The sequence below is a fragment of the Leptopilina boulardi genome, unplaced genomic scaffold (assembly GCF_019393585.1).
Source record: "Leptopilina boulardi isolate dan_hultmark-lab unplaced genomic scaffold, ZJU_Lbou_2.1 LbouV2_162, whole genome shotgun sequence".
Taxonomy (NCBI): domain Eukaryota; kingdom Metazoa; phylum Arthropoda; class Insecta; order Hymenoptera; family Figitidae; genus Leptopilina; species Leptopilina boulardi.
In genome coordinates this window covers 966916-1039004 of record NW_026137710.1, presented here as the reverse complement: position 1 = coordinate 1039004, position 72089 = coordinate 966916, and the positions used below count along the sequence as shown (strand labels likewise).

At 30.5% G+C, this 72089-nt stretch overlaps 5 protein-coding genes across 5 annotated transcripts in view; 3 read left to right on the top strand and 2 right to left on the bottom strand.

Annotated features, from left to right (window-relative positions):
* The window catches only part of LOC127276965 (uncharacterized), a 15346-nt gene extending 3180 nt beyond the window's left edge, over positions 1–12166 (top strand). Inside the window, exons 5-6 of the mRNA XM_051297724.1 lie at positions 1846–2046; positions 12140–12166. Of these exons, the coding sequence (XP_051153681.1) occupies positions 1846–2046; positions 12140–12166 (228 nt within the window). The remainder of the gene's footprint in view (positions 1–1845; positions 2047–12139) is intronic.
* A 12662-nt stretch (positions 12167–24828) lies between these two features.
* LOC127276990 (uncharacterized) lies at positions 24829–26837 on the top strand. Its single transcript, XM_051297766.1, has 3 exons — positions 24829–25207; positions 25299–25399; positions 25588–26837. Exons 1-3 carry the CDS (start codon positions 24937–24939, stop codon positions 26782–26784), a joined length of 1569 nt encoding a protein of 522 aa, XP_051153723.1. The 5' UTR covers positions 24829–24936; the 3' UTR covers positions 26785–26837.
* Positions 26838–27125: 288 nt separating this feature from the next.
* Positions 27126–28965, bottom strand: LOC127276989 (uncharacterized). Its single transcript, XM_051297765.1, has 3 exons — positions 28491–28965; positions 28199–28417; positions 27126–28087 (listed from the first exon to the last, which is right to left on the bottom strand). Exons 1-3 carry the CDS (start codon positions 28817–28819, stop codon positions 27232–27234), a joined length of 1404 nt encoding a protein of 467 aa, XP_051153722.1. The 5' UTR covers positions 28820–28965; the 3' UTR covers positions 27126–27231.
* A 5833-nt stretch (positions 28966–34798) lies between these two features.
* Positions 34799–38626, top strand: LOC127276964 (uncharacterized). The gene has a single exon (XM_051297723.1). It carries the CDS (start codon positions 34799–34801, stop codon positions 38624–38626), a length of 3828 nt encoding a protein of 1275 aa, XP_051153680.1.
* Positions 38627–58253: 19627 nt separating this feature from the next.
* On the bottom strand, positions 58254–69942 carry LOC127276963 (mRNA export factor GLE1-like). The gene is made up of 4 exons (XM_051297722.1): positions 69820–69942; positions 66677–67285; positions 65924–65967; positions 58254–58500 (listed from the first exon to the last, which is right to left on the bottom strand). Exons 1-4 carry the CDS (start codon positions 69940–69942, stop codon positions 58254–58256), a joined length of 1023 nt encoding a protein of 340 aa, XP_051153679.1.
* Between the last annotated feature and the right edge of the window lie 2147 nt (positions 69943–72089).

Below are 72089 nucleotides of genomic sequence, written 5' to 3'. Positions count from 1 at the left end.
TGACAAAAAAAAGTTCATAGAAATGTTTCTGTGAAACATTCTTATTACAAAATTTAAAAAAATTGATTTAATTTCTAATAATTAATGTTAATAATACTAAAATATTCATTAACTAATAAAATTTATTAAAAACAAAAAACATCGACTTTTTCGACTTTTGTTGTAATAGAAATCGACTCAAAAGACTTCATTTTCTTTCTAAAGTCGATCCGAGGCTCGAAGTAGGTAAATTAGACATTTTTTTATCGGAAAAATAATTTAAAAATAATTTTAAAAAATAAAAAGCGTTTATTTATGAAATGTATGCAATTCAAATTTTTTGTTAGATATTGAAAATGACATTTTAAAAATTATTATTATATTGGGAAAATTTCTCTTTTAAATTTCAGTTTTCTCTATAAATTTATCATCTTTTTGAATTTGAATTTCTCAAATCAAAATAAATGTCTCAAAAGTTTCGCCGGTAGTGTAAGTTAAAACGACTTTAAAGCATTTTGATTAAGAAAAATATACATTTAGATTTTGCCCTATTTTTCTCCTTTTACAAACAAAATTTCCCCTATTCCCCTTTGTTTAGCTTATGCTGTGAAGCATGTACTCTCTAAATTTGAAAAATTAAAATTTTACTTATTCAGGTTTAGAGAATTTAATTAAAGCATTAATATGTATTTTAAAATTTGAGTAAATTGATTTTTCGGTAAATTGAAAAGTAAATCAATCAAAATTTAGATAACTTTACATGTACATCAATATGGGTGATTCTCCGCATAGCGCACGTTTTGATCATAGAAATTATTTTTAAAAATAATTATTAATATCATATAAGTCAATATATATTCTTCAAGTTGAAGGGTCTAAAATGAAGAATCCATGGTGGGCCGAACAAAATGTTGATAATTTTTTTTTCGTTTGAATAACACAGACAATTTAATAGAAAAAGCCATACAATGATGCTGAGACCATACCATGACGCACTAGAAAAACTGATTTTTTAAAAAATTTTTTAACGATTTTCATTCTGTTTCATATTTACGTCATGTATTTTCACTAAACTGATACTACTATACTTTAATTGCTGTCAAATTTTAATAATTATTAATTTTATTGCTAAATATAGTTATGATGACCATACCATGACGATTCTGTGATTCCCTAGGTACATTTGATGCTTTTGATGTGTGAAAAACAAAAAAATTAATTCTGAAAGCAGTTTCTTTTGTAGCAATTAACTTAAGAGAGCTAATTGTTGCTTTTAACTAATGTTTAGTGAAGTTTCGACTTGATTTTTATGTAAAAATAAATTTTATAAAATGACCATACCATGACACGAAAACGAGGAACAAGAATTAACACAAAAAAAATAAAATAAATTTTTTTTCACAAATGCTGTTTTTCACAATTCTACTAACATAAACAACACGAAACCATCAATAGTTTTTATATTGATTACTATATTTTACTAAAAATAACATTTTTTTAAGAAAAATGTTATGCTGTTGGGGGCAGGCCATAAGATGACGTTTTGGCACCTTAAAACAGCTTTTAAAGTTAAATTAAAAATTTTTTAATAAAAACGACAATGGGCCTTTGTTTGTAAACATGGGAATTAGTTTTTCCCGTTGGATTCATTGCAATATGTGCAATTGATTTTTTAAAAAACACGAGGAACATTAAGTTGTGTGCTACGCGGAGAATCACCTACTACTATCTGATTTCCTGCCATAAAATTTTTTTCACACTTTACTTGACTTGTGGATACCCAGATTTTTTATAAATAGTAGAATTTCTTTTCACAAATTTACTTATTATTGAATGGTTAGAATAAATCAAAAAATTTATTTTTAGGCAGAGGAATTAATGCCGAATAGTAATGTTTATATAGAAAAATCATCGTTTAGAGATATAAAAAAGAAGGCGACATCTCAAACGTCACTTGCACGATTCCTTATGTGTTCCATTTTTACCCAGAAAGCACTACAGGAACACAAATTACCGGGAATAAACCCCAAGGAAGATGAGAAAGGAATTTGTCTCCCACTTTCAGTTGTAAACACCATATTATGTGAGATATTTTAAAAAGTGAATATATATTAACGTCTTAATTAGAGTTGTACAAAAAGCACGAAATTTCGGGGCGGGTCAGAATAACATTTTTTGAGCCAGGCAGTACTCCAGCTTTTTTGATATATATCATGCACCCATTCACATTTGGGTAATCGAAAACATTCGGGAACCAAAAATTTTCAGAAGCTCAAACTATTCGGGTACTCGAACGCATTACGGTACCAGATAATTGATTGTAAAAAGTACCTGAAAGATTTCGTGCTTTTACAGAAGTCTGATCCATGCGAAATCATTTGGAAATAATCTTTTTTTGAAAAGGTGTAAAATAATTTGTGAGATCCCATTATTTTCACCTACAAAATATAGTATTATGAAAATCATCATTGATCATTTTAATCCCCCCAGAGCACCGAAACTTTCCTAAAAATTTATTAAAGATTTACTTGCAATATTGGGAATATTTAATTGCAATGTTTATTAAAAGTTGTGTAATGGTTTAAATATCTCACTCGAATAAATGTTTAGCACGAAAATTTCCTGAACATTTAAATGAAATCTTCGCCTAATTATAATTAGGCGAAAATTTTCAGGAAATGTTCAGGAAAGTTTCACACTAAACATTTATTTAATCGGGACATTTAAATCTTTACACAATTTTCACTAAACATTGTAATTAAATATTCCGAATATTGCAAGTAGATCTTTAATAAATTTTTAGGAAAGTTTCGGTGTTGTGGGGGTCCTTTAAGGTCACATTTGGGTTGTAGCCACTCAGCCATAAACTTGAATTAGTAATTTATGTTTTTTTAGTTGTAAAATTCATAAATTTTTTCGATACCACAGATTTAATATTTCAGTTTATGAACAACCGCTTTCTGTAAACCTAAACATTTTCAAATACAGCTATTTAAAAATTACCATGGTTGGCAACCACACAGTGTGACAATAAAGGGTAATACACTTTTTAAACACTTAAAATAAAAATATTTTTTTTGTTTTAGTGTATGCTTCTGAGAAGGCGAAAAGTAGACATTGGACAGTTTTCGATAACCGCACAGTGAGAGAAAGTCTTCGTTCTAAACTTAAAGAACTAAAGAAAAAGGGTTCAAAAAAAAAATCTCTCTCGGCTTAAAAGTTGCAATTTAATTTAAATATAATTTAATTTTTTTAATTGTTGTTGAAAAGTTTAAAGTTACAATAAAATAAACTAAATTCTTTTATCACCTTATCATGTATTTAAATTATTTTAATTCTATAAGATTTTATTTTATACCTATATTTTCATAAACTTTCATTATTAGTGATATATATTATTATTGAACATTTTAATTACTATAATTAAGTTACGTAATCACAAAAAAATTATTTAAAAAATTGTCATTAATTAAAAATAATAAAGAAGATTAAAAATCTTAAGGTATATTATGAAGACTTACTTTTTTATAGTAAGACTTCATATAGACATAGTGGGCAAAAAACTATGTTCGTACCAAAAAAAATTCTTAAAACGTTTTCAGAATGTTTCATGTCCGCTAAACAAGGATCTAGAACATTTTAAGAACATGGATGTTCATATAATGTTCTAGAACATTATTTGGCGGACATGAAACGTTCTGAAATCGATTGTTCTGAAGAAGTTGTCCAATTGACTCCTAGTCATCATGATATACGTTGGAGTCATCCTGGAGTATCGATTGTTTGATTACAGCTAAAATTCTCTGGAAAAGTTGTCCAATTGACTCCTAGTCATCATGATCTACGTTAGAGTCATCCTGGAGTATTGATTATTTGATTACAGCTAAAATTCCCTGGAGAAGTTGTCCAATTGACTCTTAGTCATCATGATGTACGTTGGAGTTGTCATGGAAACTCAATTATTTGGTTGAAACGAAAATTCCCTGAAGAAGTTGTCCAATTGACTCTTAGTCATCATGATGTACGTTGGAGTTGTCATGGAAACTCGATTATTTGGTTGAAACGAAAATTCCTTGAAGAAGTTGTCCAATTGACTCCTAGTCATCATGATGTACGTTGGAGTCATCCTGGAGTATCGATTGTTTGATTACATCTAAAATTCCCTGGAGAAGTTGTCCAATTGACTCTTAGTCATCATGATGTACGTTGGAGTCATCCTGGAGTATCGATTGTTTGATAACAGCTAAAATTCCCTGGAGAAGTTGTCCAATTGACTCCTAGTCATCATGATGTACGTTGGAGTTGTCATGGAAACTCGATTATTTGGTTGAAACGAAAATTCCCTGAAGAAGTTGTCCAATTGACTCTTAGTCATCATGATGTACGCTGGAGTCATCCTGGAGTATCGATTGTTTGATTACAGCTAAAATTCCCTGGAGAAGTTGTCCAATTGACTCCTAGTCATCATGATGTACGTTGGAGTCATCCTGGAGTATTGATTATTTGATTACAGCTAAAATTCTCTGGAAAAGTTGTTCAATTGACTCCTAGTCATCATGATCTACGTTAGAGTCATCCTGGAGTATTGATTATTTGATTACAGCTAAAATTTCCTGGATAAGTTGTCCAATTGACTCCTAGTCATCATGATGTACGTTGGAGTCATCCTGGAGTATCGATTATTTGATTACAGCTAAAATTCCCTGGAGAAGTTGTCCAATTGACTCCTAGTCATCATGATGTACGTTGGAGTTGTCATGGAAACTCGATTATTTGGTTGAAACGAAAATTCCCTGAAGAAGTTGTCCAATTGACTCTTAGTCATCATGATGTACGCTGGAGTCATCCTGGAGTATCGATTGTTTGATTACAGCTAAAATTCCCTGGAGAAGTTGTCCAATTGACTCCTAGTCATCATGATGTACGTTGGAGTCATCCTGGAGTATTGATTATTTGATTACAGCTAAAATTCTCTGGAAAAGTTGTTCAATTGACTCCTAGTCATCATGATCTACGTTAGAGTCATCCTGGAGTATTGATTATTTGATTACAGCTAAAATTTCCTGGATAAGTTGTCCAATTGACTCCTAGTCATCATGATGTACGTTGGAGTCATCCTGGAGTATCGATTATTTGATTACAGCTAAAATTCCCTGGAGAAGTTGTCCAATTGACTCCTAGTCATCATGATGTACGTTGGAGTTGTCATGGAAACTCGATTATTTGGTTGAAACGAAAATTCCCTGAAGAAGTTGTCCAACTGACTCCTAGTCATCATGATCTACGTTAGAGTCATCCTGGAGTATTGATTATTTGATTACAGCTAAAATTCCCTGGAGAAGTTGTCCAATTGACTCCTAGTCATCATGATGTACGTTGGAGTTGTCATGGAAACTCGATTATTTGGTTGAAACGAAAATTCCCTGAAGAAGTTGTCCAACTGACTCCTAGTCATCATGATCTACGTTAGAGTCATCCTGGAGTATTGATTATTTGATTACAGCTAAAATTCCCTGGAGAAGTTGTCCAATTGACTCCTAGTCATCATGATGTACGTTGGAGTTGTCATGGAAACTCGATTATTTGGTTGAAACGAAAATTCCCTGAAGAAGTTGTCCAACTGACTCCTAGTCATCATGATCTACGTTAGAGTCATCCTGGAGTATTGATTATTTGATTACAGCTAAAATTCCCTGGAGAAGTTGTCCAATTGACTCCTAGTCATCATGATGTACGTTGGAGTCATCCTGGAGTATTGATTATTAGATTACAGCTAAAATTTTCTGGAGAAGTTGTCCAATTGACTCCTAGTCATCATGATGTACGTTGGAGTTGTCATGGAAACTCGATTATTTGGTTGAAACGAAAATTCCCTGAAGAAGTTGTCCAACTGACTCCTAGTCATCATGATCTACGTTAGAGTCATCCTGGAGTATTGATTATTTGATTACAGCTAAAATTTCCTGGATATGTTGTCCAATTGACTCCTAGTCATCATGATGTACGTTAGAGTCATCCTGGAGTATCGATTGTTTGATTACAGCTAAAATTCCCTGGAGAAGTTTTCCAATTGACTCCTAGTCATCATGATGTACGTTGGAGTCATCCTGGAGTATCGATTGTTTGATAACAGCTAAAATTCCCTGGAGTAGTTGTTCAATTGACTCCTAGTCATCATGATGAATGTTGGAGTCATTCTGGAGTATTGATTGTTTGAGTACAGCTAAAATTCCCTGATGAAGTTGTCCAATTGACTCCTGGATATCTGGATGTACGTTGGAGTCATCCCGGAGTATCAATTATTTGATTGAAACGAAAATTCCATGAATTCTGGGAAAATACCAAAAATTTTCCGGGAATGTTCTCAGAATGTTCTGGGAACTATTCTCAGAGTCACTCTGCAAAAATTCCGGGAACCTTTTCACGTGGGTATTGTGGAGTATAGATTAAAATAATTGATTTTGGTACTCCAAAGTAAATTTTTAACCTCCTCATTTTTTTGTTATATCTTTTTAGGAAATGATTTAAAAAAAGGCCAAATATCAAGTTTTGAGCTCTAACCTATTGTTTTCAAGGGACAATAAAGAATTTTGGATATACTTCCGAAGTAGGGGTACCTCCGATTTTAATAAAACTTGGTATACTAACGTATTTTGATGCGCTGATTACAAAAATGATAGTGAAAATTGGCGCAAATTTGATTATCATGCACTCAAAAAAATAAGTAGTAGATTTGACTACTTTTCAACTACCCTGTATAGTACAATAGGTCCTCAACTCAATTTTAAAAGTTGTATTAACTACTAAAAAGTAGTTAAAATAACTAAGAATGTAGTTAATATAATAAGATTTTGTAGTTAGTTTTAAATTCTAACTACATTTTTAAGTTAATTGTACTACTAATTTTTAACTACTTAAGAAATAGTGAAATTAACTACACAAACATTGTTAAACTAACTAAGAAAGTAATTTTTTTTAACTTCTTTTCACTTAACTACCCAAAGGTAGTTGAAGATTTCGGATAAATATTTTTCAGTGTGGTAAAAACCATAAAAAACACCATAAAATCATGATTTTTTGCGATTATCTCATAAAAATAAAAAAATTTCGAATAAAGTTTTGGACAAAAGTTGTAGATCTCCAAAAAAACACACATTTTATGTTTTATGCATGTTTTACCAAAAGCCATTATTTTTTGAAAAAAATGGTCCCAAAATAATTTGCGGAAATTGTGGGGTGGAGTCTACAGCAGCGGTAAACGCAAAATACTAAACACGGTCTTCGGCCGCGTAAAGTACTGCTCGCTTTTCTTTTTAAAAAAACCTTGGCGAGAGGGGGTGGATATGGCCGAAAGTATTTTGCGGAATTCGTTGGATCCTGAGTGATGGTGAATCTGAATATTATTAAACTATAAGTGTTTTGCAACATTTTTTAACGTTATTTAATGCTAAAAATATATATTTACAATGTATTAATCAGAATATTAATATTGAAAAATATTCAAATTTTTTTTAAATCAGATTTTTCAAAATTTATAACTAACAAAAGTAGTAAAAATGACGACTTAAATAGTTAAATTACCAATTGTACAAGCAGAAAGTAGTCTTGGAGTAGTTTGCAGACTGTCGTAGCGAGCGTGCGTGGTTAGTCGGCTAAGGTATCGGATTGCGAGCGTTAGGGTAGAGGGTTCAATTCCCGTCGGTTAGAAATTTTCTCTGTTAGGTACATAATCGTTAGAGCATAAAATAAGCGTCAGTATAGGAGAGGAGATGAAAAAGTTAATTCTACTGATAATAAACAATTATAAATAAAAAATAATTTTATTATTCTATTTTTAGTAGTAAAATCTACTACTTAAAGTAGTAGTTTTTATTGCAAAGAATTTTTTAATTCTATGACATAAATGTTTTTAAAGCCTCTTGAACCACTTTAATTAGTAAAAGCTACTACTGAAAGTAGTAGTTATAATTGCAAAAGATTTATTAATTCTACAAAAAAATGTTCTTACAGCCTATTGAACCACTTTCAGTAGTACAGTTTACTACTTAACCTTCGCCGGACTGGATACTTTTTATATACACGGTTGACAAGATCCCACCCAGGGTGGGCCAAATGTTTTCTTCTTTGTATATTGCAATAAAAACTTAGAATCATTCAGTTTATTTCCAAAATTGTTATATGTTACCAAATAATATATTTTATTAATGTTTTGTTGATTTTTTATTTGTTTAAACAATTTATTATTAATAATTCATAACTTTTTCAAATATACATACGACAGTAGAAGAATTTTATAAATTTGTTACCTTTTCTTCGTAGTTATTAATTCAAAGGTTATAAATAAAATAAAATATATAATTCAATTTGCAACAACTATTATTATAAATTGTTTAAACAAATAATTGTTGCTATTTATTAACATTCTTCATAATATTCCTAGAAAATTGCAATTTTTTTCTAATTTTGCAACTTAACAAGCACAACATAATAACACTGTTACGAACGAGAAAATTAATTTATTAATTTTTATAATTTTGAACAATTATTTAAAATTTTCTATTCGCCGGAGGAACCAAGTTGCCATTAAAAAGTCAAAATGAACATTCAACTTAATAATGTTTATTTTTAATGTGGGTTCGATTAATTATATCGCCGATAGAAGACGAAACTGCCAATTTAATCTTTAGATCGTAAATAATGTTTCTTAGCTTTGAGATGAAAATCCACACTATTTTTGACAGCACAAATAAAAAGGTCTATTTGATTGAATAGAACAATTGGAATTTTAGTTTACAAAAATTTATTAAAAATCAAAGTAAAAATTGCAAAAATTACACATTATATGCTTTCTTTTGTAAAGAATAATGTTTTTGGAACGATACAGTTTTTTTATTACTTACGGCTAGATTTCTCTTACACACTACCGTCGAGAGAGCTTGTTGAGAAGGGAGAATTCTCGCGATCTCGTCACACAATCAACGGGCAAAACGAAAGAAAGGTGTTATGCGTATTTCCGCGTCTCGAAACGCGGTACCGGTACCCTATCAGACACAAGCGGCGCAGGTACAATCCGTACGGACTGGCCGGTTTTAAGAACAAAAAATTATTTAATAAATTATAAATAATTTATCAAATAATTTCTCACTGTACTGATCAACCGATTGGGACTCAGCCGGTTCAAGGTTCGATTTAATTTTACGTCCGCCCAAAGAAAATAGAATTTAAATTGGAGCCAGCTCGCAGACGGGCTTTATTCTTAAAATTAAAAATTGGCTCAACGAAAATCTATCGTGATTCAGCAATTTTAATTTTAGAAATTTAAGCACTGCTGTTAATTTACCTGGCTCAACGAAAATCTATCGTGATTCAGCAGGTATATTATTGAGCTTTCTCCACAGTTTAAACTCTAAGTTCACTTTTTAAAGAAATAATGCAAAAATCAGTAACACGTACTAAGTGATTGACTGAAGACGAATAGGCAATGAGGCCCTATGAGCTTCTGCTTATAAAGAGCATCGCGAGATGCACTTAGTGGGATTAGTGAATCAGGGGTAGAAGGATTCTGGGGGTTTCAGGGGTATCGATAAGAAAACTTAGATCATCGTCCATCGATATTCTCAGAACCCATGATTCTTGTTATTCTTTTCTCTGTTGACACTATTGGAACTGCACATCTCCATATGTGTAAGTGTATATGTGTGTTTTTAATAAAGTATAACTCGCAACCTTTGTTGAATTCCAGAGCGGTCATAGTTCTGCACAGATTATCGTTTTCATATTAAAAATGAAACTATTTTCCTTTTTATATATGCATATACATTTTACGCATACACACGTACATTTACCTTAGTACACATATATGCACGACATACATGTCTCAAAAATTTTCTTCTCTTTTTTTTTATATGCATTTTGTTTTTTTTTACAAAATTGACCCTCTTAAAATAAAATCTTAATTGTTGCGAGTTTATATGTGTTTGGAAAATGTGACATGTTCCAATTTAAGCTATCAACAATTATTGTATCTTTATTTCCTTTTTTTTAATTTGAAGGTATTATAAGGAAAAGAATAGGGGAAGGAAGGCAGTGTTTGCATCGCGCGATACTCCTCAAGCGCCTCACACATATGCGTTACGCAGGCTATGGGGAGTCCGTGTCTGTGTGTACCGCATCCACGCTGCGAGACTCATTGCACCTGAACGCGTGAGAAAGAGAGAGAAAGATAGATAGAATTGACATATGCGATTCTTCTCCCTTCTTATAAAATAATACATTTTCGTAAATATAATAATTGCAATATAATAATCACATTATTGTTGGTTACTATAATATGCGTAGAAATGTGCAACCAAACAATGTATACACATATACATATATGCATATCACTTTGGCATACTATGAACACACGTACACACGATAAAAATAATGCACACGCATACGTGCATATACAATGCATATTCTTTGAAATAATATTTGATAATGATGATTCTAATAAGTAGAAAAATAGTATTGGTAATATATCCAATTGTTTATAATAATAATTATGATTAATTATTAATATTAATTTTAGTAAATGTAATTAACAATGATAATAATACGATTTATCATTATTAATAAAAAAAATCATGAATTAACAATAATTTGCATATTGTTAATTAATTAATTACTGCAAATTATTAATAAAAATGAGTAAAGTATAATTGTTTTATTTATAATAATATTTTAGTATCTTTATATAAGGTAAGTACACTATATTATACTTTTCATGCATATATTTATAATATTCAAGCTTGAATATTGGTATTAGATAATTAATATAGTTTATAATATAGCATAATATAATATAGTATAAATCATAATATAGAATAATATAACATAAGATAGAATAAAATAATATATTATAATATAACAGTTTAACAAAGTTATATTATAATATCATAGTCATAGATACATTTTTAGAAGCAACGAGAATATAAGACTGTGTGTGTGGAGTATCACTCAACGCGCGCGATTATCGGGGATTCAAATTACATGCCTATATACATTGTGGCATCGACTTGGAGATTTTATTCTTAAATAATTTTCAATTATTCTTGAAAATTATTTATTATCATTTTATTTATCTTTTATTTATAATTTCGTTACGATAGTTCGTAACAAACACAAAGATTTTATATGAATTTACTATTTAACCAATTGTTTAAACAAATAATTGTTGCTATTTATTAACTTTCTTTATAATGTTCCAAGAAAGTTGCAATTTTTTTCTAATTTTGCAACTTAACAAGCTCAACATAATAAACATGAAGATTTTATATGAATTTAGTATTCAAACGATTGTTTAAACAATTTATTGTTGTTATTTATTAACTTTCTTGTAGTGTACCTAGAAATATGCAGTTTTTTCCTAATTTTGCAATTTATCAAACCGAATATAATATAGCCAGACAGATTTGACATAAATTTACTAATTTAACAATTGTTTAAACAATTGTTGAATTTACAATTTTACATCAAATCTATCTTTTATTATATTCGGCTTGATGAGTTGCAAAATTAGAAAAAAACGGCAACTTTCCAGGTGCTGTACAAAAAAAGTTAGTAAATAACAACAATAAATTGTTTAAACAATTGTTGAATTAATAATTTTACGTCAAATCTATCTTTTATTATATTCGGCTTGATAAATTGCAAAATTAGAAAAAAAACTGCATCTTTCTAGGTGCAGAACAAAGAAAGTTAATAAATAATAACAATAAATTGTTTAAACAAATGAAAAATGCAATATAATATTTTTTATATCTATTATTTGACATCATAAAACACTCACAGTGAAAAGTCTGCATGATTTCAAGTCTTTTTGTAAAATAGAATTAAAAAAATATCTGAATTATCCCGGTTATCTCCGTACATACATTGATAAAAGTTATAAATAATCAAGAAGAAATTTTTTTTAAAAATTTGTTTTTACATTTTTTGAAAGTTCTTAAGATTTTGTTCAGTGACTTAAAATCGCGATTCAATTAAGGCAAAACTTTAGAAGATATGGCAATTTCAATTTGTCTGGCCCACCCTGGGTGGGCATCTTGTCAAGCGAAGGTTAAAGTAGTAGTTTAAATTGCAAAAGATTTATTAATTCTACAAAAAAATGTTCTTACAGCCTATTGAATACACAGAAAAAGCTTAGTCTCATTTTTGTTACATCTCAAAATGAGCCAGTGCTAAACGACATAGACAGTGGCGCCACCAACCTGGCTCATATTTAAATGAGTAGCGCACGCTACTCATTTTGAGACTAGGTTTGAGCCCTATTGAAAATTTGTACAAAGTTTCCCATGTGTAATCCTTTAAAACGAATCTACAAGGAATCCTCATAAGATCCTTTATAACATCTTACGTGGGATGCATTTAAGGAAGCTTCCAGAAAACATACGACATTACTGTACGAATCTACTTTAGGCAATGTTACAGGAAACTATGTTATAGGATCCTACAAAGGAAGTCACAATAAATGAAAATTTAAAAAAATTTGATTATTTATTTATTCTTGTTTTGTTGTCTTCCTTGTTCTCCGACTTCTAGTATTTTGGAGAAATATTTAAAAATAAATTTAGAGGGACTGGGGATTGAACCCGGTTCGACCCGCGCTAGCTAAAGACCCTATACACTAACTTAACCACTGACACACTAATTTAACCCCTTCCCAGTCCAGTTAAAAATCGCTGGTGGGCCTAAAACGGTCCGAAAAAAAGTTTCCAAAAAAATATGACTTCATCATATTTAAGGTTTTTGTGGTCGCTGAATTCGAATTTGAGGTCAGTTTTTCAAAATTCAAAATGGCGGATCCAATATGGCGGACAAAATTTTAAACAATCAATCCAATTTGCCTGAAATTTGTTACTCGGGGGTTTTCGGGGTCGCTAAATTCAAATTTGAGGTCAGTTTTTCAAAATTCAAAATGGCGGATTCAATATGGCGGACAAATTTTTAAAAAATTGATCCGGTTTGCCTGAAATTTGTTACTTGGGGGTTTTTGAGGTCGCTGAATTCGAATTTGAGGTCGTTTTTTTTAAATTCAAAATGGCGGATTAAATTTGGTGACCAAATATGTTAAATAATGTAAAAAGTAATGTGTTTCGGCCGAAAATCGTTACTTGGGGGTTTTTGGGGTCGCTGATTTCGAAAATTCCAAAAATCTCTAAAAAACGATTTTCGGTGTAAACACATCAATTTTTAAATTGTCTGCCATATTTGTCCGCCATATTGGATCCGCCATTTTGAATTTCAAAAAACCGACCTCAAATTCGAATTCAGCGATCCCAAAAACCCCCGAGTAACAAATTTCAGGCGAATCAAATTAAATTTAGTATTATTTTTTTGCGGTGGCCATATATGGCCACTTGCACAAAGGTGGCACGACTTTTTCTGGCCACATATGGGCCCTGGACTGTCAAGGGGTTAAAAGTATCAAATTGATACCAAAACTATAAAATTGATATAAGAATTTCGATCAATTTGATATATTCAGTATGAGTTTCCCACATAGCACAGTATTTTGCTGTAAGGCTGTGGTAAGGGTTAATGGTATGGCTTGTAAGGTTATGCGATAGAGCTGTGGTAGACTTAAGGTGAACTCACAATTTCCGCTCAGATGGTGGGGTTACCAGTAAAGGTTGAGGTAAGCTTACAAGTAAAGGTTGATGTAAGCTTACAAGTAAAGGTTGAGGTAAGCTTACATGTAAAGGTTGTGGTAAGGTTACATGAAAAGGTTGAGGTAAGGTTACATGTAAAGGTTGAGGTAAGCTTATGAGTAAAGGCTGTGGTAAGGTTATTATTAAGTTGTAAGGTTGAGGTAAGGTTGTGATAAGCTTACAAGGTAAGGCAAGTTATATTCAAATAATAATATTAATAATAAATAAATATTCAAGAAAAAAATTTTTTTTGCCTTATTCTATTTTGGGAACATATCATTTCGCAGAAAGTTTTGAAAACAAATTTGGGAGGAGTAGGATTCGAACCCGGGACCGACGTATATATCTAACAACCTAACCAACTGAGCTAAACGGGAACTGACAATGTGAATATTAATCTTGCTTTTAAGGAGTTGATTATCTTCTTGGTTCCACTTTAAAAGCAAGATTACTTTTCTCATTGTCAGTTACCCGTTTAGCTCAGTTGGTTAGGTTGTTAGATATATACGTCGGTCCCGGGTTCGAATCCTACTCCTCCCAAATTTGTTTTCAAAACTTTCTGCAAAATGATAGGTTCCCAAAATAGAATAAGGCAAAAAAAATTTTTATTGAATATTTATTTATTATTATTATTATTATTTGAATATAACTTGCCTTACCTTGTAAGCTTACCACAACCTTACCTCAACCTTACAACTTAATAATAACCTGACCACAGCCTTTACTCATAAGCTTACCTCAACTTTTACATGTAACCTTACCACAACCTTTACATGTAAGCTTACCTCAACCTTTAAATGCCCAGTTGAAAATTCCGACTTCGTTTACGACGTCGTATTCTAAGTAGTTTGCGACGTAGTAAACGACGTAGTAAACGACGTAGAAAACGACGTAGAAAACGACATAGTAAACGACGTCGTAAATGAAAGCGGAATTTGGGATAGCAAACTACGTCGTTTACTACGTCGTTTACGATGTCGTTTACTACGTCGTTTACGATGTTGCAAAAATTATTTTAATATTATTTATTTAGTAATTTAGTAAGTCCAATATCCAATATTAAAAATTTTAATAATAATTTTAAAAAAAATTTATTTTTATTATTTTTTAATAGTTATTATTATTATTTTTTAATAGTTATTATTATTATTTTATTTTTAATATTTAAATTAAAATAAAAAAATGGTCATCAAAATATTAGTGAAACCATTTCTTCCAAAAAAGAATTTGTCTCAAATCCAATAAAGGAGAGACATCGGGCAGAAAAAAATTTCGACAAAAAAAAATTTTCGATCACTGCTTATATACCAATCTAATGGCACCTCAACTGCGAGAAACAGTTATGATGTTCGCCCTCCCTGTGGCGTTGAGCGAACTTAAGTCCAGAGCTGAGCCATCAGCGCAGCGCGGAAACATTTGAAAAATTTGATTTTATTAGATATTTTATTTTATTTTAAATATGACAAATAATTAACTTAATAAGTAATTAATGTCATAAATAATTATTAATAACATAATGTCATACTTAATAATTCGTTAATTAATTATTTTTAACGAAAATTTGACAAAAAAAAAATTTGTTGGCCAAAAAAAATATTACCATTAAAAAATAATTTTTTTGTTAAATTTTCGTAGTAAAAAAAATTTTTTTAAGACAATTATTTATGACCTAAAAAAATATCACGATGAGAATATAATTAACAAAAAAAATTACTCGTAGCACAGAAAAAATTTCACCATGAGAAAATAATTTTTTTAAAATTTTATTTGTAAAAAATTCATTGGTAGCTCAAAAAAAAATATCACGATGCGAAAATAATTTTTTGTCAAATTTTCTCTGTAAATAAATTAATTAACTAAATAACGTACCGTAAAACGGGGTTATTTCGCTCATTGCGGGTAAATTCGCTCACCCACTTTTATGCTTTATTTCAGCTTTAAAATAAAGTTTAATACCTTTATTAGCAGGTAAAAATGTTAAATTTGTTAATAGAAATACTAAATTTTAGTTTTTAATCAAATTTAAAGCAAAAAAATAGGTGAGCGACTTTACCCGCACTGAGCGAAATAACCCTGTTTTACGGTAATTATTAGTTACTTAATTTTTTACTACGAAAATGTAACAAAAAAATATTTGTAGCACAAAAATAATATCAAGATGAGAATTTTAATTATTTTTAAATTTTCTCTTTAAAAAAAATATTTTGTGGCCTAAAAAAATTATCACGATAAGAAAATAACTTTTTTGTCAAATTTTCTCTCCAAAACAATTAATTCACTAAATACCGTAATAAATCGTTGTTTTTTTTACTACGAAAATTTACCAAAAATTTATTCGTAGCACAAAAGAATATCACAATGATAAAATAATAATTTTTTTTCAAATTTTCTTTGAAAAAAAAAATTCGTGTTTTTAAAAAAAATCACGATGAAAAATAATTTTGTTGTAAAAATTTCTCTGTAAAAAAATTTAACAAAAAAATTATACGTAGCACAAAAAAATATTACGATGAGAAATTTACTTATTTTTAAATTTTCTCAGTAAAAAAATTATTTGTGGCCCAAATAAAATATCACGATGAGAAAATAATTTTTTTTGTCAAAATTTATCTGTAAAAAAATTAATTAAATAATTATATAATAATAAAATGCTTGGTCTGTCCTTCTGTCCTAACTTGAAGTTGGCCTTTTCTGATTTCACGTGTTTTTTTGAATAGTAATCTTATGACGTGTCAAATTTTGACAATTCTTTTTCTCATTTTTGCCGAAGTTGTATAATTGTGTTTCCAAATTTCTTTAAAATAAAATAATAGAATAAGTTTCTTTAAAATTCCAAATTCGAAAATTCAATTCACGAAGCTGAAGTACACAACGTTTACCAACGAAATTTTTTTTAAAGTTGTATATTAATTCAAAAATTGTATATTGATTCAAAAATTGTATACAAATACAAAAAATTTATGATGAGAAAAAAGATGCGCCAGGAAATTTCGTACAAGATAGTAATTTGAAAAAAATTTATTTTTAAGGTACCAGGGGCCAACGATTACCTATTAAATATTAATTATAAAAACACAGGCCTCGAATCAACTTAAAGGCACAAAACAGTCGTTTAAGTCGATTTATATTCCAAAAAAAAAGTGGATTTGTTTTTCATTTTAACAAAAATGTTTTACAGATTTTTAAATAAAATTTTTTTTTTAATAATAATCCTTTTCGAAGGGTTAAAGTTGAAATTTTTAGAATTAATTTTTCAAAAGATATTGCTAATTTTCAAACAATTATTAAATTTTACAGAACTAAAAATAATTTATCAAACAATTTTTGGAAAACATTTTTTAAATTTAATTGAATTTTTAAAGATTTAAAATTGAGATTTTTGAAATTAATTGAAACTTTAAGTGTTTTATAATTAAAATTTTAGATAATTTTACTAAAAATTTATTAGAAAATGCGGACAAAATACCTACAATAATTTGAAAATCATTTTTAATTGAAAAATGGTTTCAGATAGTTGAAATTTCTAAGAATATTATTAAAATAGTTAAAACTAATTGAATTTCCTTAGAGTTATAATTGAAATTATTAAATTTCAAAAAACAAAATTTTCGATGGAAAATTTTAGAAATAATTAAATTTTAGATGCTTTTAAATTCAAGTTATTGAAAATTCAATTAATTTTGAATTCAAATTTTTGAGAATAATGAAATTTTATTTGATTTTAAATTTGGAAAATAATTGAATTTCAGTTCATTTTGAATTGAAAATTTTGGGAAATAATTGAATTTTAATTGAAATTTTGGATAATAATTTTATTTAAGTTCATTTTTGATTGAAAATTTGGATAATTAATTTTGAATAGAAATTTTAGAAAATAATTGAATTTTATTTCATTTTAAATAGAAAACTTGGTAAATAATTAAATTTTAAATTGAAAATTTTGGATAATTATTGGTTTTGTAATTGCTTTTGAATTAAAATTTCAGGTAATAATTGAATTTTAGTTTATTTTGAATTGAAATTTTTAAAAAATAATTCAATTTTATTGTGATATTTTTTTTGTTAATTATAAACAATTGTTAAATTTCATAAAAATTTTAATTGAAAAATAATTTTGATACACTGAAAAAAAAAATTTATTTGATTCAAATACCGGTGTATTTGGTTATTATTAAAAAAATATTTAATTGAATCAAATATTTCTTATTTGAATCAAATATTTCAGTATTTAAAGCAAATACCATTTATTTGATTCAAATAAGAAATATTTGATTCAATTAAATATTTATTTGATAATAACCAAATACACCGGTATTTGAATCAAATAAATTTTTTTTTTCAGTGTATCAAAATTATTTTTCAATTAAAATTTTTATGAAATTTAACAATTGTTTATAATTAACAAAAAAAAATATCATAATAAAATTGAATTATTTTTTAAAAATTTCAATTCAAAATAAACTAAAATTCAATTATTACCCGAAATTTTAATTCAAAATCAATTACAAAACCAATAATTATCCAAAAATTTCAATTTAAAATTTAATTGTTTACCAAGTTTTCTATTTAAAATGAAATAAAATTCAATTATTTTCTAAAATTTCTATTCAAAATTAATTATCCAAATTTTCAATTCAAAATGAACTGAAATTCAATTATTTTCCAAATTTAAAATCAAATAAAATTTCATTATTCTCAAAAATTTGAATTCAAAATTAATTGAATTTTTAATAATTTGAATTTAAAAGCATCTAAAATTTAATTATTTCTAAAATTTTCCATCGAAAATTTTGTTTTTTGAAATTTAATAATTTCAATTATAACTCTAAGGAAATTCAATTAGTTTTAACTATTTTAATAATATTCTTTGAAATTTCAACTATCTGAAACCATTTTTCAATTAAAAATGATTTTCAAATTATTGTATTTTGTCCGCATTTTCTAATACACTACCGTCCGAAATTGTGCGAACTCTGCTTTTTCAACAACTATAAAACTGTTAAAATCTTCAAAAATATTAAAACTAAAATTTTTTTCTCTTTATTTTATTAAAGTTAATAAAATTGTGAAAGAAATGACACCTTGACAAAGAGAATATGTTAATTTTTCAATTAGATATCTAAGAAAAACCCAATTTTCAATGTTTTTACTATTTTTTTTATTTCTCTGGCAAAAATTAATATTTTTAAACGTTCTTAGGCTCATTGAAATCGTATTTTGTTATGCAATTCAAATTATATAAAACAATTCATGTACACATTCTCCCCTAGCGTATGCAAACCGTGAAAGTTGGCTCATAAAATGTCAAAAAATTTAAATTTAATTCTACAATAAAATATAATGTTTAAAAATCAAGTAAATATATCATTCTAAACTTCTCTGATTTATGTAAGTAAATTTAAGATTTATACATTTTACTGATCATTTTTTGTCATATAAATATTAATCACAATTTTTTGACATTTTATGAGCCAACTTTCACGGTTTGCATACGCTAGGGGAGAATGTGTACATGAATTGTTTTATATAATTTGAATTGCATAACAAAATACGATTTCAATGAGCCTAAGAACGTTTAAAAATATTAATTTTTGCCAGAGAAATAAAACAAATAGTAAAAACATTGAAAATTGGGTTTTTCTTAGATATCTAATTGAAAAATTAACATATTCTCTTTGTCAAGGTGTCATTTCTTTCAGAATTTTATTAACTTTAATAAAATAAAGAGAAAAAAATTTTAGTTTTAATATTTTTGAAGATTTGAACAGTTTTATAGTTGTTGAAAAAGCAGAGTTCGCACAATTTCGGACGGTAGTGTAAATTTTTAGTGAAATCATCTAAAATTTTAATTACAAATCATTTTTGATTGAAAAATGGTTTCAGATTTATTTATTTATTTACATTTTTTTCAAATGTAAAAAAAATGTCGCATTTTATTAAAATAAGTCGATAAAAGTCGTATTTTTGAAAAAAGTCGGAAAATGTCGTATAATCCGAGGCCTGTAAACATATAATTTTTTTTACAGATAAATTTTGACAAAAAAAATTATTTTCTCATCGTGATATTTTATTTGGGCCACAAATAATTTTTTTACTGAGAAAATTTAAAAATAAGTAAATTTCTCATCGTAATATTTTTTTGTGCTACGTATAATTTTTTTGTTAAATTTTTTTACAGAGAAATTTTTACAACAAAATTATTTTTCATCGTGATTTTTTTTAAAAACACGAATTTTTTTTTTCAAAGAAAATTTGAAAAAAAATTATTATTTTATCATTGTGATATTCTTTTGTGCTACGAATAAATTTTTGGTAAATTTTCGTAGTAAAAAAAACAACGATTTATTACGATATTTAGTGAATTAATTGTTTTGGAGAGAAAATTTGACAAAAAAGTTATTTTCTTATCGTGATAATTTTTTTAGGCCACAAAATATTTTTTTTAAAGAGAAAATTTAAAAATAATTAAAATTCTCATCTTGATATTATTTTTGTGCTACAAATATTTTTTTGTTACATTTTCGTAGTAAAAAATTAAGTAACTAATAATTACCGTAAAACAGGGTTATTTCGCTCAGTGCGGGTAAAGTCGCTCACCTATTTTTTTGCTTTAAATTTGATTAAAAACTAAAATTTAGTATTTCTATTAACAAATTTAACATTTTTACCTGCTAATAAAGGTATTAAACTTTATTTTAAAGCTGAAATAAAGCATAAAAGTGGGTGAGCGAATTTACCCGCAATGAGCGAAATAACCCCGTTTTACGGTACGTTATTTAGTTAATTAATTTATTTACAGAGAAAATTTGACAAAAAATTATTTTCTCATCGTGATATTTTTTTTTGAGCTACCAATAAATTTTTTACAAATAAAATTTTAAAAAAATTATTTTCTCATGGTGAAATTTTTTCTGTGCTACGAGTAATTTTTTTTGTTAATTATATTCTCATCGTGATATTTTTTTAGGTCACAAATGATTGTCTTAAAAAAATTTTTTTTACTACGAAAATTTAACAAAAAAATTATTTTTTAATGCACGGAGAAAAAAATCTGCCTTTTATAGTATAGAAAGGTTTACATTTAATGCACAGAAATTTTCTATGCTATATTGGGATCTGACATTCGTACACATGCCATCTGGTGTTGAAAAATGTAACTAGTTTTGGATAACTGTTTGTGTCACTTGCAATTGTATTTCCGCTATCATTGTTAATTATTTTATCATTATGAATGAAGCTACATTTTTACCGCGTGAGAAATCTTCCTGCAGAATTAAGTGTTCTGTGAGAGGCTGTGACAGTACTGTAGCGGAAAATTTAAGCGTAATTTTTCATAAATTTCCGAAACCAAAACAACGAGTAGTGGATGTGAAAAATACGTTCGATAATTTTGAAAAAGTCGATCAATTAAAGGCCTGGAAAAATGCTTTAAAAATAAACAGTATAAAGCCTTCTATGAGAGTATGTTCTCTGCATTTCAAAAGAAGTGATTACATTTTGCCATGTAAGTTTAAGATTTTAAAATTTGGAGGTTATATAATCTTTCATATTACCCGTGCATGTGAACATTTTGAAAGTTAATTTATCACTGTAAAAACGGATAAATAAATTTTTTTTTCACTTCTTGTTAACAGACTTTTACAATGAAAAATGAAATACATACATTTATAAATTTTCATATAATTACATGAAATATAAAGGAAAATACAATACTTTTCTTGCACAAGTATCGCTGGATTTGAGAAAATAATTTGTATAAAAATAAGATTTCTTTTATATTTTTATTCATGTTTGTAAATAGGAATATAAATAGTAATTTTGTATTAAAAAAATTCACTTATACATTTATTAAATTAAGCAATATTTTTTAAACGATTTTAAAAACGATTTTTAAACATGCATCCCATGTTATTCCCATGTAAATTCACTAAAAGTGTTACCCAATTTACGCCATATTGCTTAAGGCCCCGCCCCCATGTCAGATCCCAATAGACATGAAATTTGAGTAATTATAGTACAATCGTATGTCTTTTTAGCATGAAACTTGTCTATGCTAATAAAGTTTGTCATATAGCCTCTTATTACATACTTATTATACTTTTAATCCAACGGCGCCATGCGAAGATCGCACATAACATCATCCTACTATGTTTGCATAAGTTTTATGCTTTTTCGGGGATAGACTCTTGCAACTGGCGATTAGGGCAGTTCCAATTCAGTAAAGGTGGGCGTGGCCTAATCGCCAGTTGCAAGAGTCTATCCCCGAAAAAGCATAGAACTTATGCAAACATAGTAGGATGATGTTATGTGCGATCTTCGCATGGCGTTGTTGCTATTAAACTACATGTTTTGTACTATAGAAGCATATATACTATGCTTTTTTAGTACGGACAAATACTATCCTAAAAATTCTCAAATCTTTGCTCTATTAGTATGAAAAGTTTAAAGAAAAATAGCAGCAATCTATTTCATACTATAAAAGGCAGATTTTTCTCTCCGTGTGGTAATATTTTTTTTGGCCAACAAATTTTTTTTTTGTCAAATTTTCGTTAAAAATAATTAATTAACGAATTATTAAGTATGACATTATGTTATTAATAATTATTTATGACATTAATTACTTATTAAGTTAATTATTTGTCATATTTAAAATAAAATAAAATATCTAATAAAATCAAATTTTTCAAATGTTTCCGCGCTGCGCTGATGGCTCAGCTCTGGACTTAAGTTCGCTCAACGCCACAGGGAGGGCGAACATCATAACTGTTTCTCGCAGTTGAGGTGCCATTAGATTGGTATATAAGCAGTGATCGAAAATTTTTTTTTGTCGAAATTTTTTTCTGCCCGATGTCTCTCCTTTATTGGATTTGAGACAAATTCTTTTTTGGAAGAAATGGTTTCACTAATATTTTGATGACCATTTTTTTATTTTAATTTAAATATTAAAAATAAAATAATAATAATAACTATTAAAAAATAATAATAATAACTATTAAAACAAGTAGGGTGTCCTTTATGTTCATTTCATGAACATTTTGCTTCCTCATTATATGATGCAAAAAATTTGCTTCCTCATGGAGGAAGCAGTAACACTGAAAGTAATATACATAAAAAAATTGTGTTTGTTTAAATTCAAGTTTAAACATAAAATTATTGCATTCCTTGCATTATAATAAACCGATTGGTATGTATGATATATATTTAAATTATTATTATTATTATTTAAATTGAAAGAGTTAATGAAAGTTTAAAAAAAGGAATACAATTATTTTATATTTGAACATGAATTTAAATAAACACAAAATTTCTTTGTTAAAATGTAAATTTTTTATTTTTTAACTTTCATTAATTGTTTTAATTTAACGCAAATGTATACTTTATACATACCAGTCGATTCGTTTCAATGCAAGGAATACAATTATTTTATGTTTAAACTTGAATTTAAATAAAAACACAATTTTTTAGCTAAGACGTAAATTTTTTATTTCTTAAATTTCATTAATTTTTTTAATTTTATTCAAATGTATACTTTCTATATACTAATTGATTTGTTTCAATGCAAGGAATAAAATTATTTCATATATAAACTTGAATTTAATCAAACACATCATTTTTTAGCTAAAATGAGAATTTTTGATTTTTTAACTTTCATTAATTCTTTAAATTTCAATCAAATCTATACTTTATATATATCAATCGATTCATCTTGACATAAAGAAGACGATTATATTATATATTACCTTAAATTTTTCGATTAAAAAAAAAATTTTGGAAAAAAGACGATAAAATTTTTTTTTTTGGGTATTTTTAAAAATCCTCTCGTCATTTTTGAGAGATTAATGTGTTAAATAAGCCTACCAAATTTTACCCAAATCCATTAAAACCTGTTAAAGATATCGTGTTCACAAAAACTATCCACACACACATACACACACACACACATACACACACACATACATACATCCGGACAATTGATCAGGATCTCATATAACATGTTTCTATATAGAGGAAAATTTGTTTTCACCATTTTTAAAAATTTTATAAACGAAAGGACTACATAGCTTCCTCCACGAGGAAGCAACATAATAAAAATAAATTTTTTTTAAAATTATTATTAAAATTTTTAATATTGGATATTGGACTTACTAAATTACTAAATAAATAATATTAAAATAATTTTTGCAACATCGTAAACGACGTAGTAAACGACGTAGTAAACGACGTAGTTTGCTATCCCAAATTCCGCTTTCATTTACGACGTCGTTTACTATGTCGTTTTCTACGTCGTTTACTACGTCGTTTACTACGTCGCAAACTACTTAGAATACGACGTCGTAAACGAAGTCGGAATTTTCAACTGGGGTAACCTTACCTTAACCTTTACATATAAGCTTACCTCAACCTTTACTTGTAAACTTACCTCAACCTTTACTGGTAACCTCACCATCTGGGCGGAAATTTTGAGTTCACCTTAAGTCTACCACAGCTCTATCGCGTAACCTTACAAGCCATACCATTAACCTTTACCACAGCCTTACAGCAAAATACTGTGCTATGTGGGTTGGTACTTTAAAATTATTATGCATCCATATAATATTCTAATATATCCGTTGCTATTACGATATTGCTTTTGCAGTCAGCTTAACTACTTTAAACCATATGCTAGTTATTTCAACTACAAATATTAGTAATTCCATCTAAATAAAATTAACTGCTAAAATTTAGTACAATTAGGTATGTAAGTTTAGTAAAAATGATTCTAAAACTAATAATTTCAACTACTTTTTTTTAAACACCCTAATGTGGTGAATTTTATCAAACTGATTTTTTTGAGTGTGATTAGAACTTTTTAAGCAAATAGAACTAAGAGATCGTGTAAACCAGAATTTTTCACTTTGAGTATAATTATACTTTCTAAGGTAAGGTTTTAATTCAAAATACAATGTCGGAATCGTAGAGATGAAAGTTTTTTATATATTAAAAGCAATTTTTGTGGCAATCAATATTTATAATAATAAATAATATTACATTTATTTGTACTAATAACAGTTAGAAAATTGAAACTCAACTATTGTAATAAAAATTAGAAAATATTTTGAAAATTTAAAATATACGGATGTATTGAGGATTTAAAATTGCAATGCGATACTAGTGTCCATAAAGTAAACTAAAAAACATGTCCGCCGTGGGTGTACATAATACTGTTGTTGACATGCAAATAAGTATATAAATATTAAACAAATAGATTTAAAGTTTGTTAAAAATCATGGAATTCGATTCACAGCACCGAAAGGGTGTGAAAAATCGAGGTGTTTGTTGTGTAAAAAGTTGTGACTCGAAAGTGTGCAAAAATATGAACTTGAGTTTCCACAAAATACCAGCTTTTGGAAAATGTAAAGTCTCAAGAATAAATATTTTTGGGAAAGAAGAGTTTGTTGATAAACGGACACAGTGGTTAAAGCTTCTTAATATTAAAGACAAAAAATATCTTATTGTTTGTTCGAAACATTTCACCAAAGAAGATTATCTTTATCCAGGTAAGGTTATGTTGACATACATTTGCTTTCTCAGATTTTTGAGTTTAGTTTTTTTTAATTTCCATGTACGTTAAGAAAACCTTTTTTTTAGATTTAGAAATGCAAAACCGTATTTTGAAAAAAAATGCCGTACCAAAAGAAGTGAAAAAATCTGACAGCATAATGTCAGAACTCAAAAGGCAAGAAAGAATGGTATGTTTCAATACAAATATTAATTTATAGATGTGTAAAAACTTTGATTTTATTTGTAATTATAAATAAATATATATAAATTAATATAAATAATTATAGATAAATATATAAATTAATATAAATAATTATAAATAAAAAATGCCTTGTTCATATTTTGAAGTTAATTAACGTTACATATTTTGCATTAGATGATGAGAAGATTATTACCATCGAAATTAAAAAGTACAGAGGAAAAAAACGAAGTGCAAAAGTCTTTGGAAGAAAATGTGCAACCTACGAACAGTTTTGAAGAAACTAATGGAGATTTTGAGAATGAAACATATGAGACAAATGAACATGACTCTCATTGTGAAATGGGGGAAGATGCATTATACGATTTACAAATGTCGACAACTATGGATGAATGTCAGGAAAATATAGAACATTACAATGTTGAAAAACAGAAATGTAAAGAAAATTGTACTAATGATATTGGAGTTCAAGTATCAAGCGGAGATTTTACTTACACTCTTAAATCTTTCATTAAAACTGAAAAAGATTTAATGACCTTGTGTAATATTAAAAGTTTTAAAATCTTAGAGAATTTAGCAGAACTGATTGATAAATATTATCCCACAAGAAAAAGATTATTAAATACCACAGAATGCATAGTTTTGACAACTGCAAAATTGAAGTTGGATATATCCTTTCAGGCACTTGCAGTATTTTTTTATAACATCAGTGATGTCACAATTAGAAATGTATTTTATGAGTATGTTAAAAAGTTATCAAGCATTTTACAATCTTTACTAGTTCGTGTACCTAAGGAAGAAATTCAGCAAAATTTGCCAAAATGTTTTAAAGACTTTTCTTCTACTACATCAGTTCTCGACTGCACAGAAATAAAAATACAAAAACCTAAATGTCTAAAATGCAGAATCAAATTTTACTCACATTATAAAGGCGATTTAACCGTCAAATTCATGACTGAAGTTACTCCAGCAGGGATTATTACAGTTGTCAGTGAATCATTTGGGGGACGAGCATCAGATAAATGCATATTTAACCATACACAAATTCTTAATGATTTAGAAAGCACGAGAGATTCAGTAATGGTTGACAAAGGTTTTCTTATTGAAGGTGAGTGTGAAGATAAAAGAATTAATCTGATAAGACCACCATTTGTGAGAAATCAAAAGCAACTACCTGAAGATGAAGCAAATATAAACCGTAAAATTGCTAGTGCTCGAGTACATATCGAGAGAATGAACCAACGCATAAAGCAATTTAATATTTTAAATAACAAATTACCATGGCATCTAATAAATTATGTAGATGATATATTTTGTATTTGTTGTGGGTTAGCTAACTTGGGAACACCCATACTCGCAGATGATAAATTTTAACCTGTACAGTTTTCGATTACATTTTTTCATAAACAAAACAATAAATTATAATTAATAAATCTATTGAAATTTATTTATTAATATACCCTCATAATTACACTTTTAAAGTTTCCTTATTATTATTATATAAAAATAATATTTAAGTTTCAATATTATAAACATATAAATTCACTTGTGACTTTTTTCAACAATCTTAATAGCATAAATTTTTTTACATTGTGTAAGTATCCTTATCTTATAAGTTCATAATAATACTTCAGTTTTAATAAAATATAAATATAATTTCACTTGTAACTTTTTCAACAATATCAATAACGTTACATTTTTATTAAGAACATACACTTAAAAAATACTCATTTGGAATACTTTTTTGGTTTAAAAGTTATAAAGTAAATAGCATAACATATTAACATTCCAACAAAACAAAAAAATAGATTTTACTTAAAATTACAATACTCTTGAATGTAAGCATACATTATGCACCATGTTTTCAAAATAATTCTTTTTCAAAGTACTTAATAGTTTAGTCGCAAATTCTTTGTTGTAATCAATAGTTATAATTTCCAATGTTTTCGATTCACTCGAATAAATAACAAAATCACATTGTTTCAAGTTTAATAAGGTCAAGCCTAATTGCACTTGACCGTAATATTGGTGCTTTTCTTTCAAAGAGAATTCCTTCTGATTCAGATATTTACATTTTTGTAGTAAAGTTCCTCGCTCTGTGTTTTGCAAATCTAACGGACATTTAATTTCTAAAAGTCGGTATACTTTCGAATCTTTGATGACAACTCCGTCTGGCGAATATGCTAGCCATGGCTCGTTCTTACAAATAATTAGTCCACATTCTTCAACATGTAATAAACATTCATTCATGTAAGCTTCTCGAGCTTCAGCTTCAAATTTATTACCGTGGTTTGTTGCTTTAGTTTTAAATTCTGTTGGCCAAAAATATTTAATAGATTTATTTTCCCAATCATGTTTAGAATATGTATAAAGGTTATAACATCTGCTACCAGTAATTCTAAATTTTCTCTCATTTTTCCATTCAATTATAGATCTCTTTGTAATTTTTTCCTTTTCAAATACGTCATTACATACAATTTTCGAATCATAAAAGGTTTGACAGCAATCCTTCATCGTAAAAACAATTTTTGTTAACGACGATATATCTTCTGATTCTAATGAGTTATTAATAATCAACTTAATATACTGATCTTTTGAATTTTTAGTTAAAAATGTTGTGTTTTCAATACTTTGCAGTGGAATTCGACCACCTTTTCCTTCATTGCTTTTTCTAAAACTGTAAGTAAACTTAATTAATAATAATCAACAAATTTTCACTTCGTTTATCAATGATAAAAAGTAGATAAAAACTTATAAATAAATAAATCATTTGTCATACATAACCTACAAATGTTTAGCTACAGCAGTCTCTTTATCACATTCAATTAATGTTTTTCTGATATCCTTCAAATCATTATCAGGAAGTTTAGGTAATCTGTCCTGATTTACGTGACAAAACATTTTTGTAGGTTGAGCTTCAAATTGCTCCAGCACTGGTTTTTTATGCTTTTTCCATAGACATTTTCTTTCTGTTGAAGAAATTTGTTCTAATTTTTGAATGTCTAACCTGTTAATGAGAGCATTTTTAATGATATTAAATTTAAACAAAATGAACTTTTTGACTGACAGTATACCATTACCTGCTACAAAATATTAACACTGCGACTATGTGTTTACATTTTTGACTCGCGCCAGCTTTACATGAGCAATGCATTTTCTCAATTGCAACCTTAATGTCACAATTTTCTGTTGTTACTAATAAAACACCTGTTATTTCATGAGGGTCACTTGTTAAAGCACTTGTTTGTAAGCACAAAGAGAATAATTCTATGCGATCCTTCTCAACTTTTGTAGTACCACACATTATAATCATACCCGAATTTAAACAAATTTGACCTTCCACGAGATTTCGAGAACAATTATTCGATTCTGTAAATCTATAAATACTATCTAGTGGCAGTGTCAACATTGTTTGCTTTTTTATTAAAAAACTAATTAATATTAAAGACTAGACGTCACTTCACAAGTAAACGTTGATTTAAATGTGTACACCCGTGTCGGCCATGTTTGTTTTTAAACGCTAGCGCCATTCTGCCCGCGGTGGTAATTTTCTTTCCCAATAACAATATATGTTTTGATTCTAAGATCTGTTTCTACAGAGAGCGTCACATGTATTCTGCCGTACGATGTAAAAACTTAGTTAAGTCATATTTTTGACAAAAATGAGTTTTTGGTATCAATGAATTCGTAAGAAAAAACTGCGTCTGATTACGTTATTAAAAATTTTTTATTTTAATTATTTATTGCAAAAAATAGTTATTAAAAATCTACAAAAACTCAGAAAATGAAAGAATACTTGATAGAAACTCAGTTAACTCGAGTTGAGTAGTCCAAAAATCGTAGGAAGCGTTGAGATCGAGCATAAGATACAAAATACAAACTTAGTTAACTCGACTTGAGTGTTTTCTATTTCGAAAAATGGCATGAGCCGGACAATGAATTTCGATGGGAGCAAGCGTAAGTGAACTTCGTTAAAGTTCGGATTTTCGTCGGGTGAATTCGGAATCCCATGCATTTAACTTGAGTTAACTAAGTTCTTACTTCTGAACGAAGGCTCGCGCTCGCCTACCTTTTCGAAAAGCACTACGTAACTCGAGTTAACCAAGTTTTGCTTTTAAAAAATAAAACGTAAGTCAATTATTTAATATAATTTGTTTAAATAATTAACTTTTGACTTCAGAATTAAAAAGAACTCTATCAAATTACCTAGAAAGTGAAGTTAGATTAAAGAATTATTTATATTACATTCAGTTTTTAAATATAAACAGTTTTTCGTCATTTTCTCCGTTCGAACAAAATATGACTTAACTAACTTTTTATTTCGCACGGCAGTATTGTTCTTTGAACTTAAAATGAAAAAAAATTATTTTATTTACAAAAACATTCTAGAGCAATACATTTTTTCTATAAGATACAGAACATTTTGTTTATTTGATGAAATACCTCAGAACCTGAATAAGCGAAAACTGAATAAACATACGGAGAAAACTGGAGTGTTAAATTTTTAATGTTAAAATAAATAAATTTGTGAAATAAAAATAAAATAATAAAATAAAAAAAAATTGAAATAAATAATTTGTTTTAACCACATTTAAAAATTTGTGCTTCTTATGGTTATTTGTTGTTAGCGAGTAAAAATTCTTAAAATTATTAACATTTAGTATAACACAACTCAAAATATTTTTAAATGTTTAAATTAATTTTTTTGCAATTAAATATTTTTTTTTAAATTGAATAAAACCGATAAAAGATTGTAATTTACCTTTGTGGAGTGTAAAACTACATATTTTAATTGCGACACTACGAAGATAATAATTTACAAACAATAGAGGGTTGTACTATAGTTAAAACTAGAATTTTGACAAGTATTACACTCCTCAGGGTAAGTTTAACTTTCCTTTTTTCTCCGTGCAAGAATAATAAATAAAATAAAGTATTTGTTAAAACAGTAAATGATAATATATAATATATAAAAATAAATAATAAATTACATAAATATGTCTAATACTACATTATATAATTAATAAATTTCTTTGATAGAGAAAAACAGCTTTTGGGTTCTCTTTTTTTTCATGGTACCGATTTTCCGAGGAAACTTTCAAGGTTGGCAGTGTAATTCCAAAGAAAGGGCTTCTTTTCATCACATCAAGAGTACCCATCATTTGTATGACCTAAGTTGAAAAGAATAATTTACTTTATTAGTAAAAATACACTTATCTTATTATATTGATTATTCTTATTTAATTAGTTAATTATATCTTATTAAAAACGAAAGAATAAATATATTAACTCCTTAAATTCGTAATTTATCTATGAATATCCATTGAAGTGCTCTTTTATGCTTCGATATTGGATTGAATTCAAAGTCTATCCAACTTTTTTTCAATTCTCTTCCTAATTGTTAAACTAGTAAATTTTTATTTATGCTAATCAATAATTGTCTATCCGCAGTTTTCAATGCGTAACAGGGGCTTAAAATTAATTGACATTAATTAAGTTAATCTTTTTGTGGATTAAAAATATAAATATTTTTATTTATCTAATTAAAATAACTTTCGTCTATTTATATTGGTATAGGTCCACAAAAATTGTGATTTGTTGATTTTAAACATCACGCCGAAATCTTTCTGTCGATTGTTGGTTCATCCATTTGCAATTTCGGACAAATGATTTTAAATTTTATGAATTTTCTACTCTTTGAGACAATTCAAGAATTAGGAATAGTTAAAATTTTGGAATCATTTCAAAAATTCGTTTCGTATTCACCATTTATACTTGCAATATTAATATGGCACGCTGTAAGGTGGCACTCGTGCCAGTAATATCGCAAGCACTTGACTATCACATATGCGATTGACACAAATGCGCTGAAATGCATGAAAAAAATTACGCATATGAGTGTCATACTGGACATGCAACTCATATGAGGAGGCATCCCGGTAAGAAGCGAGGAATAGAGAAAAATTGAAAGTTTGCAGACAAAGAGCAGAAGTTAAGAATTTTTAATTTTTCTGAATAGGCGATTTTACGTTTTTACCCAATTCCTCACTGAACATCAAAATATCAGAAAAATGAATTCTTCTCTATTCCCAGTAGAGGTAAGTCAATAGAAAAGAATTCAGACTTCTTATTTTTCTTAATGCGCGAAGTTTCTTATTTTCAAACTTTTGGAAGCGCATAGAGAAAAATTAAATGTTTGGAGAGTAAATTTTAAATATCTATTCCTTTCAATCGACAGTATCAAAATTTCTGAAGCGCATTGAAAGGAATAAGAAATTTGGAGAGTGAAGTGGATATGTCTATTCCTTTTAATTGACTGTGTCATGACATCAGGAGCGTATTTAGAGGAATAGAAAATTTGTAGATTAAATGAGGTATCTTTATGCCTTGCAATTGACTGCGTCAGGTTTTTAAGAGCATATTCAGAGGAATGGGAAATTTAGGGTATAAATTCAGTATTTCTATGCCTCGCAATCGCCTGAGTCAAGTTTTTAGGACCGTATTCAGAGGAATGGGAATTTTGTAATATGAACTAAATATTTTTATTTCTTGCAATCGACTACGTCAGATTTCTAAAAGTGTATTGAAAGGAATGAAAAAACTGGCGAGTATATTAATAATTCCTAATCATTTCAATTTTTTAAAAAATATTATAAGAAGCGAAAGAAAATGAATATAAATTTTAAGATTTTAAAAGAATATAAGTTAATATTTACTTATTGACTATGTTCAATTCTGAGTGAATTGAATATTGTGAAATTTGGTGTTGTGCGCGCTAACATGTCACGGCGTCGTCGTTCCGCGCATCTCTGTAAATTAGTAGTACTCACCAGATATCTCTAGAGGTTAGATCTCATCTATCTCAAGGCATTAATCTGTTCATTTTCTAAGTTAATAATCACTTAACTTTAGTTTATTTATCAAGCTCAATTTTATAACAAGGTATTTTATCACTCGGGTTGTCTCTCACACAATTATCGGTCGCGAAATCAAAGGTTAATCTCAAGTGCGTCGAACACGTGCTCAGACCGGCATTGCCGCCAGCTGAGAAACATAAGACAATTCTAGAAACTCTAAGGAAATTCTCACCTTCTTAAGTGTAAATCTTATGTGTTCGCTGATCAGCAATAAAGTGTTATTTTTTGTGTAAACTTTCCGAGATTTTATTTCGCTGTGAATTTTTGATAACAGACCTATTTCCTCACCAGTAAGGTTTTGCTCCCTCTCAAACATTTTTTGGTCCTTCGAGCCGGATGGCCTGTGAAAAAAGTGCACAGTGAAATTTCGAAGTGTTTGCCACAACGACATTTTCAAGGAAAGTGCTCAGTGAACAATCAACGAAGGAATCATTCTCGTGGCGTCTCAGCGTTGCACGCCTCAAGGATTCTCTCAGTTAACGCCATCTTTTCTACGGTTTCTTCCCCTCGCCTCATCGCAAGTGGAAACGAGCCCTCTCCCGTGTGCGCGCTCCCACTCTCACGGTTCCCCTCCTCTCGCAACGTCACAGTGCCGCGCTACAAGGATCCGCTCACCAATCTTCAGTGAGCGCCATATTGCTTCTCTCCCCTCTGCTCGGCGGCTACAGGTGACGACCGGTGCACGTTACCGCTGTGCTCACGCATCGAGGCTTCACGCACCCTTTCTCTCTCGCTCTCGTTGCGCGTCGCAATATTGCTTACACACCACTCAACTTCATTTGGTCTCGTTTTCCCTCGTTCTTTCAAATCTCTAAATCATGTCAAATAACGGGAAAAATTCAATTGAGGAATTCTATGATGGCATGGAAAACCCCGACAAGGATAATCTCACCAAGGACGAATCAAAAAAGGAAAAGTCACCTGAATCAATCTCCAAGGTGCATCTTGAACCTAAGATCCTTCTCAAGGTCCCTTCTGATCACGCGTCACGTGTCAGCTCAAAGGTAACAGATGACGACGATCAATCAAAAATCGATTCTGCTCGCAAATCATCATCCAAGGTAGAACTCAAGGTATCAACTCAGTTCACAAGGCTCAAAATCATGGAAAATACGTTCGCAGATTTACAACGAGGACTTTTTGTGGACAATGCGGATTTTTTGGAACTAAGGGTTCAGATTCTCGAGAAGAATTATGAGGATTTCAGCGAGATTCATGATGAACTCATCACCAGTAGTTCGGCCAAATTCCTTAAACACCCTTATGTTCAGGAGGATGTTTTCGGACAATTTGTTGAAGCTTACACCAAGGCAAGGGACGCGATGCTGTACCACGTGTGCAAGCTTCGAAAATTGGAACCTCCCGCTCTCACCCACTCACCCTCATCATCGGAAGTGCGATCTTCAGGGAAGCTCCCCAAAATTCCTCTTCCAACTTTTTCGGGCGATTACTCAGCTTGGAATAGCTACAAGGATCTCTTCTCTTCTTTGGTCATAAATGACCCAAAGATATCAACTGTGGAGAAGATGCAATACCTTAAGGTTAGTCTCACTGGTGAAGCGGCCAAACTCATCTCGAATCTCTCAGTTTCCAATGACAGTTTCGAATCTGCCTGGAACATTGTCGTTTCTCGGTACGACAACAAAAGGTTACTCATCACTCGACACATGGAACAGCTCTTCTCAACCACTATCATCCCCCCAAAGTCCGCGCAAGGTTTAAACACTCTCTTGTCCTCAACCACGGAAGCGTTAAACGCCCTCTCAACTCTCGGTTTGCCAGTGGACCAATGGGACCAAGTTTTGGTGCATCACATCTCAAAACGGCTCGACACTCACACTCGAGAAGGTTGGGAGATCAAACTCGGATCAAGGCTGGATCCCCCCACCTACACTCAACTCAAGGATTTCCTCACTGGTCGAGCTCGTGCTCTTGAGAGTATCTCTAGCTATTCTCAACCAACAAGGAACCAAGCATCAACATCAGGCAAATCTCAAGGTAACTCATCATCTCAAAGGGCATTCGCTGGATCCACTCAATCCCCAAGACAACAAGGTTCATCATCATCATGCTCAATGTGCGGTAAATCTCATTTCTTGGTCAGATGTGAGAAATTCCGAGATCTGATGCCTACCGAAAGAAGGCAATTTGTCATCAAGGAACGCCTTTGTTTCAACTGCTTGGGACCCCACAGTGCTAGTGCGTGTAGAAGTGAAAAAAGGTGTCAAGAGTGTGAGGGTAAACATCACACCATGATCCATCAATCCACTGCACCCAAGATCAACAAGGATACTAATCAACCATCAAAGGACAAGGATCAAGATCAAGGAACAAGTACATCAAACAGCTCCAAGGTCAATTGACGTGGGACGCAGCTCGACGGCGAAGGATTTCACTCAAGGCCAGTGGTTCTCCTCGCCACTGCACGTGCTCTTCTCATCACTCAACAAGGTACTCCTCATCCAGTTCGTATGCTTATTGATTCCGGATCTGAACTCTCTTTCATTTCGGAATCAACGGTATCTCATCTCAATCTAACAAGGCATCACTCAAACATCTCAATCATCGGCATTGGAGCAACAAATTCAGGTAACACTCGAGGAGTTGTTTCCATCACTCTCAAATCAATCCATTCCTCAAAATCAATTTCTCTCCACGCATACGTTCTTTCAAAATTGTCGTCAACGCTTCCTACCACCACTCTTCCATCTCTCAAATGGTCTCATCTGCAAAACATCCCTCTTGCCGATCCCGATTACACCATTCCAATGAAAGTTGATCTCATCATTGGAGCGGACGTGTATGCTGAAATCATTCAACCGGACATCATCAAGGGACCTTCCTCAACACCCATGGCTCAACTTACCATCTTTGGTTGGGTAATTCTGGGACCAACCGATGGCAATTCAATCAAGGAACATTTATCTCATCATCTGATTGTGGATCAGCAACTGGATGATCTTCAAGATCTTCTCACTAAATTCTGGACTCAAGAAGAAGTACCTACCAAGGAAAAGGATCAACTCACAACTCAAGAATTGGAATGCGAGGAGCATTTCAAGGCCACTTACTCAAGGGACTCCAAGGGCAAATACATCATTCGACTTCCAATCTCATCATCACCGAGTCAACTTGGCGACTCATTCTTCGAGGCTCAACGGTGTCTTCATCGGCTCTTCAAACGATTTTCAACTCAAGGACTTCTCAAGGATCGCTTCTTCGCATTTCTTACGGAATATGAAGCTGATGGACACATGGTCAAGGCTCCTCCAAGGGATAGTAGCCTTACAACCTATTATCTACCTCATCATGGAATCATCAGGGAGCAAAGTACCACAACAAAATTAAGGGTTGTTTTCAATGGATCAAGCCCTTCCACATCCGGTGCCTCTCTCAACTCAATACTTCACACTGGTGCAAAACTTCAAAAGGACATCTCCGACATTTTACTCTGGGTAAGAAGATTTCGATACATCTTTTCTACGGACATCACCAAAATGTTCAGACAAATCAAGGTACATCCGGACGATTGGGATCTACAACGAATCATCTGGGTGGATTCAAACAACAAGGAAATCTCTTACCAACTCACCACGGTCACCTACGGAACAAAATCTGCACCATTCTTGGCGGTAAGGGTACTTTTACAACTCATTCAAGACGAAGGTTACAGGTTTCCTCTGGCTGTGCCCGTACTTCTCAATGGTCGATACATGGACGACATCTACGGTGGTTCTGATGAGGTGTCAGAACTCAAGGACATAGCCAAGGATCTCATCGATCTTCTCAACTCTGGCGGATTTCCTCTAGCTAAATGGCAAAGCAATCACCCCGATTTCTTCGACGCTGTAACAAGGAAAGGCGACTTGAATTCCCACTTAATCGATCACACTCAAACCAAGGTTCTCGGTCTCTCATGGTTTCCAAGGTCAGATGAATTCAAGTTCTCATTTGAGCCAACATCTCTCCCAGGTCAAGGAATATCCAAAAGGTCTATCTTATCCGAGGTATCTCAATTGTTTGATCCCCTAGGATTTCTTTCTCCCGTCATCATCCGAGCCAAAATGTTGCTGCAGGAACTGTGGCTTGAGAAATTGGGTTGGGACGACCCTTTATCTGAGAAACTATCTTCAAGGTGGATCAAATTCAAGGAAGAGCTAGCTCAACTCCCCGAGATCTCAATCCCTCGATGGCTCAATCTCACATCAACCTCAACAACGGAAATTCATGGATTCTCGGACGCATCACAACTCGCAATGGCAGCTGTTGTTTTTCTCAAAACCTCGGAACCAAACCAAGAATCAAAAGTTACATTTGTTTGTGCCAAAACCAAGGTTGCTCCCCTCAAACGTCTAACCATTCCAAGGTTGGAACTCTCGGCTGCTCAACTCTTGGCACGACTTGTGAACTACGTTCAACGGACCCTGGAATTATGTCAAGTTCCAGTATTCCTGTGGACAGACTCATCGGTAGCCCTCACTTGGATCAACAGCCACCCCTCTCGTTGGAAGGAATTTGTACACAACAGGGTATCTTCGATCCTTGACCTCGTCCCTCAAGGTCAATGGAGATTCATCAAAGGAAAAGAAAATCCTGCTGACTGTGCATCAAGGGGCCTATCAATTCAACAACTCTCTCAACATCACCTCTGGTGGAATGGTCCACCATGGCTCAAGGACATCAAGGAAACCTGGCCCTCATCAACCTCAAGGTCGGATTCATCAGCTCAAGTCGAAGAAAGACCAGGATTAACATTTACTGTTACCACCTCTCACCCCCAATTGTGGGATCTGATTCATCAATACTCAGATCTGCACTCATTGTTAAAAATCACCTCAATTTGCCTCAGATTTCTCGCTATTCTCAAAAGGATTCCCAACTCTTCTCTGGCCAACCCAATCGGACTCAAGGATCTCGATCTTGCAAGGACATTCTGGATCAAGAATATTCAAGTGGCCTACTTCTCAGCAGACATCAAGGATCTCAATCGAGGCACAAAATTCTCAAGGTCTCATCCGCTTTCCAAACTCAATCCATTCATCGATCATCAAGGTATTCTCAGAGTCGGAGGTCGACTCAAACACTCAAGTTTGGATTACGAAAGCAAACATCCTGCTATTCTTCCCAAGGATTCTCCCCTCACTCGACTTCTGATAGCGGATGCTCATTCAAGGACTCTTCACGGAGGAACTCAACTCACCTTGGCTCATCTAAGGAATTCCTACTGGATCATCGGAGGAAGACAACCAGTAAGGTCATTCATTCTCAAGTGCATTCCTTGTGCTCGACAAAGAGGAATTCGGGCTCAACAACTTATGGGTCAACTACCTTTGGAAAGAATCACCCCTTCAAGGCCATTTCTCACTTCTGGGGTTGACTACGCCGGTCCAATCACCCTCAAATCCTGGACAGGTCGTGGAGCTAAAACGAAAAAGGGATGGATTTGTCTCTTTGTGTGCTTCTCATCATCGGCTCTGCATCTCGAGGTAGTGACGGATTATTCCACCAACGGATTTCTCGCAGCCTACCGCCGATTTGTCTCAAGGAGAGGTATTTGTCAAACACTCTACAGTGATTGTGGTACCAACTTCATCGGCGCGGACACTACTCTCAAGCAACTCTTCAAGGACGGATCTCAAGAAGCCAAGGAACTCTCTCAACTACTGATCAAGGACGGCACCTCCTGGAAATTCAACCCTCCAGCAGCTCCACACATGGGTGGAAAATGGGAAGCTGCCGTGAAATCAATCAAGTATCATCTCAGAAGGACGATCGGCGAGACGATTTTGACGTACGAGGAATTTACGACTCTTCTTACGCAAATCGAAGCGGTTCTCAACTCCCGACCATTGGAACCTCTTACAGAGGACCCTGACGACTTGTCAGTTCTCACACCAGGACATTTTCTCATCGGGGAACCACTCACATCAATACCGGAACCATCCCTCTTGGACCTGAAAACTTCAAGGTTAACAAGGTGGAAATTGATTCAACAACAAGCTCAATTTTTCTGGGCGAAGTGGTCCACCTGTTATCTTCAACAACAACTCGCTATCTCCAAGTGGCATCATCCAACACATCAAATCAAGGTTGGTTCTCTAGTTCTCCTCACTGACGAAAGGTTCCCTCCCTCAAAATGGCCTTTAGCTAGGGTCACTGCATTACACCCTGGCAAGGACGGTCTCACCAGAGTCGTTTCAATTAAAACTGCAACGACACATCTCAAACGACCAATCACCAAGTTGGCTGTGCTCCCCATCTCGACGGAAGAAGCTCTCAAGGACAACAACTCAACCTAAATGAATCGTCAACTCCGTTGCCGATGGGGGGGAGTATGTTCAATTCTGAGTGAATTGAATATTGTGAAATTTGGTGTTGTGCGCGATAATTTGAATTTACGCATCAAGTTAACACGTGAGGGCGCTAACATGTCACGGCGTCGTCGTTCCGCGCATCTCTGTAAATTAGTAGTACTCACCAGATATCTCTAGAGGTTAGATCTCATCTATCTCAAGGCATTAATCTGTTCATTTTCTAAGTTAATAATCACTTAACTTTAGTTTATTTATCAAGCTCAATTTTATAACAAGGTATTTTATCACTCGGGTTGTCTCTCACACAATTATCGGTCGCGAAATCAAAGGTTAATCTCAAGTGCGTCGAACACGTGCTCAGACCGGCATTGCCGCCAGCTGAGAAACATAAGACAATTCTAGAAACTCTAAGGAAATTCTCACCTTCTTAAGTGTAAATCTTATGTGTTCGCTGATCAGCAATAAAGTGTTATTTTTTGTGTAAACTTTCCGAGATTTTATTTCGCTGTGAATTTTTGATAACAGACCTATTTCCTCACCAGTAAGGTTTTGCTCCCTCTCAAACAGACTAATTAAAGACATTTTTAAAAAAGTTGAATAAACAAATATTTTTACTGTAAATCTGAACTTTTTCAGTGTGTGTAAAAATGGAAGTGAAACAATAGTGTACTGAATTAAATTATTTAACCAATTTTTAAACCTGCCCAGTAAGAAGGGAGGAATAGAGAAAGATTGAAATTTTGCATAAATATTAAGCATAAGTTGATCATTTTCAATTCTTCTGAATGGGTGAATTTACGTTTTTACCCAATTCCTCATTGAACATCAAAATATATAAAACAAGATGGGGGTCCCTTTTTATAAAAGAAGTTTATGTTCATTTCATGAACATTTTGCTTCCTCATTGCGCAAAGCAAAAGATTTGCTTCCTCTTGGAGGAAGCAATAAATTAATAATTTATATACATATTATTTTTAAAATATGATAAATGATTTCAAAAAATATATCTTTTTCCACCTTTTCCACTCTTTCAACCGTTTTATTTTAGCTTTGAAACAATTTTTTTATTAAAATCGATTTTTTGAAAAAAAGTAAAAAAAAATTTTTTTTTAGGGGGTACTTTCTAAAATTGTTGTGTTCATTTTGAGATATTAATGTGACAAATGTACATACCGAATTTTAGCCAAATCCGTTAAAACGTATTAACGATATCGTGTTCACAAAAACTTTTTTAACTAAAATATGAATTTTTGAATTTTGAATTTTTTAATTTATTCTTTAAATTTTAATGAAATATAAACTTTATATATACCAATTGATTCGTCTTGATATGAGGAATACGATTTTACTATGTATTGCCTTTAATTTTGCTTTCAATAAATTTTTTCGATTAAAATCGATTTTTTTGAAAAAATGCCAAAAAAATTTTTTTTGTGGGTATTTTCTAAAATCATTGTGTCCATTTTGAGATATTGATGTGACAAATATACGTACCAAATTTTAGCCAAATCCGTTAAAACACACACACACACACACATACACACACACACATACATACATCCGGACAATTGATCAGGGACTTATATATGACATTTATAAATAGAAAAAAATTTGTTTGGTGCATTTCTAATAATTTCATAATTTGAAGGACTACATAGCTTCCTCCAGAGGAAGCAAAATAAATTCTTTTCTATTCACAGTAGAGATAACTCAATAGAAAAGAATTCAGGCTTCTTATTTTTCTTAATGCGCGAAGTTTCTTATTTTCAAACTTTTGGAAGCGCATAGAGAAAAATTAAATGTTTGGAGAGTAAATTTTAAATATCTATTCCTTTCAATCGACAGTATCAAAATTTCTGAAACACATTGAAAGGAATAAGAAATTGGGAGAGTGAAGTGGATATGTCTATTCCTTTTAATTGACTGTGTCATTTTGGTAAAGTCAATTAAGAAGAATAGATTTTTCTACTTTTTTTTGCTTCATCGAGGAATTGAATAAATCGTAAAATCACCCATTCAAAGGAATTCAGATTCTGAATTCTTTTCAATTCTACGCTTCTTACCGGGATCTGTCTCAGCTAGTGAGAACACGCATGGGGATTACATTTGAGATCCTAAAGAGAGAGTTGAGACACAGTTGTTTTCTGCATATAGATATAAGAATAGAGTGCGCAAGAAGTTCGAAAAAATGACAGATTATATGCGTTGGACAGAAAGAGACAGATATGGTTTTCTGCGCATCGTGATTAGTCCGGAATCAGAAGTCGTATAGAATCTCGCGAAAAATTCAAATTTTATTAATTAATAATTACAAAAAATAATTTGCTTATAATTCAATCAATTAAATTACATTATTTATTAATTTAAAATAATAAATCCCAGAAATTAATGTTTTCATAAAATTTTTTTGAAACATTTTTAAGCCTTGGTTATGTTCTTTTGATTGTACTTTAATTTTTTTTAACATTTGACAATTTTGTTTAATTTGAAATTCAAATTGAATTCAAATTCACGTGCTTTATTCGACTTCTGGTTCCGGTTTAATCAAACCAATCAACTTCGAATAATCTGTGTCTCTACTGTGTCTCTAGATTACATCAGCACGTTGCGAGGTGTATGCCTGGTATATTGCTGGCATTTTGCTATCTGGGCGCTGGCCGGATTATTATTAACCAGGTTTTTATTATGTGATGATTTTATGATTCCCTATGTAAAATTGGCACAATATATTATTAATTCTGATAATTCAGACAATAAGAAAATGACAATAGTAAATAAATGTATTACTGAATTTTACTATATACATCAAATTTAATTTTACAAGTAGTACGAGGTCAGGTTTTTGTTTAACGATTTTCCTCTCTAATGTCCATCTGAAGTAGAAATTATTATGCCATTAACATTTGACTTATTGAGATACTTATTGAAGTATCTCATAATAAGATAGGTAGTGAATTAAATGTGCCAATTTAACACAAATTTAATCAAATGTCTTATTGATTTGAAACTTAAGGTACTTAAGTACCTCATTTTAGGATAGTTATTGTCAGATTTTGTGGTGTATATATACAGTTTTAAGGAATAACTACCGAAAGAGAAATGCATGGTTTCTGAATTGAGTGGCTTAATTACCTCGGCAGCGAAATACGACCCACTCTCTTCAGAAACTATGTACGAAAATAATCGTACGAGTTTCGCACATAAAAAGTTTATCTTTGGTCAATAAAATTTCTACCTTCTAAGATATGATTAGGTTAATGATATATTTAATAGGAGATACCTATTTACCATCCTAACTACTATATATATATATATATAAATATTATTGATATTTACCTATACTCTTACGCAATATTTGAATAAGCTGTAAACATTTTTAGGTGTTCCTGCAAATTGCCAAACTCCACTGTCAATTTATTTTGCATCAAGTCCTTGGAGTTAAATTTTTACAATAGTTGCGACAAGTCTTCCTGTGGATAAATATGCCTTTCTGCTACTGTTCTAATAAGTACTTATTTTTTATTAAACGTTTTGTCTTACTGCAATTAAAAAGGTAATTTTAATTCAATTACATAATAATTTTCAACAATTATATACTTTTTAATGAATGATACTTATCTTTTGCGTAGTCTGACATAATTTAGCCGCTAAAATAAATAGTAATAAAAAAACGATTTAAAATCCAGGGGAATAAATATTTTAAGGTGTTGACTCTCCTTTTGCCAAAGTTTTCTAGCCTAAAACATTCTCAAAAACCTTCCCCGTGCAGGGTTGCCAGATCGTGCGATCTGGCAAACCTGCATGAGGGTATAGTACATACTGGTAATCGTGATTCACTGCCCTGAGTTTTGAGCGTACTGATTGAAGAAATCAGACTTCGCACTTCTATATAAGATTTTACGTCTATTATATGCACATGAATATCATTTTGATTATAACAATGGGGCTGTATTAGTGCAGATACTGAGGTCAGCTTCAGAAAAATAAGGAATAATTCATCTTATAATTAATTTAAAACCCAGTCAACACAAGAAAATATTAAATAGGAACAATAAGAGTAACATTATGTAATAGTTGAAAATGACACTTGATGAAAACAATATAAGATGCAAGATGAAAAAATAATGAAAAATAATATTATACTCAAATCTCTACTAATAAGTATATTTTACATTGATTCTACAGTATTCTAGTCTCGTTTCAGCACGGCATCATTCGTCTTCTGCACTAATTCGGTCCCTAATTTTTAATTTTTCATGCGATTTATAATACATTCATACAAACGAAATTCATCAAATTAACATTGACAGAAATATTTTATAAGTATGGCGGATATTCACTACTTTACCCAGACAGCACAGTAACTTGCAACAGTCAACCGAAACGGAACCCTTATGGTTTTACTCATGTCCGTCCACAAAATCCTGTCACCCCTTCTAAAATCTAGCCATTTTAACCGATTGGGCTCAAATTTGGTATACATACGTATTTTCGCGAGTAGATTAAAGGAAAGTTATAGCGAACCCGATTGGCATTGAATATAATATAGTTATAGTACAAAAACTCGAAACTTCGGAAAAAAGTGTGTCCTCCCCTTTACTTTCAGAGTTTTGGAGCTACGATGCTCACATTTGGTATACATACGTATTTTCGCAAGTAGATTGAAGGAAAATTATAGAAAATCCGATTGGCATATGTGAATATTAATGTACAAGTAGAACCGTATTGTACTAAAAACAAAGTTTTATATTTGAAACTATGAAATTACAGTTTAAGTGATAAATGATAAAAAGCTTTTTAGCTTAAAATAAAAACTAGTTATAATACAAATAAAAGGAACTTAATACTTTGTTTTCATTGTACACTTCAACCATCAAGTTAAGTTTTTTTTATTTTGCTTCCTCGTGGCGGAAACTTTGTAGTCCTTTCGTTTATAAAAATTTTCAAATTGGCGGAAACAAATTTTTCTCTATATAGAAACGTGTTTTATGAGATGCTGCTCAATTGTCCGGATGTATGTATTTGTGTGTGTATGTGTGTGTGTATCCCGTTTTTGTTTAGACGATAACTTCAACAGGTTTTAATGGATTTAGATAAAATTTGGTAGACTTATTTATATTAATATTTCAAAACTGACCAAAGGATTTTAAAGAATACCCAAAGAAAAAAATTTTATCGTCTTTTTTCCAAAAAATTTTTTTTAATCGAAAAAATTTTTAAAAAGAAAAATTTAAAGTTATATATAATAAAATCGTATTCCTTACGTCAAGACAAATCGATCCGTATATATAAAGTATAGTTTTAATTTAAATTTAAAGAATTAATGAAAGTTAAAAAATCAAAAATCCACATTTTAACCATAAAATTTTGTGATTATTTAAATTTAAGTTTATATATGAAATAGTTGTATCCCTTACCACTAGTTTATCCACAATTTTTTATAACATGGCTAAAACTAAAAAATGTGTTAACTACGAAGTTATTATTGGGCACGCAAAAATTCCCTGATAATTAAAATTCCTTGTTTATTCCCTGTTTTCACGGTCGCTCGCCACTCTGTGCTAAGAAATATACATAATCGAAGTATACTCATGGGACGTTCCATTAAAAAAGTTTTCGTGCACTTTTTAAATTCTTAAACCGATATTAGATTTATTATGAACCAAAATATATGCAAGAATTTTCATACGTTATTAAAAGGTCACTATTTTACTTATTTGACACAATTAGTGCTTCTTAGATAAAAAAATTTTTTTTTTATTATTCTTCTGAAAAATAGGTTTTTTACTAGACTGTAATGATATTTTATTTATACATATTCGTATTTTATTTAAAAAAATATTACAATTATAAATTATAAAAAACATTAAATTTAAAAAAATTCAAACCTGTAGGATAATGGATTTTTCACTTCAGGTTATAAAAATTACCTTGAAACTAATTTTCTTTATTTACAACAATTTTGTTGTTGATTTGGAATTTATGAAGCAGTGGTTTTCCGAAAAAATCTAAATACATAGCGGTCTTTCAATGACATACAAAAATTCTGCCAAAACTTTTAATATACTTATATGAAAAAGGAAGTTAAATTATAACTCAAAACAGAATTATATACAAGTTCTACCCTTCTGGATTTGAAACGAACAAAGTTAATGTTAACTTTCTTTGCAAGACTGACTCGCATTACGCTTAATAAATAAAATGCCAATTCGCAATAACCGTTTTGTTTTCGCATTAAAATATTCTCTCGCTTATAGCTACTGCAAAGTATTTTCCCATTAAAACAACGCACATCGACTGACTTATATTATGTTTTATGATCAAGACTTGTATATACACTCCGAAAGATTTACTTTCGCATCTACGCATTATATATTATTCATAAAATAAAAGGAGAATTTTAGAAAAAATCTAAAGATGAGCAGTTTGACGATAACATTAAAAAGAAACACGACAGTTTGATAAAAGAAAATAAATATGAGAATTTTATAAAAACGAAGGGAAATTAAATTTAGAGAAATATGTATAGTGTGGAAATAAGGAAAACCGAGAATTTTATAAATTTTTATAATATATAACTTTATAAAAAGAAATAAATGCCTCCATTAATTTTATGAATTGCAAAAAAATTTGTGATGGAAAAGTCGCATTAAAAATAAAAAGTTTTAATAATAGAAAATTTAAGAAGGTAAACATAAGAAAAAAATTATTTAAAAAAATCGAAAAAATCTTCCAGTATTTTTTAAAAATAGAATTTATAATAAAAAATTGAGAACTTTGTTTGGTTTGTAAAAGTAAATAAATGTTAAGAATTTAAAAGAAATTTAATGAATGATATTTTTTTGCAATGAAAAACACGATTTGTTAAATTTTATTAAAACAGTACATTTGACAGTGTACTAAATTATTTTTTAAAAAAATATTCTGTTAGGAAATTTTAATAATTCAAGGTTTTGTTATAAAATTCAAGGTTGAAAACAAAATTAAAGGGCTTTTGAAGGATTTCAAGGTATGCTGGACACCCTGGATCTGCTAGTTCAAAATTTTTTTTACTCAAATAGTAACCGCATTATGTTTCATTTCAATCGGTTTCCCAGCAATTGCATAGGTGAACAGCTACAGTCCCCTTTGTCGCTTCTATTATTATTCCCGGCGCTAAAACATCGCAGTATGACACAAAACGTTTAATTCTTGTTTGACGGACAAATCGCATATACTCTGTATTGTATGCTCCCCCAAGATCTTCGAATTCTTCCCCTATAAAACCGGATATTTTTTCTTCTTGATTCTGATAGGATATTATGTTCTTTATTAGTATAAATTTTTTGTCACGACAATACGCAATGTGATCACAATATTTATGCGGTACATCGGTTTTTTTTGCGTATTTGACACCATGTATGTATGCTTTCTGAAAGTAACTGATCAAAGTATTTTCCTCTATTTCTTTTCCGACGTCTACTAAAAGTCCAATTACTTCCGGGCTTGCACGGCGCAATTCTGGCCTACCTGTTCCTACAAAATAGTGACATTCTGGCATATCCACAGGTACCTGTACAGTTTTCTTATCTAAAAGATCATCTACTATTTTCCGCGTAGTACGACTAATTTCTTCTTCTTCTGCGGTGCGTAAGATAAATTTCTTCATAAAAAAGTGAGTAACAATTTGTTCGGCGCGATGATTTGGGCTCTTAACTGACTCTGCAATGGGTCTATTCATTGATTCGAAAGGTAAAGTTGAATACACCCATGCAGGTCCCCAGTCTTCCGCATCAGAATGATAATTAAGGTGAATATTGAACCGCATGTTCACCTCGCCATAGAGATTTTCAGTTTCATTAGTTACATCGACCATAAAAGTTTTCGCTTTATTCAAGTCCGCATTCGTAATTGATTGATTATTTAGAATGAATAATGCTTCGCAGTACTTAACTTGATGGCTGAAATACGGTTCTGGCAAGACACCATCAAGACAAGGAAGCAAATAATATAACTGATAATTACGCCACTCTGAAGCTTTCCATGTATTGGATGTTTCTATTCTACGCGGTTTCCTTGAGATTCTTGATGGTGTCTTGATTGCCGTCAAAATGTCATTAATTTTTTTTTTATTCTCTCTTTGGCCAATGTACCAACCTCTTCCGACATCGGTCATATGTCTTTCATTGAATGTCTTAACGTTTCCTAAGTAATCTTTATGTGCTATGTCTACGACTTGCCCCTTTATAAATTCAAACCTTCTAAGACTCAACAATCGCGAACACCCCAGGACACCCCTAGATTCTATGCCAGTTGCCATTAACGCTCTTACATCCGCATTCATTGTTTCGCTTGTACGTGGAACTATTGGCTCGGAATTAAAGATCCATCGACGCTCGACGCTTTTTCCTTGCGCTAAACAGAATGTGCAGCCGTATTCCCCGTTGTACTGCTTCATCCTTAAAACGACTGGCTTTGCAACTGAGTCGGCAGTCAAAATAACAACAGCAAATTTGCTGATTACCTCTCGTTCTGGTGTTGGTCGCCAAGTAATGCCAGTGTCGTGCAATTCGTTTAAATCATCAACCATTGACTCCATTATTTTTCCCATATTAGGGGTTTTTTCCCTACCCATATACCTGCCATAAACATATATCTTTTTCTCGCGTGTGGTGACAATTCATTAAGTTGTAAGAGGAATGGGTAGCAAGAAGCTTTTGACGACTTTGCAAGTTTTAAGCCATCAGTCCATAATGTAAGTGTATAATTGTTCCGGTTGTTTAAAAAATCTTGAGATACGCATAAATATTCCCTACCATCATATATATCTTCTATTGCATCGGGGTCTATCTTAACTCTCGTCTCCTTGTATTGTAACGCAGTGGCTGCTTTTGGGGAATCTAAAAATTCTTTTATTTGCGGTGCTAAGCGAATTTGAATAAATGTCCCAACAAACGATTCATCCTTTTCTGGACCACAAGCTCCACAATCGCAATCTCTTTCTACCTTCTCTCCGTTGCCAATAAGTTGACTACACATTTCACAATATAACCGATAAACTAAGTTAGAGTCGTCTCTTCCAAGTGTCTTCCATAAGGCTTTCTTCGTTGTGGGGACATTTATTCTAACGTACGTTTTTTTTAATAACTGCAATCTCTGTAAAAGTTGTTCGTAGGTATTATTATATTTGACAGCGAATGTCAATTCGATTAAAAGGTGATCTATCGCTTTTAATTCCCCATTATCTGTTAATTCTCTACGCATTTCATTTCTTCTTGCTAAACCTTGAAACATTGGACGTGGTGGTTGTTCATTTGCATAATCGTCATCTTCTGGTTGACTATCAGAATCACTTTCTTCCGTAGTTTCTTCTCTATCGCTTTCTTCATCGTCGTCGCTATTACTCAAAAGTAGATCTTCTAGTTCTTCTGCTTCTATATTATCAGATATATCTACGCTTTCAGATCTACCTTCGCTAGCAGATCCATCTACGCTATCTACTCTGTCTACGCTATCAGATCTACCACCGCTAGCAGATCTATCTATGCTATCTAATCTGTCTACACTCTCCAAATCACCCATGCTGTCTGACCTATTTTCGCTAGCAGATCTATCTACACCGTCAGATCTTCTTACATTATCAGAATCATCCACGTCCATCTGCTCATTTTCTCTTTCTCTCTCATTTAAATTAAGGGCTTGTGATACCCTAGACCTCTTAGCATTACTTAAACACATATTTTCTTCTGCTGACATACTTTCAATCTCTCTCTCATTCTCATCATTCATACCTAAAGCTCTACGATTGTTGGAACAACCTGCGTGCGAAGTCTCATCATCTACTCTTCGCTCCATTTTGATTGTATTGTTGAATCTGAAAAAAAATTATTTAAACATGTAGATAATACATATAAAGTTAGATTAGTAAGAGCTATTAGTAACAGCTGAACAAAAATTAAATTTCTTTAAATTTTATGATGAATTGTATTACAGATACAAAAATGCATTAATTTTGCTATCTATTGAGAAAGTTTTGTATTCGTGACGATTTTCTGTTTTTTATAAATGGGTTGTAGAAGCTCATTTTTATTTAGAATGCATATATTTAAAGTTATAAACAGATGTCCAGATGTATTCGTAATTGTTAATGTCAATTTTGTCGAAGGCATATTCCTTGCAAGAAAACGTATCGACTCAGGTTTATAATTTATATAATTTACTAATATTTATAGAGCTGAAGTTTACAACGTCAAAACTGACAGGCGGCCATGACATGACAACAACATAATCCATAATAAATACATGGAAAAAAAAGTTTCGTACACGAAGAGAAATAGATGGTTGTGAGGTACTATCTAGATAGTATCAGGTACCATATTTGATATTACATAAACGGACAGCTACCTAGATTCTATCAGTTACAATGCAGATTGTACGGAGTAACGTCTTGATTGTAGAGGATAACATGGCCATATTTCTTGTAACATCTTTGACGGTACTGAATAACATCTACTTTTAATCAGCAAAATCTTACCATCCATTTCTCTCAGTGTAGGAATTCCCGAAATTAAGGATTTGTACAAAAGTCCCTAATTATTACAGATCTTTTATTTGGAAAAAGACGGAACTTTTGAAGTAGATATTCTTTCATCTACCTACAAATATTCTTACGCATACTTTAATCTTATAACATAACATAGTTTAGCTATATACACATATAAACCCAAATACATACAATACGTCATGGATGTACATATATTAAAGGTACATATTCTTCGGGAAAAAATAAGACAAAAAGTCTTCTACAGTTTTTCAAAATTTTTTATAGTTTTTGCGTAAATTGCAATTGAAAATTTAAAAATCACGCGTGGTGATTGGCCGCGCGATCTCAGTGGGCCGGTGGGCGGGGAATAGCGCGCCGGAACTTTCCTGATTTTCCAAACGTGAGCATGTAGAGTTTACCCGATTACTTGAAATAATCCTCTGAAAAATACATACGTTATGTATTTTTCAAAAGAATATTTTAACTACTCTTTTTTTTAATTTGAAAAATACATAATGTATGAATTTTCCAAAGGATTTTTTTAACTAATCGCGTAAACTCTACATGCCCACGCCTGAAAAATCAGAATAGTAGAAGACTTTTTGTCTTATTTTTTTCCGAAGAATATGTACCTTTAATATGTACACCCATGATTGGGACACCCTGTATATATCACAAATAATGTTCACATAATATTTCGATTCCAATGTAAAAAGGTAATTTCAGTGATTACAAACAAAAACCAATAGGGTCAGTTGGGGTAAATAAGGACAGGGGGTAAATAGGGATAAGAGGTTTTGGAGCTTAATTTACAGTTTTAAAATTAAGTTCAACGTCAATATTTTAACCTCAGATCACCTGCAAGAGGTTCTGATTGTATTGTCAAGCTTTTATCTTGACAATTGGCAGCAAAATAAAAAAAGTTATTGCTCAATGCACAAAAACTCGTAAATCAAAGTCAAATTGTTTCAGTATTTTGTCGAGCATTTCAAAGAAAACAGACCTAAAATTCATACAAAATTCTTTTCTTATTCCTTATGACTCCTATAACAGAAATTCACTTGAATTTTTGATTTTTGTCAATTTGGTTAATAATGACAAGCTGTCCCCATTTACCCTGAGTTTTCAAATTTTTGGGGTAAATGGGGACAGCTTGTCTTTATTAACCAAATTGACAAAAATTCAAGTGAATTTCTGTTATATGGGAGTCAAAAGGAAGAAGAAAAAAATTTGGTATGATTTTTAAGTCTGTTTTTTTCAAATGCGAGACAAAATCTATATTAATAAAATTAGACTTTTGTCTGTACATTGCTTAGAACTTAAAAATTCATGTATAATTCTTCGTTTCAAGTCATAAGGATTCTCAAAATAGCATTAAAAAAAATTCTGTCTGTCTGTCTGTCTGCACAATACTTTGTTCGCCAATTACGCATAAACGGCTTGACCGATTTAAGTGAAACTTGGCAGTCTTTTAGGTATTAGACTTACTTAAAATCTTAGCCATACCCCACTAAAAAATATTAACTTGAAGGGAAGTTATGGCACTTTTTGTAAAAATCGAAATTTAAAAATTTTTTATTTTTTCGTTTATTTTTACTAGACTTTTTTTTAGAAGTTTTTTGAGGTTAATTAATCGCATTTTTACCTTAAAATTGAGAAAATAAGTGACAGATTTAAAAACGGGAACTGACAATGTGAATATTAATCTTCCTTTTAAGGAGTTGATTATCTTCTTGGTTCCACTTTAAAAGCAAGATTACTTTTCTCATTGTCAGTTACCCGTTTAGCTCAGTTGGTTAGGTTGTTAGATATATACGTCGGTCCCGGGTTCGAATCCTACTCCTCCCAAATTTGTTTTCAAAACTTTCTGCGAAATAATAGGTTCCCAAAATTGAATAAGACAAAAAAAAATTTTTTATTGAATATTTATTTATTATTATTATTTGAATATAACTTGCCTTACCTTGTAAGCTTACCACAACCTTACCTCAACCTTACAACTTAATAATAACCTTACCACAGCCTTTACTCATAAGCTTACCTCAACCTTTACATGTAACCTTACCACAACCTTTACATGTAAGCTTACCTCAACCTTTACATGTAACCTTACCTTAACCTTTACATGTAAGCTTACCTCAACCTTTACTTGTAAGTTTACCTCAACCTTTACTTGTAAGCTTACCATCTGGGCGGAAATTCTGAGTTCACCTTAAGTCTACCACAGCTCTATTGTGTAACCTTACAAGCTATACCATTCACCTTTACCACAGCCTTACAGCAAAATACTGTGCTATGTGGGTAATCAATTTTCTAATTGATTTATCCTTTTTTTACACATTTTAAGATTCAAATTTGTACAGGGCATCACAAAATCGTCTCCACCGGCATCCACCGACCCTTCAATATTATTTAAAAAAATAGAATATAATTAAATAATAAAGGTTAAATAATGTGTAGTTATATTATTTTAGTCAATATATATGTGAAACATATGAAACCGATTAAAAATAAATGATAATTTTTTCAAAAAAAAAAAAAAATTATTAACGCCAGTTCCACCGACCCCAGCGTCTCCACCCGCCCCAGAATTTCCACCGTCACTAGTGCAAGTTTAATACACAATGAAACAAACGAAATTAAAAATATTTATTTATTTATTTATTTAGAACATAACGGGACATGCCCTTTCGTACAAAAGTACTCCTAAATTCTAATAGTTACGTAAGTAACAATACAAAATATAAAATATTAACTAAATCTAGGTAGGCGCTATAATGGCTAAAGTTCATTATAAGTTTATACAGTAAAGAATAACATAAATCAAATTACATTATTATCAAAAGAGAAGATTAATTTTCGATAAATAGAATCTGCTTTACCATTATATCAATTAATTTCAAAAATAATTGTTATTGTTCAATAATACTGATTTTATCTAAATCACAATGTCTACATTTAGTTCTGTATGTATTTCCTTAAATCACTTTCATAGATAGAAATAAAATAAGTTTATCTCAAGGAAGGGACACAACCTTGGGCACCAAGTGGGGAAATCACTATAGATTCTCCTTACACGCATCTATTTGGACTGTAAGAGTGGATGTGCGATTTCTAGGGGGGATTTTAATTATGGTAGGGATTCCACGCCGGTAGACCATTGACACATTCATTTCTCCGTCTAATCGACGGGTCTCTAGTTCCTCCCTCACTCTCTTAATCTCCTCCCTCTGCATAACCGTCCTGTCATTCGACATCCAAAGATCTTCCAACTCCCTTGAACGTGTTGAGTCTCTTTTGACACTTACAAATTTTTTTAGAATTACTTGTGCCTTCTCTTCCGTCTCACATACAATCTTAACAGGGCGAGGCTTACGAGAAACCTGCGCATTAGAACCAATTCTAAATGTGCGTATATTTTCAAGATCATCTGTTTGAATGAATTTTTTTAATTTATTCGTAACCACAGATTTCAAAGAACAACTATTATTTGACGAAGTGTCAAATTCTGGAAGATTAAATAAAACAAGATTGTTCTTTCTTTCATTTCGATCAACAAGTTCATTTATACAGAACAGAATTTATTTATATTTATTATACACTATCATAGCTCCGGTAAGTTTACTATTACTTACCAAATAAATTTCTATAAATTACCGTATAAATTTACATAAATTACCGCATAAATTTCCATAAATTACCAAAATAAAATTTTTAATTGTCGTTCGCGCTATATATATTTTTGTAAATTACTGCGAAAATTTTCATAAATTACCACATAAATTTCCATAAATTACCAAAATTATAATTTTTAATTGTCGTTCGCGCTATATATGTTTTTGTAAATTACCGCGAAAATTTCCATAAAGTACCAAAATTATAATTTTTAATTGTCGTTCGCGCTATATATGTTTTGTAAATTACCGCGAAAATTTCCATAAATTACCAAAATTGAGGGGCTGATAGTAAAAATGGTTTAAAATAACATTGGGAGCAAAAATGGGATAAGTGACTTGGGAGCAAAAACGGGTTAAAATGATTCGTGTAATTTATTGATAAATTCATTATATTATCGATTAAAAAATATTGACAATAGGAAAAAATGCATATTTTATTATAATTAATATTTTTTAATCCATAATATAATGAATTTATCAATAAATTACACGAATAATTTTAACCCGTTTTTGCTCCCAAGTCACTTATCCCACTTTTGCTCCCAATGTTATTTTAAATCATTTTTACTATCAGCCTCTCAATTATAATTTTTAATTGTCGTTCGCGCTATATATGTTTTTGTAAATTACCGCGAAAATTTCCATAAATTACCAAAATTATAATTTTTAATTGTGATTTATGCTTTACATATTTTTATGAATTTTAGACCAAATTTCTATAAATTACCGCATAAATTTCCATAAATTACCTCGAAAAATTCCGTAAATTACCGAAATAAAAAATTTTAATTGTCGTTCGCGCTATATATATTTTTATGAATTACCCCAAAAATTCCCATAAACATTTTAAATCAAATTTTAACTATTTTATAGAATTCAAAAAACAAAGAATTTTTTTCTAATTTGTTTAAAAAAATTATAAAAAATTTTTTCGGCCCACCCTGGATATTTATTTCTTGACATTTTATTTTCAAAAATATGTATTGATATTTATCATTTCGATAAAAAAATATTTTTAAAGTTTCAGACACTAAATCGTGCGCTACGCGGATAATCACCCATTATAGAGAAAAATTTGTTTCCGCCACTTTGAAAATTTTTATAAACGAAAGGACTACAAAGCTTCCTCCACGAGAAAGCAAAAAATAATTATATAATATAATTATATGTGGACGTCAAAATGAAAAGGTACCACTTTGTCGGTTCTAGATTCCGAGATAATCGCGATTTACTAATTTCGAAGGAAAAAATCGAATTTTTTTTTATTTTTTTTATTAATCTACAGGGTCTTACCTGTCGAATTATGTAGTTTTCATAAATTTATTGCTACTTTAAGTATTTTATTTCATCGTTTGAAAAAAAAGAGAAAAGGTACCACATTGTCGGTCTAATGCGAAATTTATGAATTTCTGTTGTTTCCGGCATATTATTGCAACACTTTGGCTGGAAATATATTTTAACATGCTATGATTTTCATCATTAGGGTCTTTTTAAACTAAAACAACTCTCATCTGAATAACTTCCCAAAAAAACCAAAGACATTCGCATTATAGTCTTTAATTTCTTTTTTTTTAAATGAAAATTTCGATATTTCTTAAGATTATTTTTAATAAAGTCAATTAAAAATTTTTTTTTGGTCTACTTTCTCTTTTTTCTTCTTCAAATAACTCAATAAAGTAACACACAACTATTCACTTCGTAAAAAATTCGGTTTATTAATTAAAAATCGCATTTTTAGAAAAGGTACCACTTTGTCGGTTATACGTTATTTTCGAGGTTATTTTAAAAATGGAGGGGGGGAAAAATTCTAAACCTATTGATTTTTCATCTTTAAGGTGTTCTTGAATTAAAACAACTCTCATCTGAATAACTTCCCAGAAGAATCAGAGATATTTGAATTTCAATCTTTGATTTCGTTTTTCTCGAAATGGTGTTTTGGGCACTCTGAACTTTAAAATTCTGTAACTCAGCGAATTTTGCACCAAAATGGACGTAAGACCCCTCAAAATTTTCCAAATTTAACAAGGAATTTGACCATATAGATAAGTCCAATAGTGCCAAAGTGGTACCTTTTCATTTGGACGTCCACATATATAATATTATACTATATAATTATATAGTTATACAAGAAAGTAATGCTGTCAAATTAATTTTTGTATCAATAAACATTAATGAACATGAAGAAAATTAATTCCTAACTCGCTACAACTAGTGCTACTACATTTTCACATACACACAAACACACACTATTGAAGTGTACGCGCTAAGTTTGTATACGCCTCTCTCTATTACGGCAGAGTTCGGTAACACTGGTCGACACCAGAAAAGATTCAAGAATCGGACCATGATATTCTGATAGATCAAAAAGTACACATCACGTCGAGATTTTGAGAAAAATGAACTCAAAATGAAACCCTGTTTCATCCCCTTTTTGATCACATGTTGAAAGTGATCCAGAGGTGCTAGAAGTCTCTCCTTACGCTTAAATTAAAGCCTGAACCTTCATTTAATAGAAGTAAATTAAAAAAATCTACTTATTTATAATTTTTAGTTATTGAATTTACTGTTTTTTGGGGTCGCTGAATACAAATATAAGATCAAAATTAGAAAATTCAAAATGACGGATCCAAAATATCGGACATGGAATTTTAAAAATTAATGAATTTGATTGAAACTTTAAACAAAATTTTATGTCCGCCATTTTGAATTTTCTAATTTTGACCTCATGTTTGTATTCAGCGACTCCAAAATCAGTAAATTCAATAACTAAAAATTATAAATAAGTATGCCTCTGTATACCACTGAATAGGTGTATGTAGTGTGCGCGCGCTAATAAAAAAGTGATACATGAATCTAAAATCAATTTTTGAAAATTAAAAATGGCGTGTTCAATATGGCGGACAAATTTTAATAATTTGATAGGATTCGTTTGAAACTCGTTACTTGGAGATTTTCGGGGTCGATGATTACGAATCTTAAATCCATTTTTAAAAAATCAAAATGGACGATAAAATATGTCGTACAAATTTTAAAACATTTATCGGATTCGTTTGAAATTCGTTACTTTGGGGTTTTCGGAGTCGGTGATTACAAATACGGTGTTAGTTTTTTAAAATTCAAAATGAACGATCTAATATGGCGAACAAATTATAAAAACTTTAACAAATTCGTTTATACATCGTTACTCTAGGGTTTTTGTGGTATCAGGAATGAAAAGAAATTAAAAATCTATGCTATAATTACCAATTTAGTTTGTAAGTGTTTATCAATGCGAAATGAAAAATATTACAAAACAATTTTTAATATTGAATACATTTTTAATTTTTAAAAATTGACTTTAAAGTTGTAAGCAACGAATTAGCAAACCCTGAGTAACAAGTTTCAAATTTGAATTTTAAAAAAATAACGTTGGATTCGTAATCAGTGACCCCGAAAACACCCGAGTAGAAAGTTTCAAGCAACTTGAACGATTTTTAAAAAAAGTCGGTCATATTGGATCCGCCATTTTCAATATTTAAAAACGGATTTCAGATTCGTAATTAGCGACCCCAAAAACTCTTAAGGGTACAGAGATCTGTAAACTTTGTTGAATAGAAAAATATATAATATGACTGAAAGGGTTAAGTAACTCTATTTTCTGCTTTTATGTTAAGTCTTTATATCAATCTTTCAAATTCTGTTTCTCATAGAAATGTTTTTAATTATGAAATTTTTATAAAATATTTTATATTCTCCTTTAATATAATTATACTGTGCTCGAAAAAGGTACTTTTTTTAACAAACTTATCAGATAGAGTATTAACCTAATTTGGCTACGCTGAATTCAATGGCTTTAGCCGTTCTTTAAGAGCGGGTCAAATTTTTTAAATAATCGCCTTTTTTATTTTTTTGGTCCATTATCAAAATACATTTTTCCTAATCAAAAAGAACAAAAGTGACTTAAAACTCGTTTCAAAATTCAAAATGGCGGATCCAGTATGGCAGACTTTTTTCAAAAATCGTTCAAATTTGATGAAAACTTTCTACTCAGGGGTTTTCGGGGGCGCTGAAGTCGAATGCAGTGTCAGTTTTTTAAAATTCAAAATGGCTGATCCAATTAGGCGGATAAATTTATTACAAATTAAAGTATTTTACTTTTTAAACTCATTTCTCAGAGGTTTTTGGAGTCGCTGATTACAAATCCGGTGAAAACGACTCCAAAAAACTACCAAATAGTTAGTTTCCAGTAAATTCAATGTATTGTATATTTAGAAGAAATTCATTTACCGTATTACATTTGAAACTCTTGAAAATTACTTAAAGATTTCTAAACAGCGTGCTTTTCCTATCATAATCGCCAAAAAGAGAACGCAAAGAGTCACGCAATTTTTTTTCCTTTTCGACCCTCTCCCCTCTGGCTGCGTAACGTATTACATATGAGCACAGCCCCCTATATAAATTTCACATTTGACCAATGAGTCGTTAACGGGAGATTCCTATTGAGACAGCAAAAATCAACACAAATTTTGACAATTTTTTTCAGGGAACGGTTATGACTTAGTGATGTTGATTTATTTTTTTTAAGAAAGGTACATTCTTCAACTTTTAAAACATATATTTTATTTTCCAAAAATTTTAAAATGGCGACCAATATATTCGTCGCTGATTACGAATATGATGTCAGATTTTCAAAACTCAAAATAGCTGATCCAATATAGCGGTCGACTTTCGACCTTAGTGGCACTTAGTTTCGGAACGTCGATGAGTTCAAAACGCTGTAGAAACGAAAATATTCTTCAGATCAAAAAATCGCTTTACACACATATTCCACACATATGTAGCTTTCAAAAAATGCATTAAATAAAAAATCGATTTTTTTACTCCCGCAATGGGTTCCGCCCCTTAATCAAAATAAAAATTCACCGAATTTTTATTTGTCTTAATAAACAATTGATACCCATGTAGCACGTAATATTACAGTCATAATAAAATGTCAGCCTCATCGTAGGGGAAAGTGGGGAGTTGTACTCCGAGTTTTGTTTTTCAATCAAAATTATTATATAATGTTTTTTACTATTCTATTATATAGAACTTTTAGGAAACGTAGTGTACTAATATTACTATAATATTATTGTAATATTACGTGCTACTTGAGACGCTTCAAAAGCAATTATATTACTTGCCATTTCGAAAAATGAAAACTCATGTAAAAAATAATTATATGAAGTAGTAATTCACATGATAATTTATTTAAATCTGGCTATAAATATGGTGTTTTTATTAAAATGAAGCATATTTTTTATAAAAAATTATATTCGTTGAGAATATCAGTTTCCATTCCACTGCTACTTGAATGCCAATACTGAAAAGAAATCTGGTTATTATTATTTAATTATAATTTTTAAACAAAGTTTTTTTTATTACTTTTATTCTTTCACTTCCTCCTCTGTCTTTCTTCCTCATCTCCCTCATCCTCTCTCTCCTCTTCATCCACTCTCTCCTCTGCATCCACTCTCTCCTCTTCATCCAATCTCTCCTCTTCATCCAATCTCTCCTCTTCATCCAATCTCTCCTCTTCATCCACTCTCTCCTCTTCATCCACTTCCTCTTCATCTACTCCCTCTTCCTCCTCTTCTTCATTCTCTTTTTCCTGTTCCTCTGATAGTTCTTTACAAAAATCTCTGCAATGAAAAACAATATATGTTTAATATTTTTTCAATAATGCGACAAATGATTAGCATTCTTTTTTGGTAAAACTTCTGAATTATGAAATTTGTATAAATTTACATTTTGTTGCATTTTTTAAATTAAGTATTGTTATAATTAAATGAATATTGTTATAACTTACTTATCACGTCTGCAGTTAACTGCTTTGTGAACCCACGTATTAAAATTATCTTCATAATATGTCTCGTCCACGCCATGGATTGTATAATCCTCATTTCTTTGTATTTTTTTTACGACACCTAGATAATGAATAATTCTTTATAATTCAAATGTGATAGAATTTTATTACTTAGAAATAACTTAGCCAAAATTATATTTTGTCGAATTTGTATTTAACATTATTTTTATTTAACCGATTTTCAATAACAGTCAATAACTAAAAATTTCTGTCTAATTCCCGGTTTTCCTGGTGTATGGGTGTGACTGCATATTTACGCAGTGGAGTTTTTATAAAAAACAAAGTGTTTAATACATACGTCTGATATTGTCGTAATCTTTATATTGGATTTTAATCCAATTTTTCTTGGATACCCCCAATGGCTTTTTGTTACCCACAAATTGAATTTTATTAGGAGGCCAGTAGCCAGAGGCAATTTTGCGAACTCTGGCACTGATAGTTTTCGCATCCAAGGCTTCATTAAATGCGTCTTTACAAATTTGGACTCCAGCACAAGTAACCTAGAAATATTTTAAATAATTGTTTCAATTAGTATTGTCTCATATTGAAAATAGCGTCAAATTTTTTCCAAACACTAAAGGAACATTCACAAATTAGATTCATCCTGTTGATATAATTTCGATAATTCCAACCTCTAAATCGCAGGCTATTTAATCAGACTTTAAAATTAAGAGGTTTTAAATAAGAATATGGTCATTTCTTAAAAATAACTTTCAGTATCTTAAATACCACTATTACTGGGATTTTAATCATGAACCCTTAAGGTACATTCTTAATTTAAATTAATAACAAGTTATTAATGAAATAACAAACTTTGCAGTGGTTAGTTAGAACAAAATAGTAACATACTGTTTATAATAATATGTGTGAATGTTTAAAGTTAAATCAAAACCATTAAAAAAAAATACGTACGGACTTCTTGAAACATTAATATTTAAAATTTCTAGGCAACTTTAAGTAACGAAATTTAGGCAAAAATAAGCACTTTTCCTGCAAATCGATGCCATTTCGCGAAAAATGAATTTTTTTTAAAAACTGAATACGTATTTTGCTAGATTTTGAGCTGCAGAAAGTAAATTTTTTTTTATCTAACTCAAATCTGGACCGAGTTATAGTGCCCACCGCACAGCGATACATTTTTGAAGCATTCCGTCATATCATCTGTCAGACCGACATTTTTGAAGAAAAAATGTTTTTGTAGTTCTAGAGTAGTATAATTCCAAACTGTATTTTGAATTTTTTAAAAAAATCTATTCTTCAATAAAAATGGTTGAAATAGCGTATTTTTTGGTAGGGTCAAATTACGCGGACATTTTTTTAAGTTCACGATATTCGCTTTGAAACTTGTTATTCGGGGGTTTTCGGGTCGCTGATTACGAATCTTTAGTCAAATTTTGAAACTTTCAAAATTCAAAATGGCGGATCCAATATGTCGGAGATATTTTTTATGAAGTCAAAGTTTTTCGCTTGGAATTTCTTAAACAGGGGTTTTTGTGGTCGCTGATTACGAATCGGAAGTCAAAATTTTAAAAATTCCTAAAATTCACAATGGCGGATTTAAGATGTCGGACAATTTATTTTAAATTCACTATATTTGCTTGAAACTTGTTCCTCGGGGGTTTTCAGGGTCGCTGATTACGAACCCGAAATTTTTTTGAATTTTTTAAAAACTAATATAATTTACGGCAACTTATTACTGAAGGATTTTCAAGGTCGCTAATTACGAATCTGACATTAAATTCGTAATAAGCGACACCGTAAACCCCCGAGTAACAAGTTTCAAACTAATATAGTGAATTTTAAGAAAATTGTTGGCCAACTTGGATCCGCTGTTTTGAATTTTGAAAGACGGACACCGGATTCGTATTCAGCGATCTAAAAAACGCCTATAAAAAAGTTTTATTAAAATTCAAGAAAATTTTTTCATTTGCATTTTAGACTCTTTCTTCAAAATTAAAACCGTAGCTAAGAGGTTAAAAATACAAATTAAATGTATATTTGTATACTGACTCGGAAAATAGTGCAGTCAGTTTTTTAGCTGATGTGTCATTGGTCGATACTTAAAAAAAAAAGTAAAATAAAGTTGGTTATGTTTTTGTTTATTAAGTGTCAGTGATGAAAAACTTTTTTTAGGTTAATTATTTTTTGTATAAATTATAGTTAAATAAGTATAATTGTTTCATCGCAATGTTTTATAATATTTTGATCTGAAAAATAAATATTTATTCGATTTTGTAAATACTGGTAAAGGTTAATTCATTAAGTGTCAAGTTATATGTTAAGAAATTCCATACAATCGAGAATTGGAACCGAACCTCAAGAAATTGGTATACGTCCATCGACAAAGGGTGATTATCCTTAATTGACGTTTAAAAACAATTTTTATCTTGCACTATAAGTTATTTTAGAAAAATAATTATGAATATTAAACATTCCCGTGCAGAAATTGCCAGTTTTCATACCGATTACCGACCTGGCCTCGATCCTATTTCCTGTTCTGGCTCCGGGTTAGTAAATCATTATGGGCCCGACCAGAACCAGGCCTGGTTGTTGCCATATTTAAAATTTTTTTAAAAATAGTAAAAATACATTTATAACATTTTGTGACATTTTTTACACTCTAAATCTGAATTAGTAAAAATGTTTACTAATTTGAAGTAGTGACTTACTTTTTGCTTATGAATTAGTAAAATTTGACTAATTCTAATGCAAAAAGTGAGTCCCTCTTAAATTTTACGAATTGTTAGTAAAAGTTACTAATAATTAGTAAAATTTGACTAATTCATAAGCAAAAAGTTAGTCACTAATTTAAATTAGTAAACATTTTTACTAATACAGATTTAGAGAGTAAACGATACAATTATTCAAATAATTTTTTCAACTTACATTTCCTTTTCATTTTATAAGGTGTTTTTTTAAATGCAGATTCATAAAATAAAATAATATTGATTAATTCTATTGTTTTATTTATCAATTAGAGAAAAATAATTATAATTTATTGAAAATTACAATTACTATAAGATCGGGCAAATTACCATGACCTTGGTCGGGTTGCGACCAGGATTCCAGATCGGTCAAATTGGCATGGCCCCGGTCAGGTTCCCTGTTTCATTTCGATCGGGACCAGATCAGATTGACAGATTTGACCCATATCGTGCCTGGTCTCGACCCAACCAGGGCCAGGTCAAATTTTCAGCACGGGTTATTAAATTTTTTGTCCAAGTGCACAAAATTAAAGCATTTTTTTTGCATTTTTTCAAAATGAATGTATCTAATATTTCAAGAATATTGTACTTCTTGCCTTACTTCCCTAGGTAACTACAAAAGCTTTTTTTAATAATTATTAATTATACAGTAAAAAGTAGATCGATTTTATAAGTGAAAATCGGGTTTTTGGGTTTCAAATGCTACGAAAAATAAAAAGTACCCTTTCGTAGCTACCTCGAATTAACCATACCCTCCTTAACAAACTTGATTATTACCTTAAAAAAAATTTATCGTAATTCTATCAAGGTGTCCAACCTAAGTGTTTATAAATAGAATGGTATGTGTTTAATTTTAAATTTTGTAGCGAAAAAAATAAATTGATTGCATACGTTATTTGAGTCACTATTCTGCGCAGATGTCTGTTTCTTCTTTTTCGTCAATAAGCCTTCCCTCATATTCTGTAATTCTTTTAAAATTTGACTTTCTTTTTGGTTTTTTAGAATATTCAATTCTTCTTTTAAACGGTGGTTTTCCGCTTTTAAAACTGCGTTTTCTGCTGATAATTTCATATATTTTGTATTTAATATTTTATTTAACTTCCTTGTTTTAGGACACGTGTTGCACTTTTCCACCTTCAAACAGAAGTGTATTAGATAACAAGGATACATAAAAATATCTTACAAAAGTAAAAAAAGAAACTATAAAATAAAAACAGGTATTTTAAAGAGATTTTTAAAAAACTATGTATCAGGTACAAAGACCTACACAAGAAAACTGATTAAAATGTAGTGTGAAGGAAATATAGAATATCAGTTTCATTAAGTTTCATTTCATTAATAAGTTAAGGTTGGCGAGGAGGAACTTTAGAGTATATTTTGTATAAATGATTTGATTTTAAATCATAATATGACCTGCTTTACGCAAAAAGACCTTACGTGGGAAAACAACTTTTCGAGACAATAGCTGATAAAGCTCAAACCGAGGGGCTGTTCACTGAAAATCCAATTGAACAATATTGGAGAATTCATTAAAGATTTTTAGGACTCGTACGTATTCGGCTTCGGATTCGAATGGAATCGCACGGACTCGTTGATATTCACAGTATTTTCACAAATTCCTTCTTTGCGCTGCTTCGTGTTGCAGACTAGATAATAATAATAATAATAATAATAATAATAATAATAATAATAATAATAATAATCGGCTGCCGCCGAATTCGCTCGTATTTCTCCGTAACCATTCGTGACTCGCAACAATTCTTACTGCATGACTTAGGATTTTACTGTAATCGACGAGATTTGTTGGATTCGCATAGTATTCGACAAATTCGAACGTCCTTTTCAGTAATCGCCGGTAATCTCCACTTAAAATACAATTTATTCAGAATCAAGAAATTTATATTTTCTTATGTTAATTGATGAATATTCGGAAGATACCTAGTATATTCTCTACATTACAAATCGGGTATTTGAGAGTGAACAGCCCCTCGGCTCAAACAGACACTTTTTTCGTGTTTGCCCACTTTTATATTAAGGGGTTAGTACTACATCTCAGTGACTTTTCTTAAATATTTTTCATTTATTACAAAATTTATTTTATTTACTTCAAACTATTTATACCTAAAAGAAGGGGTTTTAAACTATTTTAAAAAAATTTTATTCCTTATTTATTATTGATTATCATGCTGTCTTGGGCGCCTGAAAATACCCCTGCTTGTGATTGGCGGACACGATATTTCCAATTGAGGTCATCGAAAAATGAAATTTTTAATATTTTCTAGAAAAGTAAGCACTTTGCTATCGTCGGAACTACAATCAACAAGTTTCGTTGAAAAGAAACAAAATGGCGGCCTTTTTTCATTTTTGACCTTGTTTTTTCAACTTAAATTGTTTAAAAAACGGTTAAATATTAATGAAAAAGTATGATTCTAGTTCCGACGATAGCGGTCTATGTGTAGATTAACCCATAAAAATTTGAGCTAAATCGCTGCAATAGTTTTTCTTTTATGATGTCCGCCAGGTCAAAAAACATAGTTTTGAAAAAAAGCAAATTTACGAAAACATGTCCTTTTTGAAGAAAATAACCCCTTATGCGACAAGACACATAATATATATACTTTTATGAACATATATATATATGGCTCAAAATTTCTGAAGTGAGCCACTAATTTTTCGATGGCGAGATTTTTATAAGTCAGATCAATAATTTTATAGTATTTTCGAATCAAAATAAGATCCTAAAGTTATATTGCAAAATTTTAATTTTTTTAAGAGTTATTGTTTAAACAATTTTTAAGCAGCCAATTAGTAAAAAAAGCTTTTCTACGGTTCCATTTGATGGATTTTGCTGAAATTTGGTATGAATAATGTACAATAACCATGCTTTCAAATAAAAAAAATTTGTTTCATTTTGTTCATAATTTGTTGAAAATAGCAACAATTATTATAAACAAATGAAAATTTAATAACCTTCTGCGCCTAATTTCGTATTTTTTCTTGTAAATTATGATTCCCTATTTTATCACGAGTATTTTAAAAAAAAAAAAAGTCAGTATATTGCATTAGGTCAAAAGTTATGGTACTTTTTCTCTTGACGCTCAGTGCCCTATTGACGCGCCAATATCATAGTTACTGACTCGCTATCCTCAAGACCGCGTACTGCGTCCAAATTTAACATGTTACATTAACAAATTTCCGTTAATAAATATACTTTATGATGCAATATTTTTTGTTTATTGCAAAAAATAATTTTTATTAAATAAATTCAACATACATATATAAACAATAAAAAATTTAAACATCTTCATTGCATGCGACAAAATTGTTTTGCATTATTTGAAAATCTAAGATTTTAATAAATGTTTAATATTTCTAAAGTTACATTGCAGATTGAAGAAAATATTATCTGAGAAGAGAAATTTTGAAATAAACGTAATCGTTTTATTTCAATGTTGTGTTTACAATATTTTAAAAAAATAGGGCCTACCAAAAAAATATTTAAAATTAAAACAATGATTTAACAATGTTATTATTTTCAGAATTATATTATTTGGTATTCGCCAGTTTCTACTTTAAGCAAGCTTAACCGTGACTGCTTCCTTTTGACCAGAAAAAATTTTACACAATAATGTGTTGTTTTTTCCTGGCTGATAGCAATGAAATGATCGTGTTTGGTTAATTGTTTTAGCAGTTGAAAATCGTAACTCTAAACTTTTTCTATGATTTTCAAGCTCTTCATTCGAACACAGGCAAAAATGAATTTTTTTAAAAAATCCTCTTGCCCACTCGTACAATTGTTTTGGAGTTGTCAAAAGAAGATTAGTGTCTTTTTGCAGGGATGTGAAATATGCATGCCTTTTGACCGTGCCTCCTACTCCGTCGCAAGCGCCTTTGCCGTGGGCGGTTGCAAAAAAGTGCCACTCTGCATCAATTCCGAAATCATTTTTATGATTAGCCAAATTTAACAAATTATATTTGTTTTTATATTGAGACGTAGCTCCATCGGAAAAGTAATAAATTTTTTTTAATTTTTTGGCACCAAATTTTTTTTTTAAATGCTCAATTAATTTCTTGTTGAACAAGTGAACAGCTGTCGAATCGTGTTGCAAATTCTCCGAAAAAATTACAAAGTTTTCGTTTTGTAAATTGCCCTCTTTTTTATAATATGCAACGTGAACATGTAGCGTGACTTGGTCTTTACGCCAATGTTGGGCTTGAATTTCATTTTGTATTTTAAAAGAATAATTTTCTGAAAAATCCTCTGTGACTATGAACTCTCCTTCGCCTATTTTCTCTTTCAATTTTGATAAATGCTCTGCCTGAGATTTAGCTATGAAATCGTGCTTTAAAAGTGCCAATAAATCTGTTGCAAAATTTTCTAAAAAGACCTTCATAGATTCAGTGACGATCGAAAATTGACATCTACAAAAATATGTTTCATATGAATTAATTGTAAATTATTAAGAATGAAAATGTAAAGCATAAAATTATTACCTGTCAGTCGTGAGCCACTGATGAAATGAAATCTCCTTTATGCCCTGATTTATAAAAATTGATTTTATTTCTTGCAAAATTATTTTTGTGCCAGGGCATTTTTTGCATTTTAAAAGAAAACATTCAGAACAAGAATTTTCACAAACAATTTTTTTTAACATATCACAGTAAGAATAAGGATAATCTATTTGTTTCTTAAATAACTCCTGTTTTAGGGCTTGTATTTTTAATCTGATATTTTGGTGCGTTTTGCAAACGCAAACATTGTGGTTGCCTTTTGCTCCAACTAATACGCATTGAGGTGGTCTTAAACTTTGAAATTTCGAGAGAGAAATTTGCACTTCGGAAAATTCCTTCAAAAATCGGGAGTGTAACTCGTTAAGGTTGCCCATCAACAATCGTTTCTATAATAATTTTAAAAATGGATGAAAATCTGGATTAAATTAAAAGAAATTAAAAGATGGATAACTTGAGACCAAACTAAGAAATTTAAATTAATGAAACTATACTCTGTTTTTCCATGATAGGCACTTTCAATTATTATAAACTCAATATTACTCATTTATATTACAGGAAAAATGTTATCAATTATAAAATCTCATCTAAATAAATTTTAAGTTATAAAACTTTAAAGTTTAAAGCCAACAAAAATTGGAATATTTTGCATTTTTTCAGAATACAGTAAACAATTATCCTAATAAAAAATTTAAATTTAAAATTATCTAATGAAAAATTAAATATTAAAAAACTTACTGTTAAATGCTGTCGTTTTCCATCAATTACCACTGATTTGAAATCTTTTCTCCCAGGTAACACACGACTCACTTCGTCAGATAGGTAAAATTGATTTACTTTTTTCTTTATAGATAAGTCCATGGGGTGACCAGGTTTTGGATCAACGTGAGATGCATATCCCTTCTTTAAGCGCAATTGTTTTGCTCTAGCTGCTAAACGACGTGAAACGCTGAACAATTTTGCAGTTTTTCGAACGCTCAAGTCAACTGGAATTGTTGTTAAAAGAAAAATTTTTTCAGATTTTGATGTTTGTTTTGAAATGGCATCTTTCAAGTCATTGACCCACATTTCGTTCAGCTCGTTTTCTAAAGGTTTCTCACCCCTTAATTGAATTTCAATTTTTTCAGACACTTTTAGAAGTTTGTTACGTTCTTCATTGGAAATATCCAGTTTAAATTTTTTGCCAGATGATCTCGTAATCGTTTTCACCAAATCTATTAAATCATCACTTACAATTTTATTGCGAGGTTCTTCTGGAATGTAATTTTTGTCTTTTGAAATGTTGTCTTCATCTTCGTCACTCGATTCAATAATACGTACACTTTCAATTTTTTCAAATTCATTTCCCTGCACAGTGTCAGTTTGCTTATATATCACGGATTTACATGACGTGCAAATATACTTCCCGACAAGATTAGTAAATTTTTTATCAAATTTTTCAGTCACTAAATGAAGGTTTTTCATCACACGTCTATGATTTTTCTTTAACAAGGGGTTGCAGCATACATTTGGTGACGGCATTTTTATTTTTCATGAGAAATAGAAGCAGAGTGTGAAAAATATTTGTGATATAAGGTTATAATTTTCATAAACAATAAACTTTAAAATACTCGTGAACGAATAGGCATTTAAAATACTTACGTATACAAAATATTCTGTACAAATAGAAAAATTATTAAATATTATGCAGATATAATTTTTTATTAGTAAGGGTAATTACAAATAAATATGAATTTAAAAATTAAATTATACACATGCACTCAAAAAAACAGCAAGGTCCAAGAGCGCGCTCGTGTTCTAACGTGTTTCAGCGTATTCGTCCGGCGCGGCGTTCCACTTAGTTCTCGGACCGCGATCACAAATATATTAATAACTTTTGACCTAATGCAATATACTGACTTTTTTTTTTTTTTAAATACTCGTGATAAAATAGGGAATCATAATTGACAAGAAAAAATACGAAATTAGGCGCAGAAGGTTATTAAATTTTCATTTGTTTATAATAATTGTTGCTATTTTCAACAAATTATGAACAAAATGAAACAAATTTTTTTTATTTGAAAGCATGGTTATTGTACATTATTCATACCAAATTTCAGCAAAATCCATCAAATGGAACCGTAGAAAAGCTTTTTTTACTAATTGGCTGCTTAAAAATTGTTTAAACAATAACTCTTAAAAAAATTAAAATTTTGCAATATAACTTTAGGATCTTATTTTGATTCGAAAATACTATAAAATTATTGATATGACTTATAAAAATCTCGCCATCGAAAAATTAGTGGCCCACTTCAGAAATTTTGAGCCATATATGGGACGTTCCACGTCAAAAGAAACAGAGCTCTAGCCAAAAATTGGCTTGATAAAAAAAATCGTTTAAGGGCTGAAAAAACTTGTACACTCTTATACTTTCGAAAGCAGATGGGCGATTTCAGAAATTCAATATGGCGGTGCCTGTAGATGTGATATAAGTCATCAATGTCACGATTTGACAAATACAAACATGAATAAAATTTCCAAAATTAATTAAATTGAATCAAAAAATACACTTTTAAGCATTTTTGGGGTCGCTGAATACGAATCTGAAGTCAGATTTAAAAAATTCAAAATGGCAGATCCAAAATGGTGGTCGATTTTTAAAAATTTAATATTTTACCTCGAAACTTGCTACTTGGGGGTTTTCGGGGTCGTAGAATACGAATCTGAAGTCAGATTTAAAAAATTCAAAATGGCGGATCCAAAATGGTAGTCGATTTTTGTTAAAACTCAATTTTTTTTCTCAAAACTGGTTACTCGGGGGTTTTTTGGGTAGTATAATACGAATCTGAAGTCAGATTTAAAAAATTCAAAATGGCGGATCCAAAATGGTGGTAGTAACCAGTTTTGAAAAAAAATTGAGTTTTAACAAAAATGGACCACCATTTAGGATCCGCCATTTTGAATTTTTAAAATCTGTCTTCAGATTCGTATTCAGCGACCCCAAAAACCCCCGAGTAATTAGTTTTGAGAAAAAAATTGAGTTTTAACAAAAATCGACCACCATTTTGGATCCGCCATTTTGAATTTTTAAAATCTGACTTCAGATTCGTATTCTACGACCCCGAAAACCCCCTAGTAGCAAGTTTTGAGGAAAAATATTAAATTTTTAAAAATCGACCACCATTTTGGGTCCGCCATTTTGAATTTTTAAAATCTGACTTCAGATTCGTATTCAGCGACCCCAAAAATGCTTAAAAGAGTATTTTTTGATTCAATTTAATTAATTTTGGAAATTTTATTCATGTTTGTATTTGTCGAATCGTGACATTGATGACTTATATCACATCTACAGGCGCCGCCATATTGAATTTCTAAAATCGCCCAACTGCTTTCGAAAGTACAAGAGTGTACAAGTTTTTTCAGCCCTTAAACGATTTTTTTTATCAAGCCAATTTTTGGCTAGAGCTCTGTTCCGTTTGACGTGGAACGTCCCATATATATATATAATTTGATATATATTTATATTTATTTAGGTATATATTTATAAAAGCATTCATTGTACGCGCGAAAGAGTACGCTCCATGAGCGCGTGACTTTTACATTATACCCCATTTTTCGATATGTTACCGAAGTTTCCAACCAAAATTATAGTTTCCACTGCATTTCTACACATATGTACTGCAAGAATATGCAGTTTTTATAAAATCGATTTTCCTGAAAAAAGATGTGGTACTAACCCCTCACCACTTTTATAAAAATCTTCGAAAAATTATAACTTTCTGCTTTCTAACATGGGAAAGAGCATCTTAAACTATTCCAATTGACAAAGAAATAAAAAATGATTTATTACCCAAGGTCTCTTTTTGTAGATCATGTCACATGTATTGAATTATTATGCTTACTTGATTCACTTCAGTTTGGTTTAAAATAGGCACAGTTTCTATCGTATTATCATTGACAGCAGGAGGAATTATTATTTCTTCAGTTATTTTTTGCTGAAAGTAAAATGCAATTAAACAACGCATGTGTATACGGTTTTTGGATTCTTAGAATTTTTAAAAGATGCTGAAACATTTAGTTAACGAAGAAGTATCTAAAACCCATACAAAATTAATGTTATTATGTAACCTGCTTCAGGCACGCTTTCCTATTAAGATGTAGGGTTCAGTTTTATGTGAAATTCTAGTTAAATTATTAAAAAATTTAATTCGTTTTCAGATGATTTTCAATAAAGGAAGTAATAAGAATACATCTAACATTCGATTCTATTCAAAGAAACCACAATTGTGGTTATTATTTACAATTTGTTTAAAATATAAAATCTATAAGCAATCCAAGAACATTTTCCATGAGGAAAAGCACTTCATTTTTCTACACGAATATCCCTATGTATGCAAGTATAACGTCCGACTATATATTTTTAAGTTTCTACTTGTGAATATCTATTCTTCTCAGAAATAATCGATTACAAATTTACTTGTAATTTATTTATAACACAGATGAGTAATTGTGTTTAAAACTATGCTTGCATTATTTAAAAAAGCGGCGAAACTACTCGCGTCAGCTGTTTTTATTTCCTCTTGTCGGACAACCTTCTGTACATCCTGAAATCAATTTTAACTTATACTTCTTCAAGTATTAGATTCATATTACATTAAATAAGAATTATGTTATAGTAAGATTAGTCCAAATGAGAATTAGATTAAATATATTTATATACACTACCGTCCGAAATTGTGCGAACTCTGCTTTTTCAACAACTATAAAACTGTTCAAATCTTCAAAAATATTAAAACTAAAATTTTTTCCTCTTTATTTTACACTACCGTCCGAAATTGTCCGCACTCTGCTTTTTCAACAACTATAAAACTGTTCAAATCTTCAAAAATATTAAAACTACAATTTTTTCCTCTTTATTTTATTAAAGCTAATAAAATTCTGAAAGAAATGACACCTTGACAAAGAGAATATGTTAATTTTTCAATTAGATATCAAAGAAAAACCCAATTTTCAATGTTTTTACTATTTTTTTTATTTCTCTGGCAAAAATTAATATTTTTAAACGTTCTTAGGCTCATTGAAATCGTATTTTGTTATGCAATTCAAATTATATAAAACAATTCATGTACACATTCTTCGCTAGCGTATGCAAACCCTGAAAGTTGGCTCATGAAATGTCAAAAAATTGTGATTAATATTTATATGACAAAAAATGATCAGTAAAATGTATAAATCTTAAATTTACTTACATAAATCAGAGAAGTTTAGAATGATATATTTACTTAATTTTTAAACATTATATTTTATTGTAGAATTAAATTTAAATTTTTTGACATTTTATGAGCCAACTTTCACGGTTTGCATACGCTAGCGAAGAATGTGTACATGAATTGTTTTATATAATTTGAATTGCATAACAAAATACGATTTCAATGAGCCTAAGAACGTTTAAAAATATTAATTTTTGCCAGAGAAATAAAAAAAATAGTAAAAACATTGAAAATTGGGTTTTTCTTAGATATCTAATTGAAAAATTAACACATTCTCTTTGTCAAGGTATCATTTCTTTCAGAATTTTATTAGCTTTAATAAAATAAAGAGGACAAAATTTTAGTTTTAATATTTTTGAAGATTTGAACAGTTTTATAGTTGTTGAAAAAGCAGAGTTCGCACAATTTCGGACGGTAGTGTATTAAAGTTAATAAAATTCTGAAAGAAATTACACCTTGACAAAGAGAATATGTTAATTTTTCAATTAGATATCTAAGAAAAACCCAATTTTCAATGTTTTTACTATTTTTTTTATTTCTCTGGCAAAAATTAATATTTTTAAACGTTCTTAGGCTCATTGAAATCGTATTTTGTTATGCAATTCAAATTATATAAAACAATTCATGTACACATTCTTCCCTAGCGTATGCAAACCGTGAAAGTTGGCTCATAAAATGTCAAAAAATTGTGATTAATATTTATATGACAAAAAATGATCAGTAAAATGTATAAATCTTAAATTTACTTACATAAATCAGAGAAGTTTAGAATGATATATTTACTTGATTTTTAAACATTATATTTTATTGTAGAATTAAATTTAAATTTATTGACATTTTATGAGCCAACTTTCACGGTTTGCATACGCTAGGGAAGAATGTGTACATGAATTGTTTTATAT

Bases quoted from the DNA above. Each gene is read 5' to 3' on its own strand.
- LOC127276990 (XM_051297766.1), top strand. From the start codon at position 24,937: ATGGAATTCGATTCACAGCACCGAAAGGGTGTGAAAAATCGAGGTGTT. The intron at 25,208-25,298 runs GTAAGGTTATGT...CCTTTTTTTTAG, and splicing joins AGAAGATTATCTTTATCCAG to ATTTAGAAATGCAAAACCGT. The intron at 25,400-25,587 runs GTATGTTTCAAT...ATTTTGCATTAG, and splicing joins TCAAAAGGCAAGAAAGAATG to ATGATGAGAAGATTATTACC.
- LOC127276989 (XM_051297765.1), bottom strand. From the start codon at position 28,819: ATGTTGACACTGCCACTAGATAGTATTTATAGATTTACAGAATCGAAT. The intron at 28,418-28,490 runs GTAATGGTATAC...TCTCATTAACAG, and splicing joins GTGTTAATATTTTGTAGCAG to GTTAGACATTCAAAAATTAG. The intron at 28,088-28,198 runs GTAGGTTATGTA...GTTTACTTACAG, and splicing joins ACTGCTGTAGCTAAACATTT to TTTTAGAAAAAGCAATGAAG.
- LOC127276964 (XM_051297723.1), top strand. From the start codon at position 34,799: ATGCTTATTGATTCCGGATCTGAACTCTCTTTCATTTCGGAATCAACG.
- LOC127276963 (XM_051297722.1), bottom strand. From the start codon at position 69,942: ATGCGTTGTTTAATTGCATTTTACTTTCAGCAAAAAATAACTGAAGAA. The intron at 67,286-69,819 runs GTAAGCATAATA...GACACTGTGCAG, and splicing joins ACCAAACTGAAGTGAATCAA to GGAAATGAATTTGAAAAAAT. The intron at 58,501-65,923 runs GTAATAATTTTA...TTTTCATTGCAG, and splicing joins CAGTGGCTCACGACTGACAG to AGATTTTTGTAAAGAACTAT.